The sequence below is a fragment of the Ambystoma mexicanum genome, chromosome 13, assembly GCF_040938575.1.
Source record: "Ambystoma mexicanum isolate Mex_15411 chromosome 13, UKY_AmexF1_1, whole genome shotgun sequence".
NCBI lineage: Eukaryota > Metazoa > Chordata > Amphibia > Caudata > Ambystomatidae > Ambystoma > Ambystoma mexicanum.
The window spans coordinates 327,238,521-327,310,609 of record NC_090938.1 but is presented as its reverse complement, the minus strand read 5'-3'; positions in this window follow the sequence as shown (position 1 = coordinate 327,310,609).

The following is a 72,089-nucleotide window of genomic DNA, read 5'->3' as shown; positions in this document are numbered from 1 at the left end:
AAGGGTATATTACTTTAATCAAATAACATAATATAGACATATATCAAGGGTCAAAAATCAGCTTCAAATTAACATATTCTACCAGACAATTCTTGATTGACAAAAGGCCAATTTGAATGTCTCAGATCCTGAGTTTTCTGGGATGATCGACACATTCAGAAGGAAGGGGTACCCTTGAACACATGTATGCATTCTCTGCACAATGCTGGTAAGGCAGGACTGCATTGCAAAGATGACGTAACAATGGCCTCAGCGTGTTTGTAGGCCTCGAGGGGGAAGTGAAAAGAAGTGAAGAGCTTTGAAAGGGAAAAATGGAACTGGTGAGAACGAAACATAGAAGTTCAAACTTTAATCTCCACTTTTGACTAAAAATACCTCAGAACTGAGATGTCACACTTTTAACAGCCTGTTGCCTTGTTTGTCACCTAGGTGGTCACGTTGTAACTGGTGTGGTAGCTCCTTCATTTCATACTTGTATATTCATCTCCGATTGATCTCAATATTCAAGAAAATAGGTTACTGAGGAAACAAAGGGAAAATTGTCAGCCCACCTACAGCTACTACCATCTACTATACCTACTCTATAGAGTAGATTGAGGAAATCCCATGAATTCAAGCTCACGCCAATTTTGGTTACTGAACTGTGAATGTATTAATCATTTGTATGATTTTGATGGGGCATTGTGCATTTGTGAACTCCTTCCTGACACTATCTTGATTGCTTTTTCAAAACATAGAATCAATTAATCTTTTAAAACAGGTCTTATTCCAACTGGTACATATTCTGAAATATGTGTTTACAGCCTGACAATCATATGTAATTCAAAAGCCAGCAGGAGTATTTGGATAAAGTGGGCATGTAGTCACGTGAACACCATCTAGTGACTACATAAGTTCCAAAACGATTGAACAATACATTCCGAAATGTATGATACCCCATAAAATAAAATGAATCAATAACTGACTTTTTTTGGAGCATTTTTTCCTGCTTCCCCAGCTGCAAGTCACTCTATCGCAGTTCAGAGCTGGCCAGGATCATTTCACTATGGCCCCCTGCGCGGCATTCACAACAGCTGATCCATGTATGGAAGGAAGGCTGCCCTGATTGGCTAGCCGCAATCTATTTCCTCAAACCACCCACCAGAGCCAGCAGGCAATCGCCGGCCCCCTCAAGGGCCATGACTATAAAAGCGACCTCTGTGGGGAAAGACTTTCTTTGTATTATTTTCCTGTTCCCCCATCTGCAAGCCGCACTTTCGCGGTGCAACCAGCGTTCAAAGCCAGGGAGGTACATTTCATCATGACCACCCCCCTAACCAACCCCCCCACCCATCAGTTTTCACAACAGTTTACCCATGTATTGGAGGAAGGCCGCCCTGATTGGTTTTCCGCAATCTAATTACTCTCATCAGCAATCCGAGCTGGCAGGCTGAAAGGATCTTGATCACCCCTGTCTGAACCTGACTCACGAAGATTCAACCACGTGCGGTGTCTTTGGGCACTCGTGCTCCGGGTAAGCAGCTATGTCTCTTTCTTGATGCCTCAAGACCCCTGTTCTCACTTCGCCCCCAGATCCATGACGTCATTGGCACTCGCTCGCACATCCTTGCCTCACCTTTCTCTGATTCAGACCCGCTCTCTTTATGTTGCATTGCACCTAACTTTCAGCCCTCCATCTTGGTACCTCTGCAGCTGGCCTCCTTCTGCAAACTCTGACCGATCAAGCTGTCTACATATTCCCGGGGTATCGTTCTTCAGGATGCCCTCCTTCATCACAACATGTGTACCTTGCCATTAGGGGCTCACTTTCTGCCTTTTGGTGCTCTGTGGCTGTTTGTTCTTGCTTTGCTTTCGTCAAAAAATCGATTTTCTGTCTGCTGCATCTCAGTGCCTTCGCCTCAAAACCTAATTTAAGTGGGCTTTAAATCTGTGCATCAACCAAAATGTGCTACAATTTTTGCCTTTGCCTCAAAATCGAATTTTGATGTGCTTTTTTAAATCTTTACATCCAACTTTTTGTGCTGCATTTTAGTGCCTTTGCGTCAAAATCGAATTTGGGTGTACTTAAATACCTGTGTGATTGGTACAAAAGTTAGTGACTGCGCTTTTGTGGCACCAGCCTAAGACTTTGCCTGAACCTCCACCTGCCTCCATCGGCTGCTAGGCCGCCTGGTGAGTTTGTTTGTGGATTGTGCAGCCTCGCAATCTGTCCCTCTTTCTGCCACCTCTATAGCCCTCTCCATCTCACCCATCTATTCTAACTGTTAACCTATTACCTCTCTCACGAAGTCTGGAAGAAAAAGTTTTGAAAAGATCTCTTGGTCTCTAACCCTGGCCTACTTATTGCTGACACCTACGCTAGTGCTAACTCCAGACAATCATCGATGTCCTCTTCTCAGTCCCTTCTCGAGACCTATGGACCCCCCCATCAGATCACTCCTCTCCCACCTTTTTCCCATTCACCCAATAATGGCGTCAGTAGACAGGAAGTTCTCTTGGCTCACTTTTCATAGTGTAAATCATTAATATCTATCACAATGACACTGTCATGGCCCAGGGTTCTCAACCCAATCTTTTCCTTTTTGACCGGTGCCTCACAGCCCTAATCAATTTCCTATCTTCTCCTGTCCTGCTACCCTTCCTTCCACTCTCTCCGCACCCCCATCACCACCTCCAATGGATGTACCACTCCCCTGTACCTCTCCTCTGTTAAATTTCAAAGATTAATGGCTTCACTTAGCCACGCTGAATGCTCGATCTGCTGTCAAACACTCATCTGACATCTGCCTCCTTCTTGAAGACTTTGATCTTGATGTCCTTGCTCTAATCGCGACGTAGTTCAATGCCAGCTCTGTCACTGCTTTTGACACCCTCCTCCCAATGGCTAAAAGATCCTCTCCAAACCTCAGCCCAACCGATCTAGAGGTGGAGTAGCCCTGATCTTCCCTGAGTGGTTCTCTACCTCTCTCATATCCACCCAGCCCTACTCCTCCTTTGACAGCCTTGTCTGAAAGCTTGGTGTATCTCCTACTCTCTCTCTCCCCCTTGCCACTATCTACAGGCCCTCTGGCACTGTGTCTCTCTTCCTCTCGGAATGGGATGACTTCACCTCCTCTCTTCTGACTCCTACCTCTAAACTCATCCTCCCCAGTGACTTCAACATCCACCTTAACTCCACTGTCCCTGCCTTCTTCCTCTTCCGTGATCTCTGTACCACTCTCTCGCCCTCACAATATTTCCTTCCAGCCCTACCCACTCTGCCCGACCTACTCTTGATGCCTTCATCCCCGCTGATCTTCCGATTTGTAACCCTCTCACTACCCCTCTCTCCTGGTCTGACCACTCCCTCTTTTCATCCCACTTGGGACCTCTTGGCCCCTGAATGAGCCTCCCTCAGCATTTCCAGCCTCCTTCGCAGTCCTTTGTCCGATGAAACGAGTGTCAGTTGCTGCGTTTGGCTCGACTTTCATCCCCCCTCTCTCCCCTATTGATTCTCCCACTGACTCTGTCCTTGACAATCTTTATCTTGCTATCACTAACACTCTTGACATTCTTGCCCCTGTCATGAGGATCTGCCTGAAACCTGCCTCCAAGCATAACAGTTGGTTAAAATCTGGCATAGCCGCTCTGAAACACAAGTGCAGAGTTGCTGAACAGAAATGGCAAACCTCAGGCTCATGCTCTGACAAACTGGCCTGTCGCCTGCTCGAAAGGCAATACCGCCTCTCTATCCACTCCAAGATGAGGGCCCACATCCAGGATCGTATCTCTGGAGCCAATAACAACACAGCTGAACTTTTCAAAATCGCCCCTTCCATCTCAGGCCCTCTGTATTGCATTGGCCACCCATTTCACCTCTTAAATTCAGGACAATCTGACCTCTCTCTTTTCTTCCCCCTCCTCTACTCCTCCCCTTGTTCCCCTGCCTCCCTTGGATTCTCCTCTACCCCCACCCACTCTCTCCTCCTTCTCACCTTTCACACCGGATAAGGTCTCTAGTATGAAGGTCTCATCCAAAAAGGTGTCTTCCCTGTTCTTCCAAAACCATCAAAAACAAAATCTCCTCCCTCGCACCGGCTCTTGGTGACTTCTGCAACCACTCCTTAGCCTTCTGCTCCTTTCCTTCCTCTCTTAAGCACTCCCTTGTGCACCCCCTCCTAAAACATCCTTCAGCTGACCCCTTGTGTCCGGGGGTCACCACCCTATCCCTACTACACTCTTCCTTGGGAAACTCCTGGAGAAGTTGGTCTTCCCCCAACTGACCCAACACACTGAGCTTGTTGGTTTTTTACATGACCATTCATCTGGATTCCGAGCATCCAGAGGCACAAACACTGCTCTCCTGAACACCCGTGAAGAAGTGCTTGCTAATCTTGACTCTAACTCTCCTGCTGGTCTCATTCTCTTTGACCTCTTTTTCGCCTTTGACACAGTCAACCACTCTATCCTCATAAAGCAGCTCCAAGATACCCTGGTTATCTCAGACCGGGCACTGGATTGGTTGACCTCCTTCATCACTGACCGCCCCTCCCAGGTGCTACTGGGTTCCTTCTCCTCCATCACCACCCTGTCTACATGTGGTATTTCCCAGGGCTCTAGCCTCTCACTTGGCTTTTCAACATCTACCTTGCACCTCATGCTCACCTGATCTCTACCTTCCATCCTCATTTCCAGTGTTACGCAGACAACAAACAACTCTTCTTGAAGCTCCTCTCTTACTCCTCTTCTCCCTCCTCTATCATCCTTGACTGAATGTCTGCCATTCAGTCCTGTTACACCTAAAACAATTTGTCTTAATGTCAGTAAGACCGAGATTGGTCCTATCGGGACACCTGTTCCCTATTTCCCTCCTGTACTCTGGCCACCCAGTATGTGATCTCCAACCTCTCCTTCCACTGAAGCCATAAAACTTGGGGACATCTTCGACTCCTCTCTCATTACTCACATTTTGCACCTTGCCAAGAAGGCCCACTTTCAACTTCACCTCCTTAGAGGCATTCTCCCTTTCCTCGCCTTCCTGCAGAAGCTCAATGTCTCTAGAGCTCTGGTCCTCTCCAGGCTGGATTACTGCAACAGCACCTTCGTCAACTTGTTTGTTTGTTTGTTTGTTTATTTATTTATAGAGTGCTCCAAACCCAAGGGCATCTAGTCGCATTACAGGAATTTTCAGTTACTTAGTTACATTACATACATTTCAGGTTACAATAAACACAAAGGTTGCATAGTGGGACTGTGCCACATAATGCTTCAGTACATAATAAGACATGGAATATATACACAAAGTTATTTACAGAGATACAGATGCAGCACAGGTGTTGTTTACAAGGTCCTAGTTTCAGGCAGCTAACGTTGTGGTAAGTCTTTGGAGGTGAGCCAATGTTTGATATTTTTCCTAAAGTTGTAAAAGGATTGGTCTACTCTTAAGGTAGTGGGTAAGGAGTTCCAAAGTTGGGCAGCCATGACGGGAAAGCTATTGCCACTTTTTTGATTTTCATTTGAACATGGGGACTCTTAGGCAGAAGGAATTGGAAGCCTCGTATTGACGGGATGAGTTGTTGAGACATTTGTATGTCAGGGAGACTGTTTTGAGTTGTATTCTGTCCTTGATGGAGAGCCAGTTATTATTCCATCTGACCACTGAGATGTGTTGCCTTCTGGAGATGCTTAAGACTGTTCTAAGGGCGTTGTTCTGAAGTATTTGAAGTTTATTGACAATGTATTTGCTGGCACCTGGGCACAGTGCATTGCAATCATCGAGTTTTGAAAGTATTAGAGCTGTAGCCAGCGTAATGCAGCTTTCTATAGAAAGAAAGGGTTTACAGGTGTGGATCAGCTTATAAGTGTATGCTGTCGCCGATGCCGTAGCAATGACTTGTTTATGCAAGCTCAAGGCAGTGTCTAAGTAAAAACCCAAGGTTTTGACCTCCTTAACCACCATGATATCATTGTTGTTGATGTTGAAAGAGAGGTAGTGATTCCTAAGTTTTTTCAGATTGGCCGTTGTGTACCTAAAAGCAGTAACTCGGTCTTCTCATCATTCAGACACAGACCATGTGAGGCCATCCAGGCCTGAATGATGAGATAGATTTTGTTAACCAGTGCCAGATATTTGTCGTAGTCGCCTGTCAAAGGTATGGGGATCTGGGTGTCATCTGCAGTTTGGTAAACATGTTACACATTGTAGGCGATACACAGGATCTTTGCGGGAGTCCGCATGTTATGGGGATAGGATCAGCTGCTTCCAATTGTGAGAAAGCTCTCATGGCTCTGTGATTCAAGAACGATTGGATCCAAGCCATTGCTTCAGTGGAGAAATGGCCTCTTGTAGACAAATGTTTACAAAGCACCTTATGATTAACCAGATCAAAAGGTGCTGACAGATCTAATAGGAGTGAGTGGGTGGATTTTCCTTTGCCTTTCAAGTCATCAATCTGGTTCTTCAGGTCAATCAGAGCTATTATGTTGCCATGTTGGGGTCTGAAGCCAGATTGTTGAAGTCCTAGTAGATTGTTGGTCTCTAAATACAATTGTATCTGGATATAGGCTGCTTTATCAATGATCTTCAATAGAAAAGGGACTGTTGTGATAGGTCTATAGTTTGTTGGGATGCTAAGGTCAAGAGAGAGTTTCTTTAATAGTGGGAGTACCCACAAGTTCTTTCAGGTTAGTGGGGACAGTGCATGTGCGGAAAGAGGAATTGATTATACTGGTGATGAAGGGGGATAGGTCACTAGCATCTTCTTTGACTGTAGATGCCGGGCAGTTATCGCCCTGGCATCTGTAAGGTTTGAGTGAAGCTATAATATTTTACACTTCTGGCGTGGACACTTGGGTACAAATCTAAATTGCTGTGGAGGTTTAGGAGGGTTAGGACAGGATTTCAGGGTGTTAACTTCAATGTGGAGGTTTAGTTTTTTGTAGCTATTTTATTTATGAGAAGAGAGATCTTGTTAACTAATGCATCTTGGATCTTAGTGCACCAGGTGTTGTCCTTATTGCAATTGTCTGGTGGAAGGGTAGGAGATTCCAGTTCTCTTAAGATGACAAAGAGTTCCCTAGTGTTAGAGCTAGCTTTATTAATCCTTTTGTTATAGGTGTCGTGTTTAGTTAGAAGAATTTCTGCTTTGTAGTTAGCTATGATTTTGAGTAGTTTATCTTTTTTGGGTTATTTATCTGAGTAGTTTCCCATTTTCTTTTTTCATTCTGCAAGGCTTTAAGTTTGGGGGTAACCAGGTGTTTAGGTGTGCTTAAGGTCTGCCTTTGCACAATTTTAGAAGTGCAATTTTGTCTAATGCTAGGGTTTTAGTATTGTAAAGTTCCACTAATACTGTCGGATCGGAGGAGGCAGGCAGGGGATTTTTGGGTGGTAACCCTTAAATGTGGCGGTAATGCTATTACCGCTGCATTTAAGGGTCTGCTAGATCATGGCCTTGGCGGATTTAACCCCAGCTCTGAGCTGGGGGGAAATCCACAGCAAATTTACCGATTTCCGGTGCTATTACCGCCGGCGGAAAATCCGCTGGCAGTAATAGCGTGAAAATTCCCGAATGGGCCCAATGGGGAATGGGCACTAATAATTATGCCTAACCCGTGATCTGGTGCTAATAGCGCCAGGGGGTTTGGTAGTAGGGCTATTAGCGCCGGCGGTAATACCACCAATGTTACCGCCCAACTTGTGATGAGGCCTTTAGTATGGGTCGGAGAAGGGGCCTAAGTTTGTCCACTGTGATGTTTGTTTGTTTCTAGTAGGAATAGTTGGAGATATAAGGTTATTTTTATTAGGGAGTGTGCAATCTTGGATATTAAAGGTAAGTAGAAGATGGTCAGTCCAAGGGTACGGTTCAATAGAGGTTAAAGTTGTCTCACAGCTGAAGTCAGCTACCCAGTTTAGGGTTCTTCCTTTTTAATGCGTAGGGTGAAGAACTCTTTGTGTAAGGCCTAGTTCAGCCAGGGAGTTCGCCAGAGCAAAGGCAGGTTGATCATTAGGGTCGTTGAAACCGAGATTAAAGTCTCCTAATATTAGGATTTGCGAAGATTGCTTAGTATTAGTGGATAGTAGGGCGATGATATCTTTCTCAAAGGAACCGATAGCTCCAGGAGGTCTGTAAATCAAGTACACCGTTATAGTGCGCAAGTTGGTAAGAGGAAGTTTAACCATCAGCAATTCACATGACGAGACAGAGGAGCGTGTGGAAAGTCTAAGTCCCTGGGAGGATTTGTTGATAAAGGCAATCCCCTAGAGGATTCTCTGTCGGATCGCAAGATCGTATAATTATCCGGAGTAGCAATTAAGAGGGATCGGCCTGCAGCTACATGTAGCCAGGTCTCTGTTATTGCTTGGAAATCCAGTTTTTTATCAACAATCAAATCAACAACGTCTGCTGCATGAGCAACCAGAGATCTTCAAGGGCTCTTTGATTAATGTCGGATTGTTACTTCGAGAGTTGGTGTCAGGTGTGATAGATGACATACTAGCTTTATTGAGAACTTTGTGGATTTTAGGTGCGGCTTTCTTAAGACCCTGTGGTTGGCTATTTGTGGGAGGTAGGCAAGAAGGTATTGTGTACATTTTACCTAATCTAGATCCAAGTCTGGCATTTCTGACTGATGTAAGCCATGGAAGGTTAGGTGTCAGCGTAGGGGAGACACTGCGAGTCACTGGGGTGGTGGCTAGTCTACTGAACGTTGCTCCTGGAGGGTTGACATTATGGTTATTGTGGTTGTTAAAGGTGTTAGATTCTTGCAGAGGTTTAGTGGCTTTGATAGGTGTAGGTATGGTCATAAGCTTCAAGGGGAGCAGGAAGAAGGTAGGATTGATCCTGTCCGGAATGTTCAAGGGTGGCTGGAATTTAGTGGGCTTAATCCAAGTAATGCTGTTGGCCTGATTTGACATGGTAACAAGTCCTTTATTTGTGTGGGTCAGTCTTGGTAAGTGATTGCTGGGTCTTGCACTGACAGGTGGCATCAACTGACTGGTGAGACAATAATAGCATTTAGGCTGATGATCAGAAATCCAAAACTGATGTCAATGATAGTGGCGTACATAGTTTTTAACAGAGAGGTGAATTAAGGCAGTCCACAGACATTCAATGCAAAGGGGTCACACTGGGCTTCCCTGAGTTGAGCGACTGTTAGGCAGAATTATATGCAGTACCCTTTGGGAAAACCACACACAATTAAGACTACAAGTGACAGTACAAATTAACCTTTGGTACAAGCCTGTACTACACAGTAAAGTGGTAGCAATGGCTGAGCAGCCAGACTTATCTCAAGAGCAAGTGAGCAATATCAAATAGTTACACAAAGGACAGCAATTACTATGATTCAAGCAAAAACTGACTCAAGGTTTCCAAGTACAAGAAGATACATTTATTTACTCTCTTTAGTTATATAACATTACACTATCATAAAGCAGTTTAAAAATCATACACTTCATACACCACACCACTCCCAATAAGTTCCAGACAAGTTAAGTTCACAAAATGAAGTGGGAGCAAAATGGCACTCCAGACATTCAAAAGGGAGGGAAAGACAAAGTTAGGCAGAAATCGAACCATACCAACAGGTAAATACTCAGGGCAATTGAGCAAGATGAATTACAGTGATAGAATCAGGGTAAAAAGGCTTAATGCCAAAGTCACTAGGTCAAAAGTCTTTTGCTCAAGATCACATGGTTCAAGGTAGTTTGTGATAAAGTTCATGCCACAGGTTCCGGATGAGGTTGGTTGGCAGAAAGGTTAGTTCATAGAGTAGAGAAAGACAAGCCCTCGGATTGGAGAAAGATTTCACACACTTTCCCCGCGGCTGAACAAAACGAACACCCGGATTTGCACAGTACCTTAAAACAGAGAGGAAGCTGTAGCTAAGGCGGACGTTCCTGGTAGTTCCAGCAGGCTCACGGTTCCTGAAGCGACTGTCGTACTGAAATGAATTAGGAAGACTGGAGGGTCGTGCACTACCCAGGGTAGAAACCAGCAGCAGAGCAAAGCAACAAATAAAAGGTGCGTTCCTTAAAACCCAAGCAGGGTCCGACCTTCCTGGCTACCCGGCCCACTGTAGCTCTGTACAGCGAATTCGACCAGAGGAGGCGTCCTGGCTTGAAGTTTGGGCAAACTGGTTGGTCCCACCAGTTCAAGGGAAGAAGATATCTGGAGGATCTTCTCTGTTGTTGAAGTGCGAGGATTCAGACCTGCAGCAGGGCTTCACCAGGTGGTTCAGTTGTGGTAGGGGTCCTCTACCATAAGCCCCTCATCGGTTCTTTCGTTCCAGTGGTGACTCTGCCTTTCCAGTCCCAGAGACCTGCTTTTTATGCAGTTTTCCCCCATTCACACAACCAAGCTGTCAATCACACACCAGGGTGGCTGTCCTTGCAAGGACAGTCACCCAGCCAATCAAACAGGAGCGTGACTTGGGTTATCAAGCGAACCCATGGCAGGACCCTGCCTCACATCCTGCCTACCCAGACATTCAGGCACATTAAGGAGGGCTTCTGTGCAGAAGCCTGCGAAAGACGGCGAACAAAGGGACCAAACCTGGTTTGGCGCGCAGAGTAAAACATGAGAAAGACTTTAACAAAAAGAAATGGTGAATAAACCCAGCCAGAGCCGAAATAAAATATATTTGGTCAAGCGGGTTTATGTTCAAGGCTACTAAAATAGCCTAAAACAATACCATGGTTAATTAAGATAACCGCGGTATGAAAAATAGGGTAGTTACCACTGCCACCAGCCAAGTCTTGATGAAAAGGGAGCGAAACAGTGCTCCAAGAGAAACAGACAGAAAGGGATAAGAATTAACCCTTTCCAATACTCCATGTAAGATGGGTTGTACTGGGTCTGTGATTTAAAGAGACTACATAAAGTTAATGGCAGCTTTACATGTTTCTGGGAGACAGTAGTCAGTCCCAGAAAAATGGAGTCAGAGGGAAGTCTAAAAGACAGCCCTGAGTCACTGCACTGAAGGTGCTGTGTAACACACATAAAAATGATGCTCAGTAGGTGAGGCTCCAGAGCCCAAGATCACACAAATGGTAAAAACACACACAGCAAAACACATGTAAGAGTGGGAAACAGGCTCAAACTCTTACCAGGTGAAAAAAATAAACCCTAGAAATCCATCAAAGCTGCTGAGTGACTCAGTAGGTAAGGGAAATTAGCCATTTATGAGAATTCTCCCTAACACTCGCCCACCCCCAGACTAAGGGACAGGAGGATTTAATCCACTCCTGGATGAATCTGTGCCTCTAGTCGGTTAAGAACATCCTGGAGAGACCATCAGCATTTTGGTGGTGACATCCTGCTCTGTGCTCAGTGGTGAAATCAAGCCCTTGCAGGCAGAATGATCATCTTAGAAGTTTTGGGTTCTCCCCTTTCATTTGCATTAACCATCTCAAGGGTTGATGGTCTGTCTGAATCACAAAGGTAGATCCAAACTAGTATGGTCTAAACCTCTACAGAGCCCACACAATGGCAAAACATTCACGCTGTATGGTTGGCGACCTTGTTTCTGGTTCCTTCAGTTTCCAACTGATGTAGCAAATGGGGTGCTCCCTACCTTTCTCATCCAGTTGACTAAGGACTGCACCTATACCTATATTGGAGGCATCTGTCTGCACAATAAAGGGTTGGTGATAAACAGGAGCTCTTAGGACTGGAGGTTGACAAAGGGCTTTCTTCAGGTTTTCAAAGGCTTGAGTGCACTCCTCATTCCAGCTGACCTTTTTAGGGAATTCTGGAGAGGAGATCACATTCAAGGGAAAAGCTATGGACCCATAGTTCTCTATGAAATTCCTGTAGTACCCAGCGAGACCTAGGAAAGCTCTCACTTGGGTTTGAGTAGTAGGGGTGGCCTAGTTTTGCACAGCTTGTACTTTGCTGGGCAATGGCCTTATTTTACCTCATCCTACCTCATGACCAAGGTAGACCACTTTACTCTGACCAATTTGACATTTTCTTGCCTTTATGGTCAGATGGGCCTGCTCAAGAGAGCCTGCAAAACGTATGCCAGGTGATCGATATGTTCTTTCCATGTAGGGCTGAACACTGCAATGTCATCCAAGTATACTATGCTTCTGCATCCTCCATCCCATTCAGAACTTGATTAACCATCATTTGAAATGTAGCAGGTTAATTATTTAGTCCAAAAGGCATAACCTTAAACTGGTAGAGGCCTGCTGCAATAGCACTGACAGACCATGCCAAGGAGAATGCAGTTTTCTCCTTGGCATGGTCTGTCAGTGCTATTTGCCAATAGCCTGAGGTTAGGTCCAATGTACTGAGGTACTTGGCTGAACCAAGTCTATCCACTAGTTCATCTCTCCTTGGCAAAGTATGGGCATCAGTCTTAGTGACTGCATTATGAGCTCTATAGTCCACACAGAAACTCAACTCCTTGGATCCTGCCTTTGGTACTAGAACAACTGGACTAGACCATGGACTTGTAGATGGCTCTATAACCCTGAGATCAAGCATCTTGTTGACCTCTCCTTTGATGTGGGATCTCACTTGTTCTGACATTCTGTAACCTCTGCTTTTCACAGGTAAACAGTCAGCAGTGAGAATATCATGCTGGCTCCAAGGGGTCAAGCCTGGTGATAGTGAAAACAGGGAGGCAAACTGAATCAACAGAACGTTGCACTCCTCCTGTTGTTCCTAGGTCAGCTGAGAAGAGAGATTAACTCCTTCTATTTTCTCATCCAAAGGTTGGCCTCTGAGGAGGTCAGGTAAAGGTTCACTCTCCTCTTCCTCTTGAGCAGAAACTAGAAGCAAAGCTCCTACTTCTGGTCTCGAGACATAAGCCTTTAAACAGTTGGTGTAAAAGACTCTGGGAGCCTCCTTGGGTTTGCCTAAGTCCACCAAATAGTTCACCTCTCCAACTTTGCCCACAACCTTGAACTGTCCTATCCATTTGTCCCGCAAGGCCCTCTGCCTTGTTGGCACCATAACTAATACAAGCTGGTCTTGAGTAAACTAAACCATGCTGGCCTTCTGGTCATGCCAATGTTTGACCAGAGCCTGACCTGCTTTCAAGTTATCACTTGCTTCTGCCATCATGTGTGACATTCTCCCCCGGAGACCTATCACATAGTCAGTCACTCTGACCTGCTTGGGGGAAGGAGCACTCTACAAACCCTCCTTGATCAGTGCAATGGACCTCGGACTGGATGGCCATAGAGAAGTTCAAAGGGATTGTAACCAACTCCCTCATGAGGGACTTCCCTATATGCAAAGAGAAGGCATGGCAGTAGAAGGTCCCACTTCCTATTAAGGGGTTCTTCTAAAGCACCTACCATGCTCTTCAGTGTATGATTAAACCTCTCTACCAGTCCATTTGTTTGTGGATGGTAGGCTGTAGAGAGCTTGTAAGTGACACCACAGTTTTTCCACATGGCTTGCAAGTAGTGGGACATAAAATTTGATCCCCTGTCAGATATCACTTCCTTAGGAACGCCTACTCTGGTAAAAATACCAAGTAGAGCCTTGGCCACAGCCTGAGCCATAACAGTTCTGATAGGTATAGCTTCTGGGTATCTTGTAGCATGATCTACTACATCCAGGATAAACCTGTTCCCTGAAGTTGTGGGAGGTTCAAGGGGACCGACAATGTCAATGCCCACCCTCTCAAGGGTGCCACATTCTTGGCTCCACTCCTGCCAGAGGTTTGGCAAGTGTGACAGCTCCTACAGAATTTGTCAACTTCTGCAGACATCTTAGGCCAGTAGAAGTAGAGAGAGAGCCTTTCCTTGGTCTTCTTGAAGCTCAAGTGACCAGCCAAAGGTATCTTGTGGGCTAACTGTAGGAACTGGAGTCTGTTGGCAAGGGGAACTACAATTCTTTTGCAGTCCCAATGGATAGACTCAGTTGGTTCACTGTAGAAGAGGCCATCTTCCCACATTAACCTGTGCTTTCCAACTTCTTTCCCATCAAGTTGGTTAGCAGCCTGTTGTTGAAGACCTTCAAGAGTAGGACACTCTCTCTGTCCTTTGTTGAAGTCTGCCCTGTTGGGTCCACCTTCGGCCAGTAAAGACTGCAGCTCAGGATGGTCAACATGGTCAAGATCTCCAACTAAGACAGTGTCTTCTTCCAGATCTGATTCTTCAGAAACTGGCTCAACCACACAAGGTTGCACCCCACACCCTGCCTCTGCAGGTGGAGGAGTCACAGGTGTGACTTTGGACAATCTTGGGGATGTCCTTGTTGGTAGCACAGGGGTGCTGTCTAACTTTTTCCTGGAGGTCTTGGGTTTCCCCTGTGCCTCATTCTTCTTAAAAATAGCAGTGAGCAACTCCTGTGGAGTGGGAGTGAAAGTTTCCTCTATCATCTCCTCTGGAGAGCCTCTCAAGGTTCTCTCCCTTGCATGTCTAGTGAGCTCCTGTCTCCTCTTACTGTGATGCCTGGGGGTGCTTGACACAACTCCAAGAGTTTTAAGGTCATTACCCAACAGGACTCTCTGAGGTACTTCACTCTGCACACTAACAGGTATTTTGACAGTCATATCATTACACTGGATGAGAGCTGGTAACTGGGGCAGCATTTGTACAGGACCTCCAGTGTCTCTAATAGCAGGGGTCTCCTGTCCATTCACAAGAACACTATCTTTATAATACTCTTTAGTATTATCTGGGATAGAATTATAGACATCTAAATTCTGTTGTTCCCACAAGCCCAGGGACACTAAATAAACACTAGCTGAGACTATCATGGGTTCATAAGCTAGTAGGTGAAAGTTTCCACTGGCCATATGTACTTCTTCCTCTGGGGAGAAGGCTAAGGAGACAGTGTGGACCCCTGAAGGTGTATCCTTGCATCTGGGATCCCCTTTCACATGGTCTGTTGACGTTGACTCACAAACATAACATTTCCCAAATGTCTTGATGAATGGGGGTTTGTTCTGACCTCCATCGGGTTTGTTACCAGATGGTGCACGAGCCTGATTTGGGTTCCCTTGTGGTTTACCCTTATGTTGTTGTTTGTGGCACCCTTTTGGATGGGAGGTATTAGAATTCTCTTTGTTATCTTTATTTGGCTGTTTTCCCTCATCCCTTTTCTGAGTAGCCCCAGAATCCTTGTAGTAGCCCTGTTGGCACCCCCAAGTCAGCAGCCTTTGCTAGTTTCTTTGGATCTATCTCCTATAGAATCAGCCAAGTGCTGTCTAAGCACAAGAGAGCAGACATCAAATATAGACTCCAATATAACAACATTTCTCATTCCTTCATAAGTGTTAACTCTGTAACCCTAAATCTAGCCATCTAGGGTTTTCAAACATTCACATACCCAGGTAGCCCAAGGGGTACCATCATGCTTGTTGAGGGTCCTAAACCTCTTAAGGTACTGGGAAGGGGTCGTCCCAAATCTAGCAATTAAAGCTAGCTTCACACACTCATAATCCATCCTATCCACCTCCCCAAACTCCATTACAACATCAGATGCAACAGTGGGTAGCCTAGAGAAGAGCCAGGGAAGCAATTGATTCCCTGTGAGACCTTGAATCCCATGGTTATATTCAAACATTGACAACCAATCCAAAATGTCAAGCTTAACCTCATACATACTCACAATTTCTTTAGGCATATGGGGTCTCTTAGGACTGGAAGACCTAGAAGACTTTGGGAGAGAAGCATTTTCAAGAGATAATACATTCATTTCTAGTTCATGATTGAACTCCATTTCTCTGAGCTTAAGTTCTTGGTGCTTTTGTTCAGTTTGAGCATTTTAACGTTTGAATTCCAGTTCAAGCCTCATTTTCTCTAGAGCAATGAATTCAGGACTGAGTGTAGGACCTGTGAGGGTCCCAGTGGACCAGGGTTGAGGTTGCTGAGCAGGCAAGGGAGCAGAGAGATCTACATTAGGAGACACATCTGCCTCTTCCAACACATCATTAACAGACATATCATCATCTTCAATACTTTCCACATTTGCTAGAGAGTCAGGTATTACAGACCTACTCCCCATTCTTTGGTTCTTTAACAACTTTTCAATCAATTCAGTATTTTTGCCTTTAGCAGAGAGTTTCCTTTCTTTACATAGATTTCTTAGATAATGTGCAGTGTAACACAGGAGGGTCTCCTGACTGTGGCTTTCCATATCAGACATGATTAATATTGCTTTTTAGTGATGTTAGCCTTGTGGTTAGTTGATCCAAGGTAATAGCAGCACTCTAAGTGCAATTACTATACTTTGATCCTCACTGCTGTACACCAGTGTCAGGCAGAATTATACGCAGTACCCTTTGGCAACACCAGACACAACTAAGACTACAAGTGACAGTAAAACTTCTCCTTTGGTACAAGCCTGTACTGCACAGTAAAGTGGTAGCAATGGCTGAGCAGCCAGACTTATCGCAAGAGCAAGTGAGCAGTATCAAATAGTTAGACAAAGGCCAGCAAATACTATGATTCAAGCAAATACTGACTCAAGGTTTCCAAGTAAAAGAATATACATTTATTTACTCTTCTGTTATAAAGAATTTCACTATCATAAAGCAGTTTAAAAATCACACACTTAATACACCACACAAACTCCCAATAAGTTCCAGACAAGTTAAGCTCAAAAAATGAAGTAGGAGCAAAATAGCACTCCAAAAATTCAAAAGGGAGGTCAAGACAAAGTTAGGCATAAATTGAACCATACCAACAGGTAAGTACTCAGGGCAATTGAGCAAGAGGAACTACAGTGATAGAACCAGGGTAAAAAGGCTTAATGCCAAAGTCACTAGGTCAAAAGTCTTTTGCTCAAGATCACACGGTTCAGGGTAGTTTGCGGTAAAGTTCATGCCACGGGTTCCTGACGAGGTTGGTTGGCAGAAAAGTTAGTTCAAAGAGAAGAGAAGGACAAGCCCTCAGATTGGAGAAAGATTTCACACACTTTCCCCACGGCTGAACAAAACGAACACCCGGATTTGCACAGTACTTTAAAACAGAGAGGAAGCTGTAGCTGAGGCGGACGTTCCTGGTAGTTCGAGCAGGCTCACGGTTCCTGAAGCGACTGTCGGACTGACACAAAGTAGGAAGACTGGAGGGTCCAGCACTACCCAGGAAAGAAACCAGCAGCAGAGCAAAGCAACGAATAAAAGGTGCGCTCCTTAAAACCCAGGCAGGGTCCGCCCTTCCTGGCTATCAAGCCCACTGTAGCTCTGTACAGCGAATTCAACCAGAGGAGGGTCCTGGGTTGAAGTTTCCGCGAACTGGTTGGTCCCACCAGCTCAAGGGAAGAAGATTCCTGGGGGATCTTCTCTGTCGATGGAGCTCGAGGATTCAGCCCTGCAGCAGGGCTTCACCGGGTGGTTCAGTCGTGGTAGGGGTCCTCTTCCGTCAGCTCCTCATCGGTTCTTTCGTTCCAGTGGCAACTCTGCCTTTCCAGTCCCAGAGACCTGCTTTTTATGCAGTTTTCCCCCCATTCACACAGCCTGGCTGTCAATCACACAGCAGGGTGGCTGTCCTGGCAAGGACAGTCACCCAGCCAATCAAACAGAAGTGTGACTTGGGTTACCAAGGGAATCCACGGCAAGGCTCCTAAGACCCCTCCCTCACATCCTGCCTAACCAGACTTTCAGGTGCCTTAAGGAGGACTTCTGTGCAGAAGCCTGTGAAAGACGGCGAACAAAGGCATCAAACCTGGTTTGGCGCGCAGAGTAAAACACAAGAAAGACTTTAACAAAATGAAATGGCGAATAAACCCAGCCGGAGCCAAAATAAAATATATTTAGTCAAGCGGGTTTATGTTCGAGGCTACTAAAATAGCCTAAAACAATGCCATGGTTATTTAAGATAACCACGGTATGAAAAATAGGTAGTGACCACTGCCACCAGCCAAGTCTTGATGAAAAGGGAGCGAAACAGTGGTTCATGAGAAACAGACAAAAAGGGATAAGAATGAACCCTTTCCAATACTCCATGTAAGATGGGTTGTACTGGCTCTGTGATTTAAAGAGACTACATAAAGTTAATGGCAACTTTACATGTGTCGTGAAGACAGTAGTCAGTCCCAGAAAAATTGAGTCAGAGGGAAGTCTAAAAGACAACCCTGTGTCACTACACTGAAGGTGCTGTGTAACACACATAAAAATGATGCTCATGGAGTAGGTGAGGCTCCAGAGCCCAAGATCACATAAATGATAAAAACACACACAGCAAAACACATGTAAGAGTGGGAAAAAGGTTCACACTCTTACCAGGTGAAAAAAAATAAACCCTAGAAATCCAGCATAGCTGCTGAGGGACTCAGTCGGTAAGGGAAATTAGCCATTCATGAGAATTCTCCCTAACAGCGACAATAAAAAATACTAAGGTGCATATATGGCAATAAGTATAAGATTCGTCTGTTAGGTATTGGTAACTGTAACAAACATCCCCCAGGCGGTTAATATAATAGTAAGCATTGGTGATTGGCACTATAACAGTGGAACTATAACAGATTGGCACTGTAACTTTCCTTTTTCTTCCCTCTGCCCTCTTCAGCTAATCCAGAATAGGGCTGCAAGATTTATCCCGGGCCTCAAACCCAGGGAACGTATCTCTCCAGCCCTAAAATCTCTCTACTGGCTCCCAGTTGCTGGAAGGATCAAATTCAAGACCCTTTGCCTCATCCACAAGGCTGTCTGGGCCCGGGGTGCACGCTACCTACAGCTATCTCTTACTAAATACTGTCCTTGCAGATCCCTTTGATCATCTGGCTCCAACTTTCTGCTGATCAAAGGTTTCTCCAAACAGAGAGTTGGGGGCAGATCTCTCTCCTCGGCTTGCTCCCTCCTCTGGAACAGTGTCCCTTTCTCTCTCCGTCTTGAACCAGATCACCTCAAGTTCTGCAAACAACTCAAGACTTGTCTCATCTCCTCCTCCTTCCCCCTCTCCCTCCCTTGCTAACCACCCCCACTGTCACTGAGATTTGTGGCTTAGTCCCTCACAAGTCCAATAGGGTCCTGGCCATCTGCCCAATCGACTATAGCACCCTCTCACCTGCACTTTCCTCTGGGCCCACACCTGCCTGTCGGGCCCTGTTGGGAAGTAGACTTCCCTCTTTGCTTGGGACATCTTCGTCCATGCACTTACTTATTGCCTCTCCACAAGGCACCTTTGGCACTTCCCTCCTTGGGGGACATCATAGCACCCCTGCAACCTCCCACCTTTCTTTTTCACTGCACTTGCACGTTTCGAATGTCACAAGGCCTAGTATGACTGATGTTTGTTTTATTATTTGTTCATTACCATTTCCATTGTCTATTTGTTCCCTTGCTCCCTTCCCTTTTGCCTTGTGGTGCTTTGTTTTGAAAGTGCCTTATAAATATCCAATAAATAAATAAATTAAATAAAGCAAACTCAAATAAATAATCAAAATTGGTGTAAGTTTGACTTCATGGGTGTTCCTAAATCTACCTTGTTTGACACCTAACTGAAGTTTGTATGGCATATTGTTAGGACACTCCAATAATTTGTGCTGCATCAATACTAGATACTGCTGTTAGCACGATTCAGACACTGGGCACTCCAGGAGGAACCGCAGACCTGATTTGTTTGAGCGCAAGCATTAAAATATTTCAAAGACAAATGGCAGAGGCGATGAAGGTTTGGCATAGCCTAATTGAAATCTTGGCATTCACACAAAGGCTAACACCAACTAATGACGAAGATTGGCTCTTTAACAGGTGACTGTGTAACCTTCTTCATGTAAACTAATTGTTGTGAGTGGACAAAGGACAGAGCCCCTTTAAGAGTGGAGCTCAAGACTATGGGAGGGAGCGGGTGTGATGCTGGAAATGCATCAGAGGGACAGGGTCTCTGTATCCTTGTCCTTTACTGCTTTTTATCGTGTGTTCTGTTGTGTTTTCTGCACAGGAGTTCATGTGGGACTCCTGGCGGTGCAGCTCTCTCTCTTTTGGTTTGGTGAACGGACCTGTGGGATACCCTTATGGCACCCATGGGCGGGGGTACAACCCTGTGCCCCTAGTGTATGTGTTTGGGTACCTGTGGGTGGCCCGCAGAGCAGGGCATGGGCTGGTGGCAGCTCCATGCTGAAATTGACAGGTGCGCAGAGTATCCTCCATTTTGGGAGACCCCGGCCCTGCCATTGGGATCCGTTGATTCCTGATGGAAAACAAGATGGCCCCTGTGGCCTCTTGCTTTCTATTCCCCATTACCTTGTTTTCCCAAAGTCCTGGGAAGCCCTGACTCTGTCCCTTCCCCCTGACTGGCTGTTGGGTGGAAGTGCCATATATGGTGTTGTTGTGAAGGTCCGACCAAACTGGCTGGAGCCTTCCCAGTGATGTATGGTGTGGGTACCTCCTGTGGGTGGGACCTGGGTGAATAGAGTGTGTGACGAATATGCATTCTGTGTTGTGGGTGTCTAGTATCTGGTGGTTGACACAATGACTGAGACAGCCCTGCCCGAAACCGGTATGAATGCAGCTTGGAGTGTTGAATGGCTCAGTACTTGTCCCAATACACATAACTTGTTGTGAGTGTCTGGAGAGAAGTGAATGGCCTGAATACCTTGTATGCCTGATTGGCCGCCTGCCTGCACGAATGCCCGTAGTCGTGATTGGATGCTTGAGTGTGACCCAGCGGAATGAATGAGAGATCAACAATATTTCTGGGGACCTCTCACTGCTAGGAATCGTGTTCAGAAGCTGAAGTCCACTACGATGAGTAACTGGAGTAACTGACACTTGACCTTGAAGCCCTGCTGGACGAGAAGAATTGCTGTGACTCCTCTTCACAATCTGAAAGCTGCTGTGCTTCCAAGGACTGACCCAGAAAGGACCTGGTGAGGCACCCTCTTCCCGAACTATGAGGGACCATCGTGCACAACTGATCTTTGCCAACGCTCCCTGGTAGACATACCTTCGACAGGCTGCCAAACCGATACGGGAACTGCTGTGGTACTCCAAGGAGAAGCACTCGGACTGTTGTCCGCCACGGTCGACGACCGCCGTCACCGACCGGAACCGCCGTGCTCCCATTTGCATAAGAACTTCAATTGATCATCGGACGCTCTTGTCTGCATCGTCACCCACTTGTCTCCCGCTGGAGAAGGCCTAACCGTCGACGCACCAAGGAACATCCACCGGTGGTTTTCCCGCCACCTAAGGACCACAGAGACGCCGTCGACTCGACGCCCTTGCTGGGCCACAGTTCTTCATCATCTCTTTGCGGTTCAGAACTATCGTCACCGAGGTGCCCCGCACGCCTCTTCCTTGCAGGACGTCAATGCTCTGTCGTCGACGAGCACCACTAGGAACGAAGCTGCCACTTCCCTGCCGTAGTTCACCCTGTTCACCGTCGGACGTTCGACAACCCGTGACTCCTGCCTTAAAAGGAGGGCACTAAAGAATGGCCGTCGATCCCCCGGCACAGAACACCAAGTTCCCCGACACCTCTCGACGATCCATGGCTCCCGACTAAAAGGGAGGCACTCAAGAAGGATCGGTCGACGCATCCTCGGAGAACTCTACTCCACCAGGTACATTGGGGGGGTAAAACCTTAATAGGAAGAAGTGAGACTATTGAGCATATGGACTGGGCTTGTGCGATATATCCTTATTTTACAGGTTGCCCAGGTGGGGGGATCTCCACACAGAAATGTGTCTAGATAACGCGGCCAGGATTCTGCCTATTGTTTCAGCCATCTTAGGTTCCTGCCTATCTCTATGGCTGGTTTCCTCGTTATTAATCCGTGTGACATTTTAACCGTACAGTTGATGCACTTTAATGAGATTCGATAACATTAGTGGTACCTCTTTAGAATTGTATATATTTATCATTATTGACTTCCGAGTACAATGTGCGTTATTGTAATCGTGTACATACCTTTGAATATTAATTATATAAAGACTGTGTTTTCAGTAATACAGTGTGTGGACATTCCTTTGTCGGGGTTCGGGGACTACACTGTACTTAAGAACCAGCCCGCATCACCTCCTGAGAAGCTACCCCTTGATTGCTCGTCCATTGCTACCTTATAGAGAATCTTGGCTGGGGTCTTCTGTGCCTCGCCTCTACCATATAGATAGCGGAAGTACAGACACCCCCTACCAGTCATTACAGCGGGAAGCGGGAGGAAAGGGAGGAGCAAGGGAAGAGGGAACTCAGTAAGGAAATGGAGGAATAAAGGGAAGGTCCTCAGTAACCATGGCTCGTGTGTCTTCTATCCAGAATGTGTATGCATGGCCAACTCAGCAATATAGCACTAAGCATCATCTAGTGAAAGATCCTTCGGCACAGCGGCAGTTTCATCACAATCGAAAGTTGAAATTGAATTTGTCATACTAGATATACCTCCTCAATCGTCCAATAGCTTTTTCTCTTTTCATTGCATATTCAACTATTTTTCTGTATCGAAATTTGAGAAAAAGTACACCACCCCTTCACACCTTTGACAATTAGCTTGCTGTTGGTCCAAACCGATGCCTAATGCACAAAGATATTCACAGGCCGATTCATGGAATAAATGTGCGCCGAAAATCCCGGCGCAGAGGGGCCAATACGTGCGCTGCGCCGAAAATTAGCGAAAAGCGCAGGGAAACCAGCGCACGTCGATTCATGGAAGTCCGTGCGCAAGAAAAGCAGAGGACGTGCGCTGAAAAAGCGCGCGGCGCAGGCCGGCGCACAGGTCAACCAACGTCGTGCGCCACGGCCACTGCGCTATCACTCCGAGCGCAGCGCACAGCTCTAAAGTAGGCGGAACACAGGGCGGGACACTCGGAATGGGGAATAAAATGGGGCACAACACTCGGAATGGGGAAGAATGTGGGCGGCACGGGGAAAGTTTAGGAGGCAAGTGCGCGGAACGCCCACACGCTCGCATACAACACGTATTCATGGAATAGAATAGGGCAAAAAAGCGCACGCTCAAAGCAGCGCACAGGCACAAACAGGCACAAACACGACTGCCACAAGAAAGCAGGCGGTAGCGTCTCTGCGCCTGCAAGAAATGTGCGCTAAAAGGTGCGCCAACAAATAGCACCTATATACAGACATGATCAATGTCCAATACTGTGGCCCTCCAGGACAAATGACGTACAAAGGGGTACCCACAAACACAGACACGCGCTGAGAGAAAAAATAAACGTGTGCGTGTATACCGGGGTGCGCGGGAAGTTGCACACGCGATATGGCCGGGTACGTGGATTTCAGGGGTGCGCGGGAAGTTCCACACGCGATTAGTCAGGGTACGTGGATTGCAGGGGTGCGCGGGAAGTTCCACACGCGATATGGCCGGGTACGTGGATTTCAGGGGTGCGCGGGAAGTTCCACACGCGATTAGTCAGGGTACGTGGATTGCAGGGGTGCGCGGGAAGTTCCACACGCGATATGGCCGGGTACGTGGATTTCAGGGGTGCGCGGGAAGTTCCACACGCGATTAGTCAGGGTACGTGGATTGCAGGGGTGCGCGGGAAGTTCCACACGCGATATGGCCGGGTACGTGGATTTCAGGGGTGCGCGGGAAGTTCCACACGCGATTAGTCAGGGTACGTGGATTGCAGGGGTGCGCGGGAAGTTCCACACGCGATATGGCCGGGTACGTGGATTTCAGGGGTGCGCGGGAAGTTCCACACGCGATTAGTCAGGGTACGTGGATTGCAGGGGTGCGCGGGAAGTTCCACACGCGATATGGCCGGGTACGTGGATTTCAGGGGTGCGCGGGAAGTTCCACACGCGATTAGTCAGGGTACGTGGATTGCAGGGGTGCGCGGGAAGTTCCACACGCGATATGGCCGGGTACGTGGATTTCAGGGGTGCGCGGGAAGTTCCACACGCGATTAGTCAGGGTACGTGGATTGCAGGGGTGCGCGGGAAGTTGCACACGCGATATGGCCGGGTACGTGGATTTCAGGGGTGCGCGGGAAGTTCCACACGCGATATGGCCGGGTACGTGGATTTCAGGGGTGCGCGGGAAGTTCCACACGCGATATGGCAGGGTACGTGGATTTCAGGGGTGCGCGGGAAGTTCCACACGCGATATGGCCGGCTACCTGGATTTCAGGGGTGCGCGGGAAGTTCCACACGCGATATGGCCGGGTACGTGGATTTCAGGGGTGCGCGGGAAGTTCCACACGCGATATGGCAGGGTACTTGGATTGCAGGGGTGCGCGGGAAGTTCCACACGCGATATGGCCGGCTACGTGGATTTCAGGGGTGCGCGGGAAGTTCCACACGCGAATAGTCAGGGTACATGGATTGCAGGGGTGCGCGGGAAGTTCCACACGCGAATAGTCAGGGTACGTGGATTTCATGGGTGCGCGGGAAGTTCCACACGCGATATGGCCGGGTACGTGGATTTCAGGGGTGCGCGGGAAGTTCCACACGCGAATTGGCTGTGTGCTCCCAGGCATTACCTGTACACCCTCCACGGCCCCTGCAGGCAGCACACACCACAGGGAACTACCCTGCACACCTGCTCATGTCTCCCACCACCCCCACCCCCCATCCACCAGGGACACCCTCCACCAGGCCCCCACCCATGTCTCCCACCACCCCCACCCCCCATCCACCAGGGACACCCTCCACCAGGCCCCCACCCATGTCTCCCACCACCCCCACCCCCAGCACTGTGGGGAACCTGCCAGCAGGCCCCCACCCATGTCCAACCCATGTCTCCCACCACCCCCACCCCCCATCCACCAGGGGCACCCTCCACCAGGCCCCCACCCATGTCTCCCACCACCCCCACCCCCCATCCACCAGGGACACCCTCCACCAGGCCCCCACCCATGTCTCCCACCACCCCCACCCCCAGCACTGTGGGGAACCTGCCAGCAGGCCCCCACCCATGTCCAACCCATGTCTCCCACCACCCCCACCCCCCATCCACCAGGGACACCCTCCACCAGGCCCCCACCCATGTCTCCCACCACCCCCACCCCCCACCCCCCAGGGACACCCTCCACCAGGCCCCCACCCATGTCTCCCACCACCCCCACCCCCCATCCACCAGGGACACCCTCCACCAGGCCCCCACCCATGTCTCCCACCACCCCCACCCCCCATCCACCAGGGACACCCTCCACCAGGCCCCACCCATGTCTCCCACCACCCCCACCCCCCACCCCCCAGGGACACCCTCCACCAGGCCCCCACCCATGTCTCCCACCACCCCCACCCCCCATCCACCAGGGACACCCTCCACCAGGCCCCCACCCATGTCTCCCACCACCCCCACCCCCCACCCCCCAGGGACACCCTCCACCAGGCCCCCACCCATGTCTCCCACCACCCCCACCCCCCATCCACCAGGGACACCCTCCACCAGGCCCCCACCCATGTCTCCCACCACCCCCACCCCCCACCCCCCAGGGACACCCTCCACCAGGCCCCCACCCATGTCTCCCACCACCCCCACCCCCCATCCACCAGGGACACCCTCCACCAGGCCCCCACCCATGTCTCCCACCACCCCCACCCCCCACCCCCCAGGGACACCCTCCACCAGGCCCCCACCCATGTCTCCCACCACCCCCACCCCCCACCCCCCAGGGGCACCCTCCACCAGGCCCCCACCCATGTCTCCCACCACCCCCACCCCCCATCCACCAGGGACACCCTCCACCAGGCCCCCACCCATGTCTCCCACCACCCCCACCCCCCACCCCCCAGGGACACCCTCCACCAGGCCCCCACCCATGTCTCCCACCACCCCCACCCCCCACCCACCAGGGACACCCTCCACCAGGCCCCCACCCATGTCTCCCACCATAGCCCCACCGCCCACCCCCCAGGGACACCCTCCACCAGGCCCCCACCCATGTCTCACACCACCCCCACCCCCCATCCACCAGGGACACCCTCCACCAGGCCCCCACCCATGTCTCCCACCACCCCCACCCCCCATCCACAAGGGACACCCTCCACCAGGCCCCCACCCATGTCTCCCACCACCCCCACCCCCCACCCCCCAGGGACACCCTCCACCAGGCCCCCACCCATGTCTCCCACCACCCCCACCCCCCATCCACCAGGGACACCCTCCACCAGGCCCCCACCCATGTCTCCCACCACCCCCACCCCCCACCCCCCAGGGACACCCTCCACCAGGCCCCCACCCATGTCTCCCACCACCCCCACCCCCATCCACCAGGGACACTCTCCACCAGGCCCCCACCCATGTCTCCCACCACCCCCACCCCCCACCCCCCAGGGACACCCTCCACCAGGCCCCCACCCATGTCTCCCACCACCCCCACCCCCCACCCCCCAGGGGCACCCTCCACCAGGCCCCCACCCATGTCTCCCACCACCCCCACCCCCCATCCACCAGGGACACCCTCCACCAGGCCCCCACCCATGTCTCCCACCACCCCCACCCCCAGCACTGTGGGGAACCTGCCAGCAGGCCCCCACCCATGTCCAACCCATGTCTCCCACCACCCCCACCCCCCATCCACCAGGGACACCCTCCACCAGGCCCCCACCCATGTCTCCCACCACCCCCACCCCCCACCCCCCAGGGACACCCTCCACCAGGCCCCCACCTATGTCTCCCACCACCCCCACCCCCCATCCACCAGGGACACCCTCCACCAGGCCCCCACCCATGTCTCCCACCACCCCCAGCACTGTGGGGAACCTGCCAGCTGGCCCCCACCCATGTCCCCCTGGCCCCAGGTCCTGACGATACACAATCATGGCAGTAATGGCCAGCATACCCAGCACAAACACCCAGGCAAGGATTGCATGCACCCACATAGTGAATGCAATCACATGACACAACCCCAAAGGCAAGTATGCAAAAGAACACATGTCCGTCACACACACATACACAATGGGTGCAAGTGAATGTCAAAACCCATATCATGACATGTAAGAAACCAAAGAGAAAATAACACAAGTGTAAGATAATATAAAAATGTATTAAAAACAAAAATTAAGTAAACCAATAAAACATGTGGCAAAGTAAATAAAAGGTCCATGTCCGAGAACAAAAATGATAAACCAAAAAACAAAGGATTAAAAAATCAATAGAATTTGTCCAAAGCAAAACCATGTAGTAGGAAATCAAAGAAAAACCATTACGTCATGGTGTAAACAATAAGAAAATAAAAAAATGTATCTCCCAAAAAATAACAATATATACAGGAATGTTCCAGGGTCCATGAGCCCAACACCACAAATGAAACCTAATACTAACTAATAAATAAAATATGTACAAAAAAGTGGCCATTGTCCGAGCGGTCCAAAATAATAAAAATAAATAAAGGAAACCTAGCACTAACTAACTAAAAAACTATATACAAAGGCAGCGGGCTAGTCCTGCGGCTCACTTGGTGATGCTGGCCAGGGCATCCTCGAACTCCATGTCAATGTCCTGGAGGCGGGACTCTGTCCTGGCCCCGAGGTCTAGCAGGGACAACCCCATGTGCTCACCAAAATCCCTGCAAGCCTCCTCGAGGCACTCAGCCCGCCTCAATGCCCGACGCATGGAGATCTCCGCCCTGGCCATGGCGAGCCGCTCCTCTTCCGCCCGCTGCCGCTCCGCACCTATCCGCTGGCCAAACTCCTCCCACACGGAACACACCGCCATGCCAGGGTTGCCCTGCCCTCCGGCCGATGCCTGCCCCTCTGATCTTGATGGCCCTGAGCCATGATGCCTCCCACGTCGAGCCCGCTGCTGCCTCCGACGCCACTGCCTCTGCCAGCACGACGGCATCCAGGCTGATGGTAACCACCGATGCCGTCGTGCACGTGCCCTGCCCGATGATGCCGGCACATCTTCCATCTGCTGGGGTCCACTTGCTGTGTTGTCCACCCCTGCTGGACCTCCGACTCCCAACTGTGGCAGGGATGGGATCCCCACCGAGCTGGCTGCATTGGTCGGGGCAGGTCCACAGGGGGCCATGGTGGCATCTGGGCCGGAAGACGGCAAGGAGAACGACCGGTGGATAGCCTGCACAGAGGAGGAGAGGGCCGTCAGATTGGCCAACACATGCAGGAACCCCCCGAACATGGCCGATCCCAATTGGGCCACGTCGGCACGGTGCACTTCGTGATGACGTGCGTGCTCCTCCCGGGAAGCACGCACGTCATCACGAATCACAGCCGTGCGCATCGCGACCCCAATCAGGACCTGCTCCACGCGGCCAGGGGTTCCCACGGCCGCAGGTGGAGGGGAGTCAGTTGACATGGACATCCCCTCTACCTGCGGACGGGCCTGGGACGGGGCATCCCTGCTGGTGCATGGTGGTGCACTCACAGGGTCAGGGACAGCGACATGCACAGGCACCTCCACGGTGACCTGTGCTGCCTCCTGCCCCTGGCCCTGGACTGCACCACTTGCACCAGCAGGGATGCTCCCACCAGGCCCCATGTGTGCACCAGTGTCGGCCTCCTCCTCCTCTGTGCAAACCACCAACCTGGATGGCTCCTCACCATCTTCCGCCATAGCAGGCCCCTGTGGGGGCTCACCCACCCCTTCCGCTGCAGCCGTGGGGGCATCCCCGCCGCCTTGCTCCACAGCGCCGTCTCCGCCCTCTTCTTCACTAGCCGCTGCGTAGAGGGAGACAAAGGACACAAGCATCAGGCTACTGTAAAATGGTCCCCTAGACAGGAAGCAATAGCAGATGAGCACCCCTGTCAAAGTACACTTCCATCATGTCCCTCCACAACACATGGGTCAGTCCAGGCAAAACACACACAGTAACAGGCATGGTGCATGCCATGCACATTTCCATGCATGTCCAATTGACTCTTGAAACATTCAATGATATGTAACTCACATGCATCATGGCTCATGCATATCACATGCACACACTTCACCTCAGTCACATCCATCTGGCCCCAAACACAACGAACACAGGCGAAACAAGGGTAAGTTGGGTGCGTCACTGAATCTGTGCATTGTCACACACATGTGTCATGCATCCATGGCATGCACAAGTCACAGACACGCAGGTCAGGCACACAGACATGGCTACCATATATGTACCTGGCATCAGCACCCATCCTTCACCCCCATCCATGTCCAGGTACAGAGACTGGCATGCTCTCATGTCCTAAATCTGCATAGGGCTCCCCATGCCGCATTTCAACACATGCAACAACCATGTGGGTCACACATCACTGGTCGCACATGCATTACCATGATGTCCCTGCACACATACATGCATACATGGCCCATGGCACACATACAGGCAAGTATCATAGAACCAGCACACCGCAACATGCCCTGTCTCACACAGTAATGCTTGCACACTTACCGCTCAACTCCAGACGGGCCTCCCTCTCAAGGACCTGGGCGTGGAGCGCTGGGCGTACGCGTTCCAGGACCCTCTTCTGGATGGAACTCATGCGGCCCCGGCCCCCCTCCACGAGGCGCCGGGCCTTCACAAGGGTCCTGGACCTCAAGTCCTCCCAGCGCTTCTTGATCTTCTGGACGTTGCGGGTTGCCACCCCCTCCGCGTTGATGGCAACCACACAGTCGGCCCAGATCCTCTCCCGTCCTTCCTTGCTGGCGCGGGACGATCCAAAGAGGGCATCATACTGCCCCAGGACATGCTCCACCAGGACACCAACTTCGGTGGCAGTGAAGCTGGTGCCCCTCTGCCCCTCTGGCCTGGGGTTGCCACTGGTGCCAGATGTGGAAGTGCCCGACATGGCAACCCCAGAGGCAGGTGTGGGTGGGCAACTGGGTCCTGGGGCTGGGCTGTGGAGCGATGTAATCCCAGTTGGGAGTCTTCAGTTCCAGCAGGGGTGGACACAGCAACTGGACCCCTGCAGATGGCTGATGTGCAGGCACCAAATGGCAGGGCACGGTGGCAGCAGGCAGGCAGGCAGGCAGGCAGCAGCAGATAGCACGTGGGAGGCTGCTCAGGGCACTGGGGGGGCAGTAACTCGGCCTTCTGGGCAGGAGCGTGGTGTTCCGTGTGTTTTCGGGTGGCCAGCTTGATACGGAGTGATTTGGCACGTGAAATTCCTGCACGTCAGCGTGAAATCCGAGGAAAGGCCCTTAGCGCGTAAGTGCGTCAGCACGCATACGCGATTCTATTGGACCAGAGTCCCTCACCGCGTAAGCGCGTCTGACGTGATCCGCACGGGCGTTCCCCACTCAGCACGTGATGACGGAGCACACGTGGAAATACTGCACGTCAGAGTGTCATCGCGTGTAATTGGCCAAAAGTGCGCGTACACGCGATTGGCCTATGTACGTGTATTACATCGCGTGTAATTGGCCAAAAGTGCGCGTACACGCGATTGGCCTATGTACGTGTATTTCATCGCGTGTAATTGGCCAAAAGTGCGCGTACACGCCATTGGCCTATGTACGTGTATTTCAGGGGTGCGCGGGCACTTACACACGCAAGTACGTCAGCGCACCTGTATGCCTGCTGCGTGGGAATTTCCACACGCTATTGGAGTGGGAACTAGATTCCAGGGGTGCGAGGGTCACACGCTCGCCTAGAACACGCGCAAGGCATTAATTTGCGCACTTATCAATAAACAAGCCAGATGCCAGGATGAACATACCGTTCCTAGCAGCAGTGGCAGTGGGCTACCAAAGGAGGAGGAGGAGGAGAGTCAGGGCCAGAATATTCACACCCAGAACCAGCCTATTCGGGATGCCTGATGACCAGGTGTATGGGAGGTACAGGTTTCCAGCACACATCATACTGGACCTGGTCAGTGAGTGGGAGGATGACCTCACATCACCCACCCTGTGCTCCCAAGCACTCAGCCCCCTGCAGAAGGTCCTGAATGTACTGCACTTCTTGGCCACTGGATCCTTTCAGCGGACAAGTGCCATAGTGGGTGGTGTGTCACAGGCCACGCAGTCACGCTGCCTACACCAGGTCTTGAACATCATCACTGCACGGCCATCAGTCCGCAGGCACATATATCTCCCCAGGACTCATGCAGAAAGGCGGACGTGCATCCAGGAATTCTATGGTGTGGCTCAATTCCCCAAAGTGCTTGGTGCAATTGACTGCACACATGTGGCTCTACGTCCACCCAGGGCAACAGAGCACATCTATAGAAACCGCAAGCACTGGCATTCCATCAACGTGCAAGTTGTATGCAATGCCAAGGGAATAATCACATCAGTATATGCCAACTATCCCGGGTCCACCCACGACAGCTTCATCTACAGAATGTCTACCCTATGCCGGGACCTAGAGGCTGGCCAGCATGGAGATACATGGCTGCTTGGTGAGCATGAATGCCACTGCACATGCATGCATGTCAGATACTGGGTCATGACACAACACCACTAATGATACCCATCACCACCTCCGCAGGGGACAGTGCCTACCCTATCAGCCCCCACATGATGACCCCAATCCGGAACCCCACCACGCCACCCGAGGTAAGGTACAACACAGCCCACATTGCAACACGGGGCATAGTGGAGCGCACATTCGGAGTGCTGAAGTCACGCTTTCGCTCCCTTGACCGTTCTGGCGGGCAGCTGTTATATGCTCCCCGAATAGTGTGCAGGATCATAGTGGCAGCATGTGTCCTGCACAACGTTGCAACACGCCGGGGCCTGCCCGTGGACATGGTGGTGCCCCCACATCCACAACCACATGCACGCCCGCTGCGCATGGGAGGGGAAAGGGCACGGGGGGAGGCAGCCCGTACGCAACTGGTGGCCAACTTCTTCACCTAGGAATCACAGTGCTGGCTAGTGCACACTGCTCTGGCACATACCATCTGACAATCAATGATGACACTACCTGACAATGTCACAAAATTACTTGACAATAAACTGTCAGATACACATCAGCCTGAGATTGTTAATATGGAAGTGTCACTATGTGTGCACCCCTACCTACACATACACCAGCAATGCATCACAACGAAAAGACACAACTCCATCAATCAAATATGCATTGCCACAGGCGATTCACTACATTACAACATTGCCATGTCACCCATTCCCTTCACAGTCCCGCCACTGAGGACACCATGTCATGGTATGTGAGAGCAAACAAACTGGCCATCACAACATGACACCGGTGTCACAAATAGCAGTGCCCCAAATGGAACATAGCCGCACTTGAACAGCTAACCGCGCTGGAGCCACTACTACACACCTGTGTAAGAGTAATTTCAATCAAATTACACACCAACCCACCCTGAAGCCCACCCAAACAAGACACAATGCATGTAAACAATGGTAGTCTCATTACCTGATTCTGCTGGTATGTCCTCACCGTCCAGATGTACAGTGATGGCGCCACGCAAAAGTGTCAGTGCACATCTACCGACATGTAGTCTGACTCCAGAGAGTATGCCCGTGTGAATAACTGTGTGAAATACCTGCAAAACATGAGCAACATATGTAAGTAGAGGCACATATCAAACCATCATGCATAGTTAGGTGCAACAACAATGTACACTATGAATGTCTACACAGTATTGACTATGGACTGGCCAACAGCTCATGGGAGTCCAATGTCACCGTGTAATTTGCTGTCACTTGGGCACACCCTTTGCAAGCCCATGGAAACGGAAGCAGGAGGGGTGTGGATGTCTGGTACCCAAGCATCGAAACCAAACTCAGGACAAGCCTGCATTTGCCCAGCCACAATACAGTGTATGCCCAGGTACCCACACAAGGCAACACTCTTGAAAAAGAAAAAAAAATTGAGAAAAAATGGCCATGAAAGGGCCGGCGGGGGGGGGGGGGGCACCTATGAGGTCCGAGGACAGGATGCACGCCACAATCCACCTGTGTGGATCATGGGAAACTAAAACACCCCATAGGCTCGTGGCCCACACGGCTACTCTGTTGTGGGAGATGAGTCGCTATCGCTCTGGCCAGACCCTGCAGCTGACTCAGGAGGTGGGGGAGCTGCCTCAGAAGATGGTGTGACAATGGGAGGCAGCCCACGCAAAGCACGAGTTTGCTCCTCCATGGCTGCAAGCAGGCGGGTCTGGTAGTTCTGGTTCTGGGTTATAATCATGCGGAGGTCCCCATGCAGTAACTTCCGGGATGACCTGACCTCCGCACGAGTTGCCTGCATCTCGGCCGAGAGCGTCCGTGTCAGACGCTCCAGCTGCTCCTCTGTCCTTCTATGGGATGAAGCCTCAAGCTCTAACAGGGTCGACCTGAGGTGATGGAATTCTTCCCTCAGGCCTTCCCTGTGGCGCTGGGACTCCATGGAAAGTGATTCCCGCAGAGTCGCCAGTGCCGCCCTCCTGTCCATGTTGGACGCCAACATGTCCTCCCTGTGTGCCTGGCAGATGGACTCTGTAGCCTGCTCCAGTCGCTCCATCAGCCTTTCTGGGGGGACAATGGAAGTGGCCACCCTATCCATGGCCTGTGCAATCATCTCGGATGATGCTGCCTGTTGGGTGGCCATACCGTAGATGGATTGCTCCCAAGCGGTATTGCCAGGTGGCATACGGCCACCACGTTGACGGGCACCACACCTGCCTGGGGCAAGGCGGACTGCGCCTTGCTGTGCCGGCAAGGCCTCAGGCTGCAGGACTGCATTCCCTCTCTGATCTGCAGCCCCAGGAACAGGATCAGAGATTGTGTGGTGTGGCCCTGCATCCGTAACCACCGGAGGCTGAGCTGCCGACACTGACATCCCCATTGAGGGCAATGGCCCGGCTGCAGGTGGGTCGGACAGAGGAGATTCTCTCCCAAGAACACTCACCTGCGACTGCACATAGGTGTCATCCTCCGAGTCTACACCTGAATACTGCTCGGGGGAGGAACCCCCAGAGACACCCCTCGACAGCACGACCTGCAGCACTTGTGGGTTTTCACCCACAAACACACCACGTCCCTCACTTGTGGAAGGTCGGCCCGGGTTGCCCTCCTGGGACGGCTCAACCACCACATCCCCAGCATCAACAAGTGCTTCGTCCCCTGCAAAGACATGAAAGAGAAAAATGGAAACAGGCATTAGCACCATGGCATGCAACAAGGGCTGATGAACAACAGAGGCAGTAGTTCTACGACACATGTCCCACATGACTGGGAGACCTCCTATGCATTCACCATCACTGGGTCTGTAGGGGAGGCTCAGGGCATACAATGTACAGATTGGAGAGCAACGCCTGCTCACCATGCTGCCTAGCACTGCCATCACACATTGGCCGGTGATTGCCATGTCAAAGGCACATGCCATCACACACATGGCATGTGACATAGCCACCAAGTGAAGAGGGAGAGGAGGGCAACTTTTTTGGATTTCAACCACTCTGGTCCTGACATTGCATCATCACATCAATAAGTTAACATGTTGTACATGGATCTGCTAGTCCAAATTGGCCACGATGCACAGTGCCTTGTCTACATCAACAAAATGCAGTAAACAATGAGATTCCACCTCCCCATCACCTGTACAGGAATCATATAGCATTCGTGAAGCACCGGTCCAGAAATGTATGAAGGTACAGCGGAGCACTGAGGGGTGGTGGGGCAGAAGGGGATGCCAGTCAACAATCCTACTGGTGCTGGTGTCATTCATGTCACGCAAGTGCAGGGGTGGGTGGCACAATGAAGTGCAAGGGGAAGTGGCGGCTGGAAGTGCTGTACAAGGTAAGTAGGACTTAACGTCAAGGGCAGATGGTGTTAGGCGCAGACAAGTGCTGGGGGGGGTGGCCTATAGGGGTACAGAGACAATCATGCAGTGCTGTGGGCTCGGAGGGGACAGGGGAGGTACACACTGCATCTGGCTCGGCAAGGTCCTTGCAGATTTCTATGTGTCCTGCAGAGTTGTCACATGCCGCAGATATGTGCCCTTGGATTGGGGATCTCATCTTGGTGAAAAGGGTGAGGCGCTATTGCCTTTGGAGCATGTGGCAGGCCAGTTTGCCAGAGGATGAGCATGATGCAGGACATTCCCTCTCTGCCACCCGGCACCTGTGGTTTGGGTTCACAAGATACGAGTCATGCCAGGACTCTGCATTGGCATGGGGCTTCAGACAGGTGGTCATGACCGTGGCAAAGACATCCAGTGTACCTGACATAGAGTGGAGCATGGAGTGGGCCCTGTCAGGATGGGAGTGAGCCTAAGGGGGAGCTGGATGGGGGGGAGATTTTGGCAGCATAAGCCTCGACTGACACACACTTCATGGGTTGGAATACCAAGAAGGTGTGTGACAGTGGTGAGGGTGGCTTTGCCTGTGGGGTGGTGAGGGTGAGCTGGGAGGAGAGGAGAATGTGATCACTCCAGGAGAGAGGAGTGCAGAGATGGACGGAGAGGGGAAAGTCAGATGAGATCAGAGCATCAAGAGTGTGCCCTGCAGAATGAGTAGGGACAGACGGGAGTCTAGAGGGTGAGAGGGTGTTGCTGAGGTCACAGAAAGGTCACGTGGGGGGGTCAACAAGCATGCAGGTGGATGCGTACAGCACCAAGGAAGAGGATTTCTGTGTCTGGGGACATGAGTGAGGAGGAGAGGTGAGGACACTCAGAAAGGAAGTAGTACATTTGACCAGTTTTCCCAGACACAGTACGCACAGTTTGTGAATGTCAAGGTGTGGTAGAGAGAGACGTCACACAAGCCATTCCAGAGTGGAGTAGGTCTAAGTAGGAGTGACAGTGGCAGGAATACCCTCAGGGAAGCCAAGGGCACACCCCCCCTGCACAGTAGTGGCGGGCCAAGGAGAGGGTCTCCTGAACATCAGGTAGGAGTGTGTGAAGGATGCAGACAGAGCTGGCCGTCAGACATGTTTCCATGAGACCAAGGATGTCAAGGTGCATAACCTCATGTAAGTGACAGATATCGGAGGAATGCCTGATGCAGCCGCAGTGAAAGGAGTGTAATTGTGGAGGAGGTTGACAGCCTTGTAGGACTTACGGGGAGTGCTAGAGATCAGAGGTGCAGCATGTGTAGGAGTTGGAGTGGGAGGCGGAGAAGGATCATGGGAGGGTGCAGGGAGGCAGTGCAGGATTGATGAGGAGAGAGGAGGGGGGACAGCAGGAGAGGAAAGGAAGTTGATGAGATGTGGGTAGCATTTCTCAAGGAGAATGAGGTTGGCCTAAGGGCCTTGGACTGAGATGCTCCCATTACCATGCACATCAATTGTGGCCTCTGAGGATTGGAAGGAGGCCAGGAGTACACCCCAACGGGTCCCACCATTGATGGTGGAAGAGGAGCAAGGAGAGAGGACAGGGACCATGTGAAGGGTCTATGGGACAGGCAAAGGCATGTATGAGCAGATGTCAGTGAGAGTTAGCTTTGAGTAGGCTCAGATGCACTTGTCAGCAATAGGGTGGGTCACATTGGAGGGCAGGGTGCCCTCATTTGACTGTTAGCAAGCAGGTGTCGTGAGTAGGGCACGATGGTCTGAACTGTAGGAGTCAGGGAAGATAGACCATGAAGAGCAGCATGGAGTGTGAGGGAATGGGGCTCGAAACCAGACGGTACCAAAGCACACAGGTAGGAGGTGGATGTCAAGGCAACATCCACAGTATGACAGCATGTTGGTTGGCATTTATATACAGAGGACGCATTAGCATGTGGTATCATTGCATGTCAGGCATGTGAAGATGAAACTTGAATGGCTGGGGGAAAGTATAGGAATGGTATGTAAGACATCAGATGAATAGACAGGGGAGTATGAGCAACAATGTAGTGACAAAATGACAATTCAAGGGCAACTTCCATGGTGTAGGGCCATATGTGCACTGTTGCCAGTAGGGATAGTGCTGTGGGCAGATGGTGTTGCACTGAACATACTGGATGAGGCACATGGGTGCCACTATCAACTCTGCCACACACCCCCTTGACAGGCACCCAACATGAATGCTTCACACACACACCATGCACATGGATAATACACACATGCATGTGCACTCACCGGATGATGCCTCGTAATCAGGGAGATCTCCCACACCTTGGAGTTGTCCCTCGGTGACGTAGGATCCAGCTACGGACTCGTGTGGTGTGAGTTCTATTTCCTGTGCTGGGGACCCACCTCCAGTCACCAAGGTTGCGGCATGACTTGAGGCCAGCTTATCCTTTGCCCTGCGCTTAAGGTCATTCCAGCGCTTCTGGCAATCACTAGCTGTGCGCCTCACTACTCCAAGGGCACTTATTCTGTCAGCAATGGTCTGCCAGTGTGCCTGGCGTCTGGCATGTGTGGTCTTGGACCCTGCAACGATGACCATTTCCCTATCATGATCTGACACATACTGAACAAGTGCATTCAGTTCGGCGTCTGTGAAGCTTGGCTTCCTTGATGGGCCGGACTGTGCAGCCGTGCCTGGGGCATCAGCCTGTGCCGGACGTGCACTCTTCCTCTTGCGCTTGGAAGGGGGTGGGGATCCAGAGTGTCCTACGCCGCTGTGGACACTAGGGGCAGGAGCCGTGGTGGACTCAGTACTGGGTGTGTGGGATTGCACACTCAGCATGGGAGTAGGTGCAGGCATTGGGGGTAGAGGGATGGGGTCAGGCCTGATCTGAGGTGCATGAACTAGGACCGACACAGTCTTGGCAGGGTGTATGAGAGGTGGGGTGGATGGAGCCACACCCTGGCTACGGGGGCCAGCAGATGACCTATCTGGCATAGATGCGCATGCCCTGATGACACCAATGTGCACCGGTGCACGTGCAGTGGACCTGCTGACCTGGATGTCAGCGATGGGATCACCCTCGGACAGGTCTGGTGCCACAATGGGCTGGTCCGACAAGGGCTGATCAGGGTTGGTATCAGCCACATGACCCTCAACTGGGGGGGGGCATGGGTGTCCCTGACTGGTCCTCCAGACTGGGGGGGACAGGGGCACCCTGCAAGTCACAACCACGTCCCCTAGTGGATCCTCCACGGCCACCACGTGTGGCTCGGCCACCTTTGCCACCCTTACGGCTTGCACGCCTCCCAACCATGGCACTGATGTTATTGTGCGTATGGGAGTCGGTGTGCACAATTGTCCTGGGCAATTGGGTGTCAAAGGGGTTGGGTACCAGATGGTATTCGTACCCTAGTGCAGTGGCAAGGCTATATGACACCCCTGGGGAAAGATGACGGGTCACGCAACGCACAGGCACCCCAAAAAAGTTAAGGAACGTGCACAATACCCCTCCTAGACCACGTGTGCTGATGGAAAACCCTGCACTACGCTGTGGCATCCAGTAACACTTAAATGAACGTATGCGTGTCACACGCAGCCTAGAATGACCTCTGAAGGGGTAGGCTACACACGGGGCAAGCACAGAAGTTAGATACGTGCGTGACTCACCGTCTGCCAGGTAAAAGAGCGTGAAAAATGAGCGCGTTTGGTTGGCAACACCCCCGTCAAAAGAAGATGTGTACGCTGTCTGAGGAGACAGGACAACAGTAGAAGGGGACACTGTTTGAGGGAACAGGCCCAGGTAAACCAGTACAAGAGGAAAAAGAGAAAAAGCTGTCAGAGGTAACAGGGAGTACGAACTGGAAACGCCGTGAAGTAAATCGCGTGTGAAACGACAAGAAGTACAGAATTCACCCACTCGCTCTCCACGAAAAGCACGTACAAGGAAATGGTGTTCTACACTACCTTATATACAGGCCCACACGTACAGCGTCACTTACGGCGTGTACGTGCTTGGCCCATGTTCACCAATCACACGCTTTGTCACTTCTGCGTGTGGATCCTTTTTCACCAATCACACGCTTTGACACTCCTGCGTGTAGCTCACTTTTCACCAATCACACGCTTTGTCACCCCTGCGTGTAGATCCATTTTCACCAATCACACGCTTTGTCACTCCTGCGTGTAGATCCATTTTCACCAATCACACGCTTTGTCACTCCTGCGTGTAGATCCATTTTCACCAATCACACGCTTTGACACTGCACGTGCAGGTAACTATAGACGCACATATGCTGGTGACGGGTTTTCGCGCGATTCGCTGAGTGTGGGATTTTCACGTGCAAAATCACTCCCTATCAGGCTGTCCACGCGTTCAAACACGAAAGACCACGCTCCTGGCCAGGAGGCCAAATTACAGTCCCCCAGAGCCCTGAGCACGCTCCCACCTGCCATCTGCTGCTGCCTGACTGCCTGCTGGCCACGTGCCCCACAGTGCTGGTGGGTGGGGGTGGTGGGAGACATGGGTGGGGGCCTGGTGGAGGGTGCCCCTGGTGGATGGGGGGTGGGGGTGGTGGGAGACATGGGTGGGGGCCTGCTGGCAGGTGCCCCTGCACTGCTGGGGGGTGGGGGTGGTGGGAGACATGGGTGGGGGCCTGGTGGAGGGTGCCCCTGGTGGATGGGGGTGCAGGGGGACATGATCAGGTGTGCAGGGTAGTCCCCTGTTTTGTGGGCTGCCTGCAGGGGTCGTGGAGGGTGTACAGGGTACACCTGTGAGGGCCCACCCAGCCTATTTGCGTGTGATAATTCCCGCGTACCCCTGTAATACACGTTCCCTGGCCTATCGCGTGTTCTACTTCACGCGTACCCCTGTAATACACGTTCCCTGGCCAATCGCGTGTTGAACTTCCCGCTACCCCTGTAATACACGCACCCTGGCTGTTCGCGTGTGATAATTCCCGCGTACCCCTGTAATACACGTTCCCTGGCCTATCGCGTGTTCTACTTCACGCGTACCCCTGTAATACACGTACCCTGGCCAATCGCGTGTTGAACTTCCCGCTACCCCTGTAATACACGCACCCTGGCTGTTCGCGTGTGATGATTCCCGCGTACCCCTGTAATACACGTTCCCTGGCCTATCGCGTGTTCTACTTCACGCGTACCCCTGTAATACACGTACCCTGGCCAATCGCGTGTTGAACTTCCCGCTACCCCTGTAATACACGCACCCTGGCTGTTCGCGTGTGATAATTCCCGCGTACCCCTGTAATACACGTTCCCTGGCCTATCGCGTGTTCTACTTCACGCGTACCCCTGTAATACACGTTCCCTGGCCTATCGCGTGTTCTACTTCACGCGTACCCCTGTAATACGCGTTCCCTGGCTGTTCGCGTGTGATAATTCCCGCGTACCCCTGTAATTCACGTTCCCTGCCTAGTCGCGTGTAGAACTTCCCGCGTACTCCTGATTTGAAAATTGCCCGCTTTGCTTTCCTTGTTTGCCTGCCCTGTGAAGTGGTCCAGGGTTAGCGCAGCCCTTAGCAATGATTTAGCGATTTTGATGGCTTTTCCTTGCGCGAGGGCGTTCTTGGGGGCGTTACTGGCGCTGCTGCAGGCTCGCTGCGATTCTCTGCGCCACGGCTGGTTTGGGAGCATGAAATCCATGAATACGCTGTGCGCGGAAATCAGTTTTAGCGCACGTGCCTGGCGCAGACTATCGCAGGCGCACGCTGTGCGCCAGCCGCGTGCGCTACTTGTGCGCTGGATTCTATGAATTACCCTGTCAGTGTTCACTGACAAACATATAAGTTCCTACTTCGTTCTATGACCTGTGAACACAGATAGTTTAGGGTATGGCCAATCCTGTGAGTGACACAGCAAGAATGCCAAAGGGTATCACAAACATTAAAATATTTGGCTTGCGAGCTGAGGTAGAAGGCAATGGTCTTAGAAACTATTACGTCCTTTCTGACACATCATTTTAATCCTGCCATACTGGGTGCTGCTGTCTCCCATTAAATAAACCCATGTAGCTTCTGCGTAAGGCACAAGCCTTGTTCAGACGATTTGGAAGACATTTTAATAATTTTTCATGATAACAGCGTTAAGGGATCCTAAAGCTTAATTCTTCAACAAATAAGCAGCAGCAAAGGCAGCAGTTTTCACTTTTGTGTAGTGAAATGATTGTCTGTTTTATCCATTATTGCCATCATATGACCAGGTTTTCTCATCAAATATACTCAGGGACTGATTCATGGAAGTGTTTTATAATGGTGCATTCCCATAGGAAAACGTTCCATGAATCAGGCCCTTCACGTTTATCCATTTATCCCACATGTGGCCAAACGATCATGTCATATACTAGGTTTTATTTTAGGGAATGCAATACCAGCTTTTCCATTCAAATGGTGCAAGGCTTCCGTTTCTGCCACAATTTGTATAGCACAGGATGTTACCTAACATATACAGACGTTTTACTGTGCATTTCATTCTTGGTGTGTGTTTACCTCTAGGTATAAACCAAAAAAAAAAAAGACACAATAAATAACTACCAAATGCTTTCACAGTTATACACTATTATATTCAGTAAGTAGCAAGAACAGATAGACTGTCAAACCAGTTGTTATTTGATAAACCTGGATACATGTACAGTAAGTGTTTGCATTGGACATATGTGAGAATAAAGGAAGACACATTCTACTACAGCAAGCACTTTGCATGGGTCAGCATAGCAATTCAAATGTGTTTCCCTTTAACCTGAGACATCCTAACTGGCACTCTTGGCTATGAAAGCAATGCACTATGAATAGTTTCAGCTCTTAGTTATTCCCCTCAGCTCTCAGTTATTCCCCTACCCTTGCCTAACATGTGAATAGCAGCAAGATTATGAGATTGCAAGATTATGAGAATATGACTCCCTCTGTGTGAATGAAGAAACCCCAAACTAATACTTTGGATTCTGGGTACTTTGTTAATCTTTTGGTACCAGAGGATTAAAAAGGTTCTGCCTTCCGTGTCCAGTCTGACACTTTGCCAATTAAAAGACCCTGCAAAAGGAGTTCTAGTTGATTGCTGACCCATGTATGCTCACACTGGGGGTCCTCTCCGTTTTCAGGAGTCGTCTCACCCTTGACTTGCCAGGCCCTTCTAATAGTCAAGTATGATTCAGCCCGTTTCTGCCAGGACACTTCCACGATTCAAAACCACAGCCTTCAAGGAACACTCTCTGCAACTACACTGCACTCCTGCCCAGCCGAGAAACCTCCAGAAAGCTACGCAGGACAGCCCCCTCCTTTCAGCCAGGCAGCACCCTCTCTTTCTCCCCCCAGGCAGCTCCTGGAAAAAGACTGAAGGCCCCTTCTTCCTCCTTTATCTTTCTTTTAAACATCCCAGTGAAAACCACCTCTTACCCTACATCTCCATACCTTTTCTTTATCATTTTCCAGTCTCTTCCATGGTGTCATCTGTCACCTGTCACACCACGTTGCAGAACCTTCCAGCATTCATCCTGCCCCTTCTGATTCTGCCCAGGTAATTTTCCAGGCCAATGCTTAAATGACCTTTGGACAGTATTCTGCATAGCACAAACTCCCAATAATTTTACATCTTCCTTCCTCTTCCAGCTCTACACAAAGAACGTACATTCTCAAGACTCATCACACTGTTACCCTGCATGCTCTGCCTTGCGAAGCAATGCTGTTCAGCTTTAAATTTTGCATTATTTTCTGAAACTGGCAATGATCTGTTAAAGTGTTCATGTGCCTGCTGCAATATTAGTACACTCAGAGCCTGTGGCCTAGCAAATCTAGCCCACTCAATTCACCCTTATAAAAAGTGTTAGGGCCTCATCACAACTTGGGCAGAGCAGTAAATTGCAGTGGTAATCATATTACTGACACATTTACCGCTTCACCTAATCCCGTGTTCCGGGACAGTCACCTCCAGCTCTGAGTTTGAGGTCAAGGTACCATCTTCAAGGCCAATTTCAGCGCTATTACCGCAAGCACAATTACCACCAGTGGTAATAGGGTCCCCCAACCCCATTGGGTCGAATATACCCAATGGGAATGGGGATTTACCGCCCTGCAACTTGGGATCCGGCGCAAATTTCCCTAGCCGGGTTGCGCTAACGCTAATTGTGTTGGGTGTTATCCCGGCGCAATTAGCACCGGTATACCGCCCATCTCATGATGGGGCCCTTAGTAACCAATGTCACCCCGCTTTTTGTCCCCAATACTAAATGTTAGTAACCCAAATGTTAGTAACCAATGTACTGTACTACACTACAAATAGAATATACTGTACAGATTCTTTAGCACATAACCTCTCCTACATTGCCCCCTTTTCTGCAGAGGACACCGATTAAACATGGGGGCTCTGCACAACCACTAACCTCCAAGGCTAGACATCACGTGCCCCATTCAGATGTATGTTCTTCTTTTTCATTGCAGTCCTCCCAGTTGTACACTTGTGTAAAAATATGAGTAGGTGTATGTTTTATATTATTAAAGTGTAAACAATTGCAATATGTGAGTGCTTTGGCACTGTTAACAATATTATATTTGATCCATGCAATAATAAAATGTAAAAAAAACAATGAGAATAAAGTTAAAGGATGCTATGAGAATAGAGTTAAAGGATGGAAACAATCAGTAAGCAAGATGAGAAGTTGTCTAGGAGGGATTCATTCAGCATCTTGGGGATTTGGAACATAATATGAAGATTTCCTAAAGTGGTATCCGTTCCCTAATATGAATCCATCTTCCATCACAATTTCTGATGCTGTCCCTCGCTCGATCAGAACTTGTCCATTTGCCAGTGTGGCATGTGTCCAGTTAACTATATTTTATAACAAGTATATTTTTCAATAAAACAACATGATTTTTAACACTCCTTTTCTTCCCATGTCGCGTGGACCACTGTATCATCACCTGGATTTCCCCCTTGCATCTGCCAGTCTCACACAGAAAATGAGTGAACCAGTCTGAACCAGAGGAGAGAGACAAACAGGTTAAGTGCCAAGCAACAATCATTTTTCCTTTAGGGGCTTTCCTTTATTTTCAATTTCCTCCTTTCTTTTCAATTTCCTTCTTGTCTACTTTTTTCAATTTATCATTTTATTCTTATGTTTCCAGTGCTTCCATCTTTCAATCATTCCTCCAGGCACCTCAAACCACCTACTGAACTATTACAATGAATCCTTTTACTTTTAAAATTGAGGCCTCATTGCGAGGCTGGCGGCCGCGGAATGAACGGTGCCGGTAAGGGACTGGCACTGTTCATTCCGGCCACCACATTACGAGGTCTGCAGCGGGTCCTGCTCTTCACACCTGGTCAGAACAGACGTGCAGAGCGGGACCCGCTAGCAGACCAGGATGCTAACAGCTCAAATGGGAATGGGGATCTACCGGGTTCGGGTCCTGAGAATGGGAATTACCGGGCCCACTAAAGTCGGCATGGCCCGGATATTCCCTATTTTTGGGACCCGAACCCGGTACCCGGTTTGGGGGTAGCCATGCCGCTAAAAACAGCATGGCTACCTCCAAACTCCTAATGATGCCCATTGTGTTATTACCTTTGTGGACCATCGCAAACTGATCTACTCACCTAGCTCACAGTGTATTCTTGCTTCTGATTTGCACATTACACCTCTCAGTCCTTATTGGTTTCTCCAGTTTATTGCATTCTTTGCACCTCATGTTTCGGGTGAAACCGTTTCATTTGATCCACATGCACAAAATGTTCCAAAGCTAGATCCTCTTCCTAAATCAGTATTCTATACACCACAGGTCGAAAACTTGTTCACAATTTTGAATGTGCCATGTGAGGATGCCATACACTTAGAAATCTTATTTTTCCAGGTTTAAAAAAAATAAATTAAACATATCTACCTGATTACCTATTGTGTACTCCTTAACAGATGATTTCCTGTCATAGTATGATTTGGCACCCTCAGCTGTTCTCTCTAGGTTTCACTGTGCAAATGTAGATGTGTGTTTCATATGCTTCCTCAACTCTTCCACATACTTGTGAATTCTGGATGCATTTACTAAGACCTGCTCATTGGTCATGTACAACAAATGGGGAAATGTCTTCTTCCTGCCAGTGATAATCTTGTGTGGACTGAGGTTTTTTGATTTGGATGGAGTTGATCTAATGGCTACTAGTACTAAAGAGGGTCATAAATCCCAACTAGCCCCTGCTTCAGCCACAAATGTTTTAAGTATGTCAATTATTGGGTTCCATGTGATAATATCCCTGCAAAAATGTTGCCATGCAAGAATGGTGCCATTTTTTGCATCGACATTATCACATGAAACCTGCGGGGGACACCCCTGCAACCCTTAATTTGTTTTAAATGGAGTGGGGGACACCCTCCAACCCCGCTCCACTTTACCCTATATATTGTCCCCATAAATAATGTCACCTATGGCGTTTCCCATCGACTATATGTATGATGAAATTATTTAGGGGGATAATATTCCCTGATACCAATTATTGATCTGTTGCATCTTTCCACACCACCACTGGAGGATGACCGATATGAAACATGTAACTTCCTCGTTACCCTCAAGATTCCTCACATCTTGGTTATCACTGCACTGGTAAAATTACTTCCACGGTCTCACACTAAACTCAGAAAATAAATGATTCACCAACAAGGTAACCGCGTTCTGTGCACTGCAATCAGGAGCAGGCATACATTCCAGCCATTTGACATCAAACATGTCACTGTTAGCATGTACTTGTTTCCCCTTGATGACATTTGGACTGGGCCAATTAAATCAATTTGCAATACTGACAAGTGAAGTGTCAAACCACTACTCATTAATGGTGCTCTATGTGTTGGGGAGGCAGGCTGGAATTTCACACACACCAAACACTGTGCGGTATACAATTCAACATCTTGGGACATATATGGCCAATACACATATTTTTTATTATTGCCAATGTTTTCTGTGCACCTCCATGCCCAGCTGTTATCGTATCATGGGTATGATGTAACATTTACCCCCAAATGACACAGAGACCACCCATTGAATATGTCCTGAAGTGAATATTTAGAACAACCTCCATCTTGCAGCTGAAACTGGTTCTTATTCTTCATTTTCACCCTCAATTCCTTTCTTCCCTTGCAGACCTCCTCTGTTAGTGGGTTCTTTTCTGCATCTGACATGTCATTGTACAATATACCTACGACGGGGTCTTATTTTTGTGCTTTAATGAAATACTGATCAGCAGTGTCAAAGCTCCACCCAACTACTGGTTGATTCCTTGTCCTTTGAGATTTGGAACATGTCATGACATCTACTTGAGCCTCACTGAGAGAGTGTTCAATTTAAAACTCCCATTACTGCTCCAATTTTGGCCAACTGATCAGCCTTATCATTCCTTTCCTTATTGTCTCCTGCTGTTTTGGCATGCCCTCTTATCTTCCTCCATTAAATATTCATCTCACTGTCCAAAACAAGATTGTCGATGGCCTGAATCAGCTTTCCATGCTTGAGTGTTTCTTTTGTTACAAGTGACCATCCCTCTCAGCTTCCATCCTGGTAAGTATTCCACAAAACTATTCTGGGCATAGTCATAGTCAGCAACCAACATTATTTGTTATCATTTGTTTTCCACTGCTGTGGATATTGCTTTGTAAATTGCAGTCAACTCTGCTATCTGACTACACCTAGGACCTATCCTCAGGCTCACTGATGGGATGCCTTCACATTTTACCCATACATTCCAGATTCCTGCCACCAATTCCTTTTTTGGGGTCATTGTAAAGACTGGAGGGGGTATCTGTACTCCTGCCCTCTGCCCTCTATATCACAGAGTAGAAACACAGAGCACCCCAGCCAAGGTTCTCTATATGGTAGCTATGGACGAGCAATCAAGGCTAAAGCTCTCAGGAGGTGATGCAGGCTGGTTCTTAAGTGCAGTGTAGTCACCGAGCTCCCCCACAAAGGAATGCCCACACACTATGTTATGTGCTAACACAGTTCCTTATATATAAATAAGGTTCAAGATATATACATCAATTAATAACACACTTTGTACTGTGCCAATTCTAATATGGAAAATATATACACTGTCTATGTGGTACCACACTTAGATAATGACTCCTTTAAAATGCATCAACTGCTGACAGTGGCATACAAATCATATAACAATGTGTATCAGCATAGATCATAGAAAGGAAGACAAGTTGGGTTAAACAATGGCAGAATACTGACCCACTCTCCCTAGAGGCAGTTCTGGGTGAGGATCCCCCCACCTGGGCAACCTGTAATAAAGAGTATTATCAAGACCACTCCATTAATGTTAAAATAGTCTTGTAGCCTAATCAAAAATGTTCCACTTCCCCAATGTACCTGAGTTTAGCAGAGTTTCTTCGACGGTTCATAGATGGATCCCTCGAGGGTGGACTACCTTTAAAGCAGGAGCCACATGGTGACACGAGTCCTCGAAGAAAAGAGTTTGATGCTGCAAAGAAGACTCAATGAAGAACGTAGGCCCGGGAGCGGGCTTCGAGTGTCACGTCGGATGTCGGCGTTGACGATCAGGACTAGACCATGCTGGACTTCGGATATTCACTTTTTGGTGTCTTTGTAGACTTCGGGTGGCGGGAAACCCACCAGCGGAATCGCCTCAGTTGTCGACGACCTCGACTTTCTCTGTCGGGACAAAGCGGTCGATGGTGATGGCAGGGGAGCCCTTGTTTCAATGTTCTTAGGCAAAGGTGGAGCGTTGCGGCTCCGGACGTCGAGCAGCATGGCATTGAACTGTCCCCGCTTCTGGGCAACATGACTCGACTGCCTTCCAGCAGTTTCGGAAATCCTCTGAACCCTGGTCAACGGCAATGTACTTTGATGGTCTCGATGTCCTGGTGCTTTAATTCAAGATTTCTCTAAGGACCCCATCTCCGGTCGACAGCTTTTTGGGACTGGCTTCCAGGGTGCCTCAGTGAAGATCAGCTTGTGCACGATGTTCCCTCGTAGCTAGGGGAGAGGTCTCCTAGCCAGGTCCTCTCTGGGATCAGTCCTCGACAGACTCAACAGCTTTCGGATTTCGTCAAAAGTAAAGTAGTAGCAATTCTTATTCTTCCAACTGGGCTTCAAGGATAAGCAGCTTCAAGTTTCAACTTCAGGTTCTGAACAAATTGATGAGTGAGAGGTCCTCAGATATAAACATCTGTCTCTCATTCACACTGCTGAGCCAAGCTCAGTCAGCCAATCAGTCAGAAGGGCATTCATGCAGGAAGGCAGCCAATCAGGTTTACAGTGCATTCAGGCCATTCACCTCTACCAAGACACCCAAAACAAGGAATGTGAATGGGGCAAGCACCCAACCTTTCAGCACACCACACTGCATTCATGTCAGCCTCAGGCAGAGCTGTCTCATTCTTTGTCTCACACACACAGAAACCAGACACACATAACATGAAATGCATAGTGGTCACACACCCAGGTCCCACCCCAAGTGTGTACCCACAACATACAGAAACTGGGAAGGCTCCAGCCAGTCTGGCCTGGACTTTCCCACAATACAATATATGGTTATGATGTGATATGATAAGGCATTTATAACACGCCTATACACAAGTGTGTCAAGGCGCGATGAGGCAAGGGAGGGGGAACAGAGGGAAGACAGACAACAATCCTACTAGGCCAGGTGTCATTCAGATCGTGCAAGTGCAAGTTCTTCCACCCAACAGCCAGTCAGGAGAAGGGACAGAGTCAGGATTCCCAGGACTTTGGAAAAACGAGGTAACATGTCATAGAAACCAAGAGGCCACAGGGTCATCTTGCCTTCTATCAGGAATCCACTGATTCCTAAGGCAGGGCCTGGGCGTCCCAAATGGAGGATACTAAGAGCACCTGTCAAATTCAGCTCAGAGCTACTACTAGCCCATACCCTGCTCTGTGGGCCACATACAGGTACCCGAAAACATACACTAGGGGTACAGGGTTTTGCCCTCACCCATGGGTGCCTTAACGGTATCCAAAGTGTCTCTGTTCACCACAACCAAAAGGAGGAAGAGCTGCACTGCCAGGAGTCTCACATGGACTCCTGGGCAGAAAACAACACAGAACACACATGGACAGGGAGTACAAGACAAGGACATGGAGGCCCTGGCCCTCTATTGCATTTAGAGTATCACAGTCATTACTCATGTGATATACACACCCATAAATGATATGATATGATATGATGTGATATGGCATTTATAATGCGCCTATACACAAGTGTTTCGAGGCGCGACGAGGCAAGGGGGTGAACAGAGGGAAGATAGACAACAATCCTACTAGGCCAGGTGTCATTCAGATCGTACAAGTGTATGAGCAAGGGAAGGAGGAGAAGTGCAGTACATGGGATAAGACAAAATAAACAATAAAAAAAGTATGGCCACAGGTGGCAAGTGAAAGGGTAAGTGCAGACATCCTGTGTCAAGTGCTGGAAGTGGGACCGTAGGGGTACAGAAAACAGTCACCCAGTGCAGGGGCTGCCAGGAAGGCAGTGCAGGAGTGTGACTGGTGGGGGAGTGGACCTGGGCCCGAGATCAAGGGTGGCCAGGTAACCAGTGCAGTTACAGTGTCAGCAAGGAAATCAGCAAGGGAGAAGAGGAGAAAAAGCAGACACAAAGAGAAAGGGTTTGAGGTGCTTCCGGAACCAAAGATGATTCTCCTCAAGTTTCAGGGAGGCAGGGAGGCTGTTCCAGAGGGAGGCCCCAGCCGAAGAAAGAGATCTGCCACCAACTTGTTGCTTGGAGAAGCAACTGACCCTGAGAGAGTTGGAGGCAGATGAGCGAAGAGCCCGAGAAGGAAGGAATTTAGGAAGAGAGAGTTGAAGGTATTGAGGCCCCAGGCCCCAGAAGGCCTTGTGGATGATGCAGAGGGTTTTGAACTTAATCCGCACAGCCACTGGGAGCTAGTGCAGAGATTTCAGTCCAGGAGAGATACGATCCCTGGGCTTGAGGCCAAGGACAAGTCTCGCAGTCCTGTTCTGGATAAGTTTCAGAGGGCGGAGAGTAAAAGCAGGCAGATTTAGAAAGAGGCTGTTAATAGTCCAGCCTGGAGAGAACCAGAGCTCTAGAGACAGTGAGCTTCTGGGGGAATATATACAGTTAGCAGAGTTCTACATTTTTTTTCATCAAAGGCCTTGTGTGGTGATTGCTCAAATTCAATCAAATCTGTTTCTATTTCTCTACTATATGTAGTACCTCTAAATGCACAGTCATACCATTATGCAAGCCCCTGAGGTACTGGACTTCTTTTATTCTGCTCATATCCCACTTACACAAGGAATCCCTCTAATGCCAATGTCCATGATGTAATTCTTAATTGAGGTACATTTCCTGATCTGCTCCTCTTACTCTGTAAAAATTGCAGAGGTTGATGAGTAGTCTCAACAATCACCCGCTCTCCTTGAATAATGGGGTGGAAATGTTGTAATGCCCAAACAGTCATCAATAGCACTTTTTTTTACATTCATTAACATTTGGTTTCCACTTGTGACAAGGCTTTGCTGGCATATGCAATGACCTTGTGATTTTAATCATGCTTCTGATACAAGACTGCCGACATGCATAGGTCTGTGAGCCCTATCTCTAGGAAGAAATGTTGATTCTTCTTTGGATATGCCAAACACAGGGCCCTTACTAAACATTCCTTCAACATGGCCATCACCTCACCTTACCCCTGTCCCCACTTCCAGGACACACCTGTTTCAGTAACTTATTCAGTGGTTGTGTAATGTCTGCATATTCTTCAATTAATTTCCTATTGTGACTTGTGATCCCTAACATGTTCTTCAAACCCTTCAGATATCTGGTATCTTTCAACTTTTGAATGGCTTCTACCCTTTTCTTCAGTGGGTTCCATCCCTGGTCCATGACTTCATGTCTCAATGAATTTACCCTTGTTCTGCACCACTGCACCTTCTGCAATGATACCTTTACCCGAGCCTTTTGCAATTGGCTGAGTACATGTCTTAAATCACTGAAATTACTTTTTATGTCCTCAATTCTCATTAGGATATCCTCCACATAAACCACACCAATGCCCAGTTGTTAGATCTACAGTGCTAAAGACCTTTGACCATTGGATTTGTGCAAGGCTTTGGTCAATGAATGGGAGAGGCTACCTTGACACAGGTACCCTCTTACTCAGATCTCTAAAGTCTGCAAATAACCACTACTAACCATTGAGCTTCAACAAGCCTAATACAGGCGTGTGTAAGGTACTGTTAATGGGTCTAATGATTCCTCTGGACTATAAAAAAAAATTCTGCCATAGACACTAAACAGGCTAAGGGTATCATGCATACCATAAAGACCGGTTTCTTACCATAAACTGCTGGCAATGCAGCGACATGCAGATCAGTATGCCCACAGCCATAGGCGTCTCTGGTGAATACATCCAAAAATTAAAACAATATTTTCCTCAACTGGTCTTTCTCCAATTCATTTGTGCATGCATCTGCCGACTGGACTTGATCCTCTACCATTTTAGAACATTCTGGAATATCATCCAGATAAGGAATTTCTGTACTTTCTTCTAACTGTGTGGCAGTATCTCTTTGGATAGACGCCACTCTTGGCATTTCAGCCTCCACCTAAATTTGCTGTTTTTCTTCTGTCTCATTTTCATCCACCTGGAATAGAATACCTGGGGATGACAAATCACATTATTCGGTTGACACTATATATGAATTCTGAAGATCCCTTTTGGTTTGGAATCTAAACACTGGGTTGGTTAAATCTGGCGTGCAATATGATGTTTGCATTGCCATCCCTAATGTTGCACCTTCCTCCAAATATACTGACATCCTTTGCTATCCACTAATATCTGAATAGGACTATCCCCAACTTCTACCAAGGGTGTGTATTCACATTCTAGCCTCTACTGTCCCATGGATTCATTGAGACACGCAAATGCATCAGGCTCCATAATCTTTTGCCCACTTCTGAATTTCAATGATTCTGTACACTGCCTTGTGAATGCAGGAATGGTAACATATTTATTTACTTGAAGTTCAACTGCTTATGGAATCATTTGTGCACAAGGGTACGCTTGCCTTCTATTGTCAAATTCAGGTGCTGCCCCACCCAGTCTGGGCCAAATCTTTTGATTTAAAACATCTAAAACCATATTCGTTCTGCGCATGACATCATTTTCCAGATACAATTTGGCCTTGTTCCTCTTACAATCCATATATTGTGATGGAAGCTTATAGATCCTATTTTTATTTTCAACATGCATCTCCCCACAATTCTATGTCCCAAATCAGGGCTGTCTAATCCGAATATTTGTTTACTTTTTATTTTAAAACTTGGCATCTCTTTCCTTTCAAGCATATGTTGGACCACATTCTCAATATTGAAACTTCTCTCCTGTTCTAGGGGCAACACTGCCTCAATCATTTCCAGATGCCCATTCATGTGCACTGGTAATCATGCCTGACCTTCATTCATGTGTATCTCTGCAATGGTGGAAATATATTTTTTCCTGATCAGACACCAAAGTGTCACATTGTTTAAAATCTTCATCACTTAGATAGAATCATAATGTCTTTTAATCCACTTGTGTTTGGAATCACCATCTTGCTTCATCAATTCTAAGTCACTGTGCAGCTGTGGGTTTATCCAATGTTGAATCGTTTGTGCCTATGATGTGGGATGTTTGCCTGATTAGTTATTTGCTGGTTCCTTGGGCAATGTCACTGCTCTTCTTTCTGACTTTTCACCTGTTGCTGACTCTTTTGACCAGTCCACAGCCTTCTTATTTGATCAGCAAGCATTTTCACTTGTACGGCTAGGCAGTGAAAGCTTTCTTGATCTCTATAATCATTTATCTGTGTTCTAGACCCGTACTGGTTGGATTAAAATTGCCTTGTCCTGTTTTGGTTATCTACAGGTGACATAATTCTATTAGTGTTTCCCCTCAACTCACTTGACAGAGGGCTGGGGAATATGGGGTTGGTCTCCGTCCATAATCCCCTTGCGCTGAGGCCTGAACATAGGGGTGGGAGCTATAGGTCACATTATGTTTTTCCTTTGGTAATACTGTTCCCTTTGTTGATTCCCATTTCCAATGAACCTATCCACATTCCTTGTATCTACCTAATTACCATTCCCATATATCATTGTAGCAGGGTTAAATCTACTCTGTATTCCCAACGCCTGGTACGGCCCGGTATGTGACGGAATTGAAGTTTTAGTGGATACTGCCATAATATACCAAAACCCTACTTGTGGCAAGTTGCCAAGACCGGGCACTGAAGTAAGTAACCCTTTGACTTGGATCTGTGTATTGAAATACTAGCATTTGATATGTCACCCTTCATTGAGGCGGCACACTTTTCTGATTCTGATTCTCAGGGAAGGCAGATAATGCATAGGCTGCTCTTTAAGCCTCCTGGACTGATTTATAAGGTAAAAAGGATCTCCTCACCTCCTGCATATAATCATCCCATACTAAAATGCTTAGCTCATTGAGACTTCACAGAAAACCAGTATGCGCTCGGTCAATTGTTAAATGGAAAAAATTGATATACTGTTCCTTTGGAATTTTTAATGTTTGGTAAATTTGATCGACTTTCTCTATATCTTCTTCTGTTAGTACATTTGAATCTTTTTAAAAGGCTTTGCCAGTCCCTTAAGTGATTTCACAATCTTAAGTTTGTAAAGAAATGCTTTATTTTCTTGTGCACTGTAGTTATGTGTGTTATCTATCGTCCCTCTCCCTGCAGCACAGGAAGCCCTCTATTGAATGGCTTGACTCTCCCTTCTTACATTATGACCTGTCCCCACAGATACTGGAAGCTGATCGGATCCCAGGAAGCATGCCTCGCCTGGTCTAGTTCCCAGACTGTGGCTTGGCTCAGGTCCACTAACTGACATGTTCTGCAGCTCACAATGCGGTAAATGCAAAAACTGTCTCCTCAAACTTGAATTTTGCTGCCTTAATTCTCTGAGCTGTGAATGCAATATCTGCATCTCATCGTAACATGTGGAATGTTCTTTACTCAGTTTTATGGGTAAACTGTTAATGTTTGTGTCCTGTCCTTTGTAATCATCGATTAATTTCAGACTTCTTTCGCCCTCTGACATTAAATGAGCAAATATACTTTCTAAGATTTGTATGTCTCGAGAGCACTGTCTACTATTTTTATGCAATGATTCAATTTCTGCGAATACAATATCACTGTCCATTGGAACATGCTCTAATTTCACTTTCAAATAGGGCAAACTCATGGAGAAACTGGTCATCCCCCAACTCACCCTCAAAATGGCCAGCTGTCTCCATGACCACCAGTATGGTTTCAGGGAAGCCATATGCACAGAAACTGCTCTCCTGAACACCTGTGAAGACCTACTCTCTAACCTGGACTCAAACACTCCCTCTGCCCTGATCTTTGTCGATCTTTCTTCTGCTTTTGACACAATTAACCACTCCATTCTCATACCCTAAGCATCACAGACAGGACACTGTCATGGCTGACCACCTTCCTTTTTCAAACAGACCTTCCCAATTGTAAAAAGGTACCTTTCTCTCCTCCACCTCACTCATTACCTGTGACGTCCCTCAGGGCTCTTTCCTTTTACCATGGTTCTTGAACATCTACCTGGCCCCTATGGCCAACCTCATCTCCACTTTCTCCCCTCATTTCCAGTGTTACCCAGATGACACACAGCTCTCTTTCAAGCAGCCTTCCCCTACATCCTCCCCCTCCTCCCGCATACTTGACTTCTATTCAGGCATGGTGATCTGCCAATGAACTCTGCTTTTATGCCAGTAAGACAGAGATGCTGTTCATTGGGACAGTGCTCCTTGTTTCCCCCTACGAGACATCTACAGACATTGTACTGTACATTTCATTCTAGGTGTGTGTTTAACTCTAGATATAAAACAAAAAGAAACTAGACACAATAAATAACCACCACCCGCTTTCACAGTTTTTCACTTTTATATTCACCCACAAAGAACAGATAGATAATCAAAACAGTTCATATTTGGTAAACCTGGAAACATTTGTAATACGCATTTGCTTTGGACACATAAGAATAAAGGAAAACACATTCTATAACAACAACCATGTTGCATTGCGTCAGCATAGCAATTAAAATGTAAGTGATTTCCCCCTTACCTGGGACATCCAAACTGACACTCTTTGATTATGAAAGCAATGCACTATGAATACAGTTTCAGCTCTCAGTTACTCCCCTACCCTTGCCTAATACTGGAATAGTAGCACAATTAAGAGATTATGAGATTGCAAGATTATGAGATTATGAAACTGTCTGCATGAATAGAAGAAACCCCAGCTAATACTTTAGAATCTGACTACTTCATTAATCCTTTGGTACCAGAAGGATTACAATGGTTCTGCCTTCTGTGTTCAGTCTGACACTTTTCCAATTAAAACACCCTCCAGAAGGAGTCCTAATTGATAGTTGACCTTTTTATACTCACACTGGGCTCTCTGCCTTTTCAGGAATGATTGTCTCACCCTTGACTCGCCAGGTCCTTCTTGCAGCCATGTGTGATTCAGCCTGTTTTTGCCAGGATTCTGCCCCCTATTCGAAAACACAACCTTCAAGGAACTCTTTCTGCAGCTACACCGCACGCCAGCCCAGCCGAGAAACCTCCAGACAGCTACGCGGCACAGTGTTGATGATTTCGATTGTGAAAATATATTAACAGGACGGTGCAGGGGGGGTGGGTGTGGTTTATGGGTGGGAATAATTGGTGGAGTGGGAAATCATACAGGGGAAAGGTATTCAATTGAATTATATAGGATTTAGTATACATTCCAGTCATAACCCGAACTAACATTGCAATTACGAGTATGCCTGAATCCTCGCAGGCCATGTTTTCACAGAAACACAGAAAAATGAGGCCTTATCCCTTGCCTCACCATTGCATCCCGATTCCCAGGCACAGCAAAGGAACATGCAAATGCCCCCACATCATTTAGGCATTTGAACCAATTAGGTAGGAATGTGTGCAGCCGAAGAAATGAAGGGCTGCGGCCTAGTGCCAATGTTGTATTCATGGGAGTGAAGATGCCAAAACATCCTTTGTGAACTGGATTGATTAGTGGGACACTAGTTTCACTTCTGCGGAGGGGAACTGATAAAGGGGAAAGCGGTGAACGACATGATATATGTTTTGTACCAAGTAGATCTAAGAATGATGCCAATACAGTGGGGAGGGCATGATGGGGGGCCAACGTGCTTGGGATGAGAAAATGGCTGCTTTGTTCACAAGGACCAGGCTGACCTCGAAGTTGCCCACTGATTTCACACTGATAACCTGGTGCATGTCACATGGTGCCAGTTGATGTTAACCAATTACTTCACAGCATTACATGATGGACGAGGACGGTACCCATGTGTGCTAAAGAGGAGTGAGAAGACAGCGGAACCAATTGGAGGATGGGCTATATGTAATTATTTGCATGTATATAGGCAGCAGCCAATGAGTGTGGGGGGTTAACACTCTCTATCAAGTGCATCATGAGTGAAAAGAGAGTGTCAAAAAGCCAAATAGCCCTCTAACTGGTATTTGTCAAATAAGAGACAACACAGAGTGATTGTGGTATGCCAAATGCAAGGTAACCAGTTTATTGCAACAGACAGGGGAAAAGCAAGATTAAAGCCAAGCTCTCACACCAGCATTCTCCAACGTATGAACAGACAACAGGAGTTTATATAGTACAACTGAGTCATTCGGATGCCATCATGATCACTGAGATATGAAACCTTATCGCTCCTGGTTATTGGCTCCCTCTATTAAGTTACATATGTAACCCTTTAAGTGCAGAACTAGGGACAGGAGATTTATGATGAAGATGTCACCCATGATCCTTCCCCTAAAAAAGTGTGTTACCCATCACATTTGGTTCTTGGTAGGCCCTGAATTACTTCTGCTGTGAGAAAAAAAAAAGACATGTGCTCATCAGTTAAAATGCGCCCACACTGTCCATGAACTGGCTGCACGAGGACATGTTTATGTAGATAAGGGCAAGAGAGACAAGCGTATTGCCTTATTTTAATTATATCAAATATCCTACGTTATCTCCTCTGTCATAAGTTGCCAGTCTCAAGGACATCTTTCTCGCAGTGTTGATCTCCATCCTGCTCTTGACACTTTTATAAATAATTATTTAATGGGTCATCCTGCTTTTACCCTGCTAAGATTTCATCGCGGCAATTCGTTTTTTTTTTAGTCCCATCTTGTGTCCTTCCGTCATGCCTAGCCAATTTCAGAAAATTAATCGGTGAACTCCTTCTGACTTCCTGGGATGCCCAGTTTGTCCCATCAACTTGAAACAGTCTGCTGTGTCCTTATAACTCAGTTTATCTCACCAGCAGAATGCACACAATAATATCTTGTTAACTCATGCAATCCGCCCTATGATGTCTTTGAGCCTTCACATTCTTTGGGTCAGTAACCATCCAGCTGGCTACAGCATTTTACCTGAATTAACTGTATTTTTTGGAGCGTGCTTAACTGGGCTTTTCTTAAAGCTGCAAAGCTGAATTCTCTGCTGGTGCAAAAAATGGCAACTGCTTGTCACGTTTCTGTTCCTCTGCAGGATACATTTGTTCTGCATTTATTTGCTATCTACCGAGTCCCAGTGTATGCCTGGCACATAACATTTCTACATATGGGTATGCTGCAACCTCATCCCTACCTATTAGCCATGCTGTCCTACATGTGTAGTGATACCCTATTTTGGTACACGCCTACCTGTCACCTATTCTATTCCATTTAGAAACACACTAATTGTGCAAGCTAATGCCTCATCTGTCCCTACTTGTGTAGCAAAACTAATTATTCTTTGTGCCAGATGCATCTCCAGGAGAATTGAAAGTGCAGTTTCAAATGTGTCCCTTCTGATTTTGTATTTCCGTTTTTTTATGGGAAAAAACAAGAGCTGTTGTATTTGGCACAGTTGATTTCAGTGAATGGTAAGAGAGTAACTCCAGAACGTGCCACACCCCAGCAGTGACAGTGAAGGATATGCAGACATTTCTTGGGTTATGTAATTACTGTAACATATGGATTTTTTATTACATGTCATTCATTAAACCATTGCTTCAGGTCCTCAAAGAAGCTTAGCAGACACAAAAATACTATCAGTTGGACAGATGAAATTATTATTAAGTTTCAGGAGCTTAACGATGGTGTTTCTACTGCCCCAGTATTGGCCACTCCTGATTATATGCAAGAGTTTTTTCTCTTTTCCCATTCTGATGGTCAGATGAGCAGATGAGGATTGCCGTGCGGACACAACACAGCACAATTGGGCATAAGCCTTTGGCCAATTACAGTTGCATTTTAGATTATGTCATGCAAGGTCAGTGCAAACAAGTGTTGGCTGCAGCTGCCTCCGCTATTGAGAAGTCTGCAACTATTTTCATGGGATGTTTGCTAACATTGTGTTTGGAGCATGCGGTTTTTGCAATACTAGAGAGTTCTGAATCCACCTTGAATACACAAATTGCTTCTCCATACAAGTAATACTCTCAAGCCTGTCTGTTCACATTGTTTGATGTAAGACAGTGAACACAGCTCCTTTTTTGTTTGAAACTATTACTGACAGTGATGAGGTGCATTACTGTGGAACATATGACGGTCCAGAGGATGATATTCCTAAGGCATGAGACTATGCTTTAGAGGAAGGAGTAGTGTTTGATACAATGTCCAATGTGCACCACCCAGAGTTTAACAGTATGTGGTATAGTTGTATGAACTCAGTGGGGAAACAGAGGCACAACCGGAGTTGTTATGTCTGCTCCATCATCCCGCATGCGTTGGGAGCACCCAAATAGTTAGTATATCAAAGGATATCACCTTTAGAGGCTCAGTGTCTGGTGCACTTAGCGTGTCGAGTCTGAAGTCTGTTCCAGAGTCACAAAGTACAAGTTGTACTAATAGACGAAGATGAAGAGAAGTGTGCAAAGGACAACAGTTCCCCACAATGCAACGCCCGCCCTATGTTGAAATTGTATGTAGTATTGTTCATATCAAACAGATGGGAGAAGGCAGTGGTAAACTGTGCGGCAGGGGGGTTGGCAGGTTTCAGAGAAGAAGTCATATGGAACATTAATAAGAACTGTTTTGGGATGGTCTGCACACATGACCAAACTAACATGGATTGAAGAATGTGAAACACTGGTAAAGGCACAATCAGGGGAAAAAGGCCAGTTTTGTTTCTGAGGGCATGGAACTGTTCCAGTAGGCACTAACACTAAGTACAACAAGACATTGTTCATTCCAAATCTTCAAAAGGAACAGCAGCATTGATGGACATGTACTGGGTATGTGGCCAATAAGCATACCTGCATCTTCCACCTTTTTGGTGAGGCACCTGTGCATTGACAACCCTGCACTCAACTGTCCTGGTGGTGCCAGAAGTACACTCGAAAATAGCATCTGAAAGTGAGTTGTTACAATCTGTTTCACTGTGCATCCAATCCCCCAAGAGAAGAAGAACCAGTGTTTGTTGAAGTTGAGAAGGAAGAGGTCGAACAATTTGTCAGAAGAATCATCCAAGTTGCTTAAAGCAATCACATATACATATTGATTGTACACTAAAGCAGAAGTATTCTTCGCGTCTCTTTTGACCCCAGGAATTTAGGCTGCTATGAATGCCAAGTGGTTGCAGATTGTTTGTTGGGAGGTGATCCAATTGGTGAATGATACTGAACAAGGTCTCAATGGAATCAAAAGTGAGCTGAGAGCAATCCGGTCGATGACACTCCAAAACATATATGTTTTGAACCTCCTAAAGGCGACAGAAGGGGGCCTGTGAAAGAAGATGTTGCCAAGTTGCAGATACATAGCCCCAAATGACGTGAGAACAGGTCCCTGATGCATATCATAGGGGCATTGCATAAGCTGAAGATGGAATGGAAAATGAAGCAGGTGTGCAATCTGAAGATTGGTTCGATACAATGTTCTCATGTGTGTCCCATGTGTGTCGTCCTGGCTTGGGGCACAGGTGAAGATACTGGTTCTGATTGTGATGCTTCTGTTAGTGGTGCTTTGCACATGCCAGATGATTCTCCGATGCTGTGTCAAGACTATCCTGAGCAGCGCAAAAATGATGTCTCCGGGGGGTAGTTCAGGGGCAGTGTGCTCACCTTTGAAGCAAGACGTCACTGAGCAACACAGGTTCGATCCCCAGGTCTGCGCTTAGAAACCTCTGGGTATTAAGCGTGTTATAAATAATCATATCATATCAAAATATTGGGGCAAGGATAGCTTTCCCAGGCACAAAAGGACAGACCCAAACTGAGGATTTGAATAAGCCACATATGGTTAGAGTTGAACAACCCCTCCACTCCAAGGGACATTAACATTACTCCCACCAGATCCTGGAACATTAACATCACTCCCACCAGATCCTGAAAACAACACTGAGCACTGGATAGATTTTGCGGGTGATGGGGATTGCATATACCTGTCATGTACCCCAGAGACATATGCAAGAGATGAGGGCAGTTTGCATCACATATCTAGGGAATGGGTCCCTAAGTATGAAGGAGACCAACAAAGAGAAGGAGATAAGCTAGTTAATCCGAACCACCTCCCCTCCTAGACGATTTAGATTGTGAAAAATATATTAACATGGAAATGAGCATGTGACGGTGTAGGTGGCAGGAGGGTGTTTTATGGGTGGGGATAGTTGGCAGGAGTGGGAAATCATACACAGGAAAGTTATTCAATTGAATTACATAGGATGTAGTATACATATATACACGAAAGTCATAACAACCTGAACTAACATCGTATTTACGAGTAGGCCTGAATCCCCGCAGGTCATGTTTTCACAGAAACACAGAACAATGAGGCCTTATCACTCGCCTCCCTATTGCATCCCAATTGCCAGGTGTGGCTTATGGAACACGTATATGCCCCCACAACAGTTAGGCTTTGTAACAAATTAGGTAGGAATGTGTGCAGCCGAAGAAGTGAAGGGCTGTGGCCTATTACCAAGGTCATAGGAGCGAAGGCAGAGGTCTTGGGATGCCAAAACATAAACCAAGCTTTAAGACACTAGTGCCACCCAGAACGACGGTCACTCTATTTGAACTATCAGATGTGCAGGGAAATAGGCTCTAAATACTTTGTGAACTGGATTGATTAGTGGGACACTAGGTTCACTTCTGGGGAGGGGAACTGATAAAGGGGAAAGCGGAGAACAACATGATCTATGTTTTGTGCCAAGGAGAGCTAAGAGTGATGCTCATACAGTGGGGAGGGCATGATGGGGGTGCTAATATGTCTGGGGTGAGAAAAGGGCTGCCTTGTTGACAAGGAACAGGCTGACCTCAATGTTGCCCACTGATTTCATGCTGATAACCAGGCACATGTCACGTGGTTAGGATCGAAGGAAGGGTGTTGGCAGTTGATGTTAACCAATTGCTTTGCAGCATTCGATGATGGATGAGGACGTTACTCACGTTTGGTGAAGAGAAGCTAGAAGACAGAGGAACTAATCGGAGGGAGGGCTATATGTAATTATTAGCATGTATATAGGCAGCAGCCAATGAGAGTGGGGGATTAACACGGTATAGCGAGTGCATCATGAGTGATAATTTGTGTTTTTATAATCTGAATTTTGTACAAAAGATGTCACAGAGCTCTATGGCAATGGATTTGTAATACCCTGTCACCTTTTCCTTTTGAATACTAAATAAAAGTTCTTGTCTTTCTCAAAAAAGGGTGCACCTAGCCTTTTTCCCTGAGCGGGTTGTATTTTCTTGGTCTGAGCTCTGGGAGTTGCTAGGAGTGGGCTGGGAAACAAAAGAGGCCCTGGAACTGATTTTCAAAGTGGCCCCATATCAGACATAATTTTCAGTAAACTCAACCCTTTTCCTATGAGAAAATTTGGAAATAAAATGGGTTACCACACAAAGGTGTCCCAGGTTACAGAGGCCTACCGGGAAATTGCCAAAGTTACAAAAAGGCCAGTCCACCCTGGTCCTGCTCATATTGGCCAAACCACTAAAAATCTATAGACACATGCTGACGGAGAGGTGAGGGGCCTCTCTAGTTAAAGCTTGTGATTTTTCTCATATTTTGTAGTGGAATCGCTCCAAGGGAACACAGCATATATTGCTGAAAAAGAAAATAGGCCAACCGGGTTTTTCAAAACACTGTCCATTCACTCAGCTATTTGTAAGCCATTCAATGGGGAGAAAAAAAGATCTTCCTGGATGAGAGCATTAGTTTCTGATCGAAACAGGGATGAGGGTTTACAAATAAGACAAGCTGATGTGTAGCATGCATGACCAGAAAAGTGGAAAACCACAAGTAACTCTGTAAAAAAAAAACACCAAACTCTGCAATATTGCAGACTTCATGAAATGGAAGCATGGGAATTCTTTAAGGGGCAACCTGCAATTGTAAGCAATGCCACAGCCAATAAGCCTGGATGTGTGCAGAGGTGGCTTTACAAAATACATCTTTGCCTCTACATGACAGATATCTGTTAGATTTGCCAGTACTTGTAATCATCTTAAGTGACCCAAGGCTTCAACAACCACAAAGCACGTCTTTGAGAATTAAAGCCCAGGGCTGGGCCATGATGTCCCAGGTGACATGGGTTAACTGCTAAACGTGATGACCCCCAAGCAACAGAAATAGGGGTCCATGACAGATGGGACGTTATGGGAGAGGCGCCAAGATTCAGTTTAAGACAATAATGGAATCAAAAACAGCTGACTAGGAAACAGCAGCTTCTCAGGTCAATACTGAACATTTACTGCAGTTTAGGGAATGGCAAATAAATAAGGCCTGCTTGGGACACACAAATGCATGCAGTATATGCTAATCCTAGAACCAGCACAAATGCTAATCATGGCACTGCCAACCCCAACCCCCTCCCCCACAGACAAATCTAGAAACTTCATGAATATACACGGCTTGAGGTCTCAGAGGACAAGTCTAGTGATCATACTTCAGTGGCTGGCTTGTCCACTGGGGCCTGTGAACCCAGCAGCAACATACAGACGCAATGCTTTACTACTGCCCATATAGGACGATGGATGGGGTAACATGGCAAACTCCTATCCACCCCAGGGGAAAGGGGGTGTGGGGTGTCTATCCATGTTCCACTGAGCATGAATGTATGACCTCTCGTGGCATGCTTTTTCCTTTCTGTGACTTGTGGATTTGCTTCTACCAGAGCAATTCAGTACTACATGTTCTGGAAAAATACCACCACCACAGGACTGGCTGAGCCTCCCCACAATGGTAGACAGTGTGTGTATGAATTGTTGCTGGTCAGGAAGCCTGGCACAGCATCTCACACCGTTCAAGATATTTTGGCCATGTCAGGAATGCAGAGTTAAGTGCACCAAAGTGCCAGTTTCCGTGTCTCCTTCCCAGAGACCACATCAAACAGTTATCGGTGCTTCAAAGTTAACAGAACCCCTAAAAAGTATTATTTTGAGTTTTAACCACCCAATGCTAGAAATACCGCACGGCATGCTGCCAAGATCTACAACTAGAGGTCAGTTAGTGCAGAAGGCACTCCACCTAGTAAGTTTTTCCCCTTAAGTGCATTAGAAAAAAACACAGTGGGTGAGTGCTTCAATCACTGTTGAGGTGTTCAAGGCACAGGGAACCAATGATCCCCCAAATATTTACCGAACAGCCATTTCAGTTCTTCAAACGAAAGTGAACGACATGAAACAAAGTTGAATCATTGCCAGGTTGTTAGTACCAAAAAAAGGACAAGTGAAGCCAGTGAAAGCAGTAAAACTGTAAGGCATCCTTGTGGGTGTGTTATATAGTCGCTGGATGACGTCAGACTGAACCCATCACTTAGGCCCCCACATTCCCCTTCTGATTGGATCAAGATCAGCACCTGTTTCTCTCCTGCCACCTCCAATCAAGATCCGGGGGGTCATTACGAGTTTGGAGGTAGCCATGGCGCTATTAGCGCCATGGCTGCCTCCAAACCCGGGTCCGGTATGGCTGAATGGGGATTTACTGGGACATTCCGACCTATGCGGACCCAGAAAGTCCCCATTCAGTTGACCATTCCTCATTCCCATTTGAGCCCCTATAGGGCTCAATGGGAATGGGGAAGGCACTAATAATGGCCCACAATTTACGGGCCCGTTATTAGCTCCAAGGTCCCTTAACGGGACCCGCAGAGAATGGCTGGTCAGACCAGCCGTTCCTGCTGGGACCCGCTAAGGGACCTCGGAATAGGGCGGTAAGGCACAGGCATCATTACCGGTGACCGTTAACCCTTACCGCCCAACTCGTAATGACCCCCCAGGTCTCTTACCCATCCCCACCCCATCATTCATTCAGAAACTCAAGTCTCATCTGCCTCCTCCCCTACTTAAAATAAGACCTCATCTGCCAGTCACCTCCCAGCTGCAGCTCCCCTGTCATGCTCTATGGGTACAGTGACATCGGCAGAGTTAACTAAAAATACTCCATCTGTTTTATAAGGCACATAATATAATTAAAGATTTCACAATTGGCAACGTATTAGGTGTTAGTAAGTCACCCAGCCTGATTTTCTTTGCATTGTGCGACTTTTATATCACAAGGCCCTCGGTAGCAGCCGTGTATTTATGGTTAAGTTGCTCATCTCAAAGGAAGACCACTTTTTGGCTGGCTTATAACTTTGCTCCCCCTGGAAGAATGTCCATCAAACTTTATAAAACAAGTATTTGGGGATCTCTGAATCTTTCTCTGAAGTTGGGCGAGGTTTCTCGGAGGGGGGGCAAAGTTATAGGGGAGGTCAAAAATATTTTATTTTCCCATAGACTGAATGGAGAAAAACGTTGTGCATGCCCACAGGGCAAATGGCTGGAAGGATTTTCACCAAATTTGAAGCAGGAGTGGCAGCTTGGTCCCGAAATTTGGTGAAAATCCACCCAGTACCTTCTTTAAAAACAGCTAAAATGTATGTTCTGTTCGCCGACATCATGCCCGGTGGTTGGCTGGAGGGAAGTGTGATGTGCGCCACAATTTAGGGAAATGTTGCCATGTTGTATCAGAGGCTACTGCAGCGCCGAAACGGGTTGGAAAACATGGTTTGGAGCATCTGGTGCTGGGAAGAGAGGATGAAAAGGGTGGGAGACTGAAAAGCGGGACATATGATATATCTGTTTAGGTGCAAGAAGACGGTGGTGTGCAAGCAGTGTCCACGAGCACTGCGCCAATTGGCGGGCAGCTCGACAGGCAACTAGCTTCTGTGGTGACTGGAGGGAGGCTGAATTGGTGGTGGAGAGAGCCTTTGAGATGATAGCAGGATATTTGGATTGGGAATAGTGTGCTCTTTTGACTGTGGTAAGCACCTAGCACCTTCGGTGCATGGGCAGAGCCCTTACATTGAAGAGTATGCCCACTGGTGGCAAGCATGTTTCACATTGTTGGCTTGTGTGTGTCGTTTGTGCCTAGTGTACACATTGTTGGTTGCAATGGTGTGGGTCACTGTTAGCACGCTGTACAGTTTTCGGACCATAGCAGTAGGTGAAGGAGTTAATAGTCCTGTAGTGTGTCTACTGGGTGAAGTGGTGCAATACTGTGTGTATAGAAGTGGCTAGGGTTCCAGTGGATGGATCATATGTTTGGGTTCTGCCCATTGGCCAGATGACTGAGTTCTTTACTGTATTATGATGTATTGGCTATCAGTATGTAATACAGTCGGGGATGGAGGGGAAATGTTTGCAAGAGTTTGTGGTTTGCTTGGAAGTGAAATAATAGTATGGAACCGAAAGTGGGTAGGGGTGCTGGAAGCTGTGTTATGTTTGTGGGTATTACTAAGTGGCTACATGCTTGCCTGTGTGGCTGTATTATGTTTTGGGGTTTGGTTGGGGTGTTGTGCCTGTGTGATGTTTGCGGGTTGTGGTAATTGGCCACATGTTCACATGCATGGCTGCGTTGCGTTGTGGCGGGTGTGGCCAAGGCCTAGCTTCTTGGGTGCATGGCCAGAGGCCCAAGTCCTCCACATTCACCCAAGAGGCTAGGCCTTGGCCACATCCACCACAATGCAATGCAGCCATGCATGCCAAGACTGTCAAACTGATATATGGATTTAACTAATCGGTTTATGGAGTGCATTTTTTCCATTGATGGTTTCGGTAAGCGCTAACAAGCATAGGTTGCTCCCTTGAACACCTTTTGAAATATGCATCTCTCCTATGGGTGTTTACTATTACAGAATGGTTGTGGAGGACATTTTAGACTTTGTAGAGCGCCACAGGTGACCAGAAATGCGTGGACTGGAATATGCTGCACTTTATTGCACTTGTTGGCCTTTACAGAGAGATATGCCACCATTTGCATTTGGTATGGTTTACCTCTGATGACAGCATTGCTTTAGGCAGTGCAGTAAGCTACTGCGATATCCAATGCGTTCTTTACCATCACACATTTACAATATGGATAATACACACAGCTGCCTACATATAATTGAATGTGTACTTCACATACATGTGCATACAATGGTTGCCTTATAGACATGGTTTGAAAAGAAAACATGTCCCAGTACAAGAAAAGGAGACCTTCGCAATCTCATAATCTTACGGTACACAATTGGTAACAGAAATATGTTCTCGCAAATCAGTATGCTGTTATTGTTTCACCCCCCATCCACCATGTAAGGTACAGCAGTACTGACCACACTGTTGTTGGAGAAAAAAACTAAACTTTTCTCTGCAAATTATACTTTTCATTGCCAGGCATCATGATCCACTTTCCCTTCCATTCACTCTGAGTGCACTTTTCTTATGGGACAACAGTCCTTGCTAATATCCGTCTCTGGCCCATATTGATTTCATCTTCTGCCATTGCAGTCCTCTGTTTACACAGAGGAACATGTTCAATTACCGCACATTCTCAGAGAGCTCCCGTACTGCCTCATGGGCACTTTCCACTCAAAGAATGGAAAGGCCCTGATGCCGTCCCTACCATTGAGACATCACTTGCCAAATACTTTTTGGAAAGTATGGCAGTATGAAAAGGTAATGAGGTGATGACACTTCTGCATACAAAAAGGGAAGTGACAGCCGCAAAGGTTCCCGCAAATGTAGCTTCTAAGATGAGCGCTGCAAACCGGATATTTAAAACTCTACTACAAAGGTTATATTGAAAGAAAAATATTGCTGTGTTATAAGACTTCTGGCTGGGAACATGGGACCGTTTCCTTACCCCATACCCTCTGGCTCAGGGCTCCTTTCATGTGAAAGAGTGGAAAGGCCCTGATGCTGTACTGACAGAGAGCACTGGTTCGGAGTTCTGAACATACAGTATGCACGGAAGAGTTTGGACAGGCAGCTCTGAGATGCACAGGATGTTTGTGGCTGGAGCTACTAAAGGAGTCTTCACCTTTTGGATCTCCAGATGTTTTGGACTACAAATTCCACTATCCCTTTGGATTGACAGTGACAGCTAGGGCATATGGGTGTTGGAGTCCAAAACAGCTGGAGCACCAAATGTTCCACACTTGCATGGCATTGTTTTCTATGTGCAACAATTTTAAGAAATTGATTTACGACACAGAATCGTGCCCTGGAGCTGGGAAGCATTGCATTACAAAATTGATAAAAAACACATAGTAAAGCATGCTTTGTTGGTTTGCCGTTGTTATTTTACTTTTTTGGTCTATACTTTTTAAAGGGCAACAAAACATGTGCACTGTAATGTTGTCCTCATGTACAAACACTTACCTGCTGAGCAACTGACCAGGACAGAGCATGGGAAAAGTGTCACGGAAAGTGTCACAATAGTGAGAGTGATAGTGAACAAACAGCACGCCACACACCAAGTGTCCGAATCATGAAATATTTGCACAGTTGAACGTCAGTGCATGTGGTTATGTTTGCTGTACTGAACAACTTTGTACTGAGTTTACAATGCAAAAATACACTTAAATAAATAAGCAGTGCTAAGTCACTTTGAACTGTGCAAAATGTCAAGGAATTGGCCTTAAAGTTCTGATTAAAAAGTAAGAGCAGTTGAAAGAAAAGTACTGCCTGACATTACGTAACCAGGTTCCTGAAATGTTTTTACACTTGTTAAAAAAATGTTTGTATGTGGTACTATTGTTCTATTGCTTTCCACGTCTGAAGCCAAATGTACTTTTCCAATGTATTTTGGAGCGCTCTGCAACATAAACAAATTTGTCCCAAAACATAAGCTTTCCTACTTTACTTTTCCACATTTTGCATAGGCCTTCAAAATTTAACGGTGAATGTAAATTATGTCAAAAATTCAACATTATAGCATTGTTAATAATTTTGGTAGCAGGCAATTACAATAGGTATTACAAAGCGTGGGCAGGGATTTGGACACGCATTGGGAATGGAAGCCCATGAAATTACCATGACCCAATATCCTTTCTATTGGCTGCTTTTTGCCTGTCAATAAGGCAACAGGAAACAGGTTGCTAATAACAGTACAATATGAAATCGAAGGTATACGTCCAACGTCTGATACACTATTCACAAAGAACTTGTGCATTGGCGCTGCTATATGTCTGCATCTGTGAACAAAGCCAATGGGTTCTCACAGACATTGCACTGCAGCATACTGTATGACATCTTTTATGCCAAAAAATGGATAATTGTAAGACTTCTAATACAGCAATATGTGGATCGAAGGGAAAGTATGGTCAGTTGCTGGCACGCCATTCGCCGTAGCTCTAGCCTTCACGGAAATGACTACATTCTGAAATAGAAGATTACTTTGAAAAACGAGATTCACAGATTTATTACATGGAGCAAGAAGATAATTATTCAGGTTGCCCCCCTTGTGGCCGCAATACCTTTGAAAGCACCACTGTCATTCTTAGAGATCCGAAGACTGTGCTGTTTACTTACTTGTGCATACATTTAGTGGTATGTAAGTAAGCAAGTAGAAAAAGCCATGCCATTTCGCAGCCTGACTACAGCCTGGCACTCTTAAAGCATGGGCAAAGTGTATGAAAGAAGTAGTGGAAGTATGTACCCTGTTGTTCTGGACCAATTCCCCACAAACCCCATCAACATGCCCCCTCTCTCCCACAATGCAAACCCCCAAATACATGCACCAGTTGCTTAAGGGAACATTCCGTGCAGTGGACAGAAAGTGCACATTTCAAGTTCTTCCTACACTTTCAGGTTAAAACGAAATCATTCTGGAATGGTTTCTTTTTCAAATAAAAGTATACGAACAGTAAAATTTAATTTACAAAAGTAGTGGAGCACTGCTCCCAACCGCTCCCGCTCACTTACAACACTGATTTTCAGGGAAATATTTTCCCATGCTCTACAAACTGCAGGCACACTTTACCTCACTGTGCTCAGTGCAGAGATGGTGTGTCAGTTTCATGGTCATGGAAGGGCTAGCAGCGAATTAATCAAATGAATGGCCCATTTAACACACGCATGGTACACTGGAGGATGCTGTTCCTTGCTCCCACTAGGCTTCAGGCGGCAGCCATGCTGCAGCCATAAATGGGTAGGTTTACATAGCAAAATCCGTGGGCAGTAGGACTGCTTGAAATGCAGTAGTGTACTGCAGGAATCGATAGCGTTGGCAAATATGAGTTAATAGTAGCTTTCTTTTGTGTACTTTTTGAGATGCACAAAGAACGCTGTGAGCGTTGCAATTTTGTGCTATTGTTATGTGTGTATGCGTTGCACTAACTTTACGCGTTAGCGCACCACAACATCACCACAGTGACCTTCATAGCTGACATTAGTTGTTGACAGCAGTTGCTGAAAGCATGCACTCTAGGTATTTTTATAATGTACATGCCCAGTGTCGCTGAACCTGTCATGTGAGGAGGTAGGTCTGAAAATGTGATACATAAAGAGAACCTACAGCAGACATGCCCACACATAGCATACACTTGTGGTGTTCTTGTATACAGTAGTTGCTCAGAGACCATTTGAATAATTTTCCTACACCACTATGTACTGTTGGAAGTGGTTTTATTTTTTATACAATGTTAATGCATAATCCTTCACCCTCAAAGTGTGAGAATGCTTGCAACCACTGCTTTCTTCATTTTGTGGATGAATTGCAGTGTAGAATGCCGTCTGTGCCTTTCTGCAATTATTTTGTCATCTGGCAAAGTACTAAAAGTATTACTTTGTGGTCCTTGGTGGTTCATGTGAAATAATACAATTTTTATGTAATTTAGGAAAGGAACCACCTGTTGCTTCTGTAATGTGTTACATCGTAAAGGTTGGCAAGTTGCTTATTATTGCTGTAAACGCAAATGGACATACAGGGGCGTAGCAGTCGTCCCAGATAACAATGAGCAACAACACACCACTTATGGTAAGTTTGCAATGCTTGCTCCACCAAGCATCTGTTGGGAGGTGGAAGAAGTGGCAGGGGCAGTAAGGTGCAAGGTATCTGCGAAGAAACAGGTATGAGAATAGATTTAAGTAGCTGTTCTCAGTGGTAGAGTAAAGAACAAGGTTCTGCGGGAAGGATGTTGTAAAAAGCCACTAGGTAGCTGGGTCATGGACCTTTGGGTGACATACTGTGTGTTATTGAGTAGCGTCATATGGTCAACCACTGCCTTCCTCTCTGTTTTGTAGGTGCCACTCTTATTGTACGGCTACACACCTGCGATTCATCTTTCAAGCGTTGTTAACACCCCCTTCTTTTATGTGTTTTTGTTTTTCGCAAAAGATAGCAGTGGCAGGGAGTGCCGTCAGAACCACGCCACATTTTCTCTGTGTGTGTCCAACAAAGCATTAAAAAAATAAATCTTCAAGGTGGTCCGTCCTGATTGTAGGACTATGCAGGAGCTGTTTTGCAAACACATGCAACACTACAATATTACCTGTTGACGTTTGCATGCCGGTTGTTTGCTATATGGACCTCTTGTGGTTATTTATTTCAATACAAAGAAAGGTGCGTACAACTCTTAAGTGTGTGAAAGGTGATTGTATGGACAATACAAGCAATGTAGCAGCACAGGATTGATGATATAGTGTGCTGTTTCAGTGCACAAGATGTGTTCACTGTCACTGTAGCATTTTATGTATACTTGTCTCGGGAGGATAGCTTAGGGGCAATGTGCTCGACTTGGAAGCAAGGCGACACAGAGCAGCACAGGTTAGATCCCCGGGAACGCCCTTAGAAATCTCTGGGTATTAAACTTGTTATAAATAACCTTTTATATTATATCATACTTTTGCATGGGCTGGAGAACTGTGTCAAATAAAGAAAGAACACTCATATCTGCCTTTTACGCAGAATGGTGGAGACATGGCACTGTAATGCAGCATGAACAATGCTGTTACAAACCCCCGTACAGTGTACACTGACAAACTCTACGGTCTGGTAACTTCATAATTATGCATAGTGACCTGTGTCCTACTACATTGTAATCCCACTAAAAATGTACCGTAAAGTTGTACTAACATAACTTCTGCAAATTCCATGTTTATAATGTGTAGACAGGTAATTGCTCTGTGCAGCGTATTCAACAGTTGCAGACTATGTTTGTGGAACATGTGCACAGTCACTATACTGTATGTTATCTATGATTATTTATTTTATTTCTTTCAATGTCTGTCCTTGGAGCAAACCATGCGTCCCACTCAAGGCTGTTTTACAATGAGCATTTGTCCTGTTGATAGAGAGATATGTTAGGTTTCGCTTTCTGGAGATCATGCGGCTAAAAAAATAATAATCAGGCAGCAACGTGTTTCGATTTCACTGTGCTTTTCCGAATGGTAGTAGTGTGTATGACTTACATGGAGAGATGATGGTATCTGACTCTTGCTGCGCTGAATGTACAGATGACAAAATACATAAATGTAAAGTAGGAGGCCCTGTGTACTAGTTGTATGTGTAGTGTCTTACGAAGCAATGGTGTACAATGGTAGACTATGTGTGTGATGGCTGCACATAGGTCGGTGGCAGGGCCATTTTACGCAGTGTGGTGTCTTGCTGCATGTAGATATTTGGACCTCTCGTTCATCAAAGAAAAGGTATTATTGAACACCTTCTTCAAACATTGTAAGGGGGGTGTGGTTTTCAAAATCTGTCTCCATTACACATTAAAAAAGAGAAGCAGATGTTTGAAATTTTGAGGAGTACCACACAATTTACAATATGGTTGCTGAGTTCTGCACCATGTGCTGCACTGTATTCTGTGTTCTATACATTCCAGGGAAATGGTGTGCATAACAAAAAAGATGAACTAAATTTGTAAACAGTGCTAGTGGTATGCGAGGAGGGTAATCTTGTAGCACATGGGACAGTTCCATAACACATATGGATGCATTTTCTTGTTTGGGTTGTTGTGAATGATGTGCACATTATTGGGTAGGTTACTGTACCATACTGCATTGAAGTTGTCCAATTATTACATGCTTAGGTGAATGGGATATTCATGAAAGAGGTTGTCCATTGTGTGGAAGTAATGTAATAAAATGTGAACTAAAGTGGCTAAGGTGTAGGTGGCTGTGTTATGTGGTGGGTATGTGGTGAGTACATACATATTTGCATGCATGGATGTACAGTGCAGTGGTAGTTTGGCCAGGGTGTGCAATAATGAGTGCATGGCTGGAGCCTGCACACTGTACATTGTGTAGTGAAGTGTGTAGGCCGGGGTCACAAGTAGCACAGTGTCATGTCACTC